This window comes from Gossypium hirsutum, chromosome A13 (genome assembly GCF_007990345.1).
Source record: "Gossypium hirsutum isolate 1008001.06 chromosome A13, Gossypium_hirsutum_v2.1, whole genome shotgun sequence".
In the NCBI taxonomy this organism is placed as follows: Eukaryota; Viridiplantae; Streptophyta; class Magnoliopsida; order Malvales; family Malvaceae; genus Gossypium; species Gossypium hirsutum.
The window spans coordinates 101,815,649-101,887,737 of NC_053436.1; the positions used below are offsets into that span (position 1 = coordinate 101,815,649).

General features: G+C 34.6%; 4 protein-coding genes and 1 long non-coding RNA gene across 7 annotated transcripts; 3 read left to right on the forward strand and 2 right to left on the reverse strand.

The window, feature by feature from the left end:
- Window positions 1-5,466: 5,466 nt before the first annotated feature.
- Window positions 5,467-6,603, forward strand: LOC121212532 (uncharacterized). Its single transcript, XR_005907806.1, has 2 exons — window positions 5,467-5,665; window positions 6,108-6,603. It is a non-coding gene; the product is annotated as an uncharacterized lncRNA (long non-coding RNA).
- A 2,602-nt stretch (window positions 6,604-9,205) lies between these two features.
- LOC107893136 (cation/calcium exchanger 2) lies at window positions 9,206-11,420 on the forward strand. The gene has a single exon (XM_016818056.2). It carries the CDS (start codon window positions 9,538-9,540, stop codon window positions 11,242-11,244), a length of 1,707 nt encoding a protein of 568 aa, XP_016673545.1. The 5' UTR covers window positions 9,206-9,537; the 3' UTR covers window positions 11,245-11,420.
- Window positions 11,421-15,406: 3,986 nt separating this feature from the next.
- On the forward strand, window positions 15,407-24,699 carry LOC121212533 (replication factor C subunit 3). Of its 2 annotated transcripts, none has more exons than XM_041085483.1 (11): window positions 15,407-15,593; window positions 15,736-15,846; window positions 16,147-16,179; window positions 16,526-16,694; window positions 16,984-17,165; window positions 17,411-17,547; window positions 17,657-17,755; window positions 17,986-18,055; window positions 18,128-18,202; window positions 23,742-23,787; window positions 24,438-24,699. In XM_041085483.1, the coding sequence occupies exons 1-11, from the start codon at window positions 15,510-15,512 to the stop codon at window positions 24,494-24,496; spliced, it is 1,065 nt and encodes a 354-aa protein (XP_040941417.1). In that variant the 5' UTR covers window positions 15,407-15,509; the 3' UTR covers window positions 24,497-24,699. The 2 variants fall into 2 exon arrangements, with proteins under 2 accessions (XP_040941417.1, XP_040941418.1); XM_041085484.1 differs by having other exon boundaries at window positions 15,428-15,593; window positions 15,720-15,846.
- Window positions 24,700-25,720: 1,021 nt separating this feature from the next.
- Window positions 25,721-31,654, reverse strand: LOC121212534 (cationic amino acid transporter 2, vacuolar). 2 transcript variants are annotated; one of them, XM_041085486.1, is made up of 14 exons: window positions 31,216-31,654; window positions 30,475-30,676; window positions 30,199-30,283; window positions 29,923-30,063; window positions 29,693-29,811; window positions 29,529-29,625; window positions 29,267-29,439; window positions 29,110-29,176; window positions 28,381-28,539; window positions 27,716-27,980; window positions 26,959-27,067; window positions 26,428-26,540; window positions 26,251-26,326; window positions 25,721-26,138 (listed from the first exon to the last, which is right to left on the reverse strand). In XM_041085486.1, exons 1-14 carry the CDS (start codon window positions 31,373-31,375, stop codon window positions 25,985-25,987), a joined length of 1,920 nt encoding a protein of 639 aa, XP_040941420.1. In that variant the 5' UTR covers window positions 31,376-31,654; the 3' UTR covers window positions 25,721-25,984. The 2 variants fall into 2 exon arrangements, with proteins under 2 accessions (XP_040941420.1, XP_040941419.1); XM_041085485.1 differs by having other exon boundaries at window positions 26,959-27,076; window positions 31,216-31,653.
- A 1,565-nt stretch (window positions 31,655-33,219) lies between these two features.
- On the reverse strand, window positions 33,220-37,903 carry LOC107893140 (uncharacterized). The gene is made up of 9 exons (XM_041085487.1): window positions 37,731-37,903; window positions 36,423-36,665; window positions 36,102-36,259; window positions 35,829-35,974; window positions 35,422-35,487; window positions 35,240-35,332; window positions 34,829-34,990; window positions 34,185-34,276; window positions 33,220-33,973 (listed from the first exon to the last, which is right to left on the reverse strand). Exons 1-9 carry the CDS (start codon window positions 37,823-37,825, stop codon window positions 33,505-33,507), a joined length of 1,524 nt encoding a protein of 507 aa, XP_040941421.1. The 5' UTR covers window positions 37,826-37,903; the 3' UTR covers window positions 33,220-33,504.
- Window positions 37,904-72,089: the final 34,186 nt, after the last annotated feature.

Genomic DNA, 72,089 nt, shown 5'->3' on the forward strand with positions numbered 1-72,089 from the left:
CGAGCCTCTTGCAGTTCTCGGGTAAGATTTATAGTAAGTCCATGTACCCGCCTTGGCCTTTCCTTTCTGTATGGATGGGTTTAGGAGATTTATCGCTAGCTGGCCCTGAAGGTTCTTACTGAATTTATTTCGCTTGCTTCTCCCTTGAGTACTTTACTTTGCCTCTGCTAAGAAAAAGGCCTAAAAGTTCGTCTTGATAGGAGTATCCATACGAAGGGTCTATAGGATCGAATCCAATTGCAATTCCATTTCCTCTCTCTTCCCTGAAAGAGTAGTCTATCTATTTAGTATATCTTTCCCTGGTAGGGATCTCTTTCTCTGGGGGCTGTAGATATCTTTTCTTTAGGGCTTTCTCTTCCCTTAGAATAGGCGGCTGCTTTGTAAGAATACTCTAAAGAGGGGTTGTGCATATGCTCTCTCTACAGCCACTCTTAAGCCATCAGGAAAGGAAGAAGCTGATTCTAGGTCAACTATCCATTGGGAGTGCCCTATAAGTCAGTAGGAGTTCTAAGCGAATCTCATAGAGCTATTGGGAGTTCTCTGCCATCTTATATATGAATTATTCCCTGCGAGTCCAGTTGAAGTAGCAGTAGAAGTAGTTGTCCCAATTGTGGGAGTATCCGTACGAGAGAGGGCTTTCTATTCTGTGGATAAGTAAAAAAAAGGGATATGTTCCAGCAAGCAAGGGGCAATTCTATCAGTTAAGATAGTTTTCAAGTTATCCTATTAGATGACTTAAGGAAATGAAAAAGCGCTTAGGCATAGATTCCCATACAGTACGCAAGTAGGTTTTAGGGCAAGCCCGGAGTCCCTGAAGTAAGCCAGGTAGGATAAGAGTCGTGGATACGATGTCTAAGTGTCCACTCTTATTATTCCTCCCATTTATACCAAGACCCCTACTCCCGCTCTAAGGAGCTAAGGATAACGATCTCCTGGCCATCCAGTGGCAGTTGCATTTCCAGTTTTCGTTTTAGTGCTATGCCCATCCAATTCCAGGACTAGGGTTTTCTAGTGGCAGACCCTGTTATTGCAGTTTCAGTCCCTCTACCTTACCACCTCAGTGACTACGTACCAGATAGATAGCTCTTCTCTTCCACCACTTTCTCTTTGACTTTGACTAAATATAGTAATAGTAATCCAATTTTTCTTGCTTACTTACTATTATATAGTAAGGTAATTACTAGATTATATACTAAATTTAGCAATGCAGATTGATTACTATATCTAAAACGCAATTAAGACTATTAAAAGTTGTTCATAAGAAAGCGCTTTGTAAGGCCCTGAAGCACTTTTTCGATCTGTGTCTGCAAGGGCAAAAGCGTATTCCGAGCTAGTTTCCTATCCAGTTAAAAGAGAAGCCGATCCTATTTCAGTGCCTGTTGAAGTTGGAGGTGCTTTCGATGCTAAGCCCTTCAATTTCGAATCCCCTACATATTAAGTGCTAAGGTCAGACCTTTTGTCAACCATTGGCCAGCCTGTACCGTATAGCTAGTCTTTCTTCACTTCAAATGGTGGATACCTGTGAGGGACTACCCATAATCGCGTTAATAAGGAACGTAACGATCTAAGGGTTTTTTCCCGCTTAAAGAGCTAACTATCTAAAGGCCTAGGTAAAGGTCTAGAGCCAGAGTAGGCAAGAGCAATCCTTCAAGTGGGAGAAAGCTTTATCCATTTTGAGTTGCCCTCCAGTCATTGTGCTGAGTTCTAAGTGCTTCAATTCGATATCCAGTTGAGCCAATTGCATAAAAAAGGTCAAACTATCCTGTTGCAGGCTCTTAAAACCGGTGAAAGAGACTCAAGCAATCCATCATCAGGCAACTTTGAAGTTGGCAAAGGCAAGACAGCGAACTCTGTTTTAGCTAGTTTATTTGCAAAGCCAGTTGTTGGAGTCTCATTCCTGGCAGTCTTAAGTTCTTCTAGTTCATTGGTAAGCTCCTCCAGTTGAAATTGAAAGCCAAGCCATATAGCTTCAGTTCGAGTTGTCTTTGCTTATGCCTTCCCTTTTCCATTTTTGAGAAAAAAGCTAAGCTTATCTAATGAAAGGAAGGGGGAATTCCCTTCCAGCCCCAATCGACTCCCTTCTCGTTGCGAGTTATCTGTCAGTCCTTGGGATAGGATAGATGCAGTTGCATTTCTTCTCTTTTCAATTACTTTCCTTTCCTAAGGCCTTCTCTTCCATACGCCCTAACGATCTAAGAATCTCCAGACCAGAGCTACTCTTATCAATGCTTTGATGGCGAACTAGGTGAGTTCCCTTAGATACAGTTTCTTTACCTGGGAAGGCTCTAGATATAAGACTGTTCAGTCTCTCGTTTTCTAGTGCAGGTATTGCCCGTATCAGTATTCCCATTGATTGAGTACTTTCTAGGGGCATTCCTGCAAGACGTATAGGGGAGGAAAAAGGCTTAGCCTAAAGCTTTTGATTTTGCTAAATTTGTAGGAGAGGTTGATGGAGAATGAGAGGGTGACAGAACGGAATTAGAAAAGTGGGAAGTTCTTTTGTTGAATCACTCGCTTCGTTTGGTTCCGCGTCTTCGCCCGGGGAAGGTTAATCGGGAGAGGGAGATGTAGTAGATGGTGGAGCTGGCCAAGCACTAGAGATTGAGAGTTTGGTTCGATGGCCGAGATCACTTGCTTCACTTTCGTCCCTTCCACCGGGAAACTTCGTTCTTCCCTCCGCTTCACCAACTTGAAAGGATGAAGACTTGGAAAAGGTGTTGTTGGATGGCCTTTGGATTATTCAGGACCACTATCTCACGGTTCGACGATAGGATCCATCCTTTAGACCTTCTATAACCAGAATTCCTTCCACTTATGTTTTGGTTCGGTTAGCGAAGCTGGTGTGTAGTGACTCGTTAGGGCTCTGGACGATCTGAGTGGGGCATTCCACATGGGAGGAAGGGGAAGTTTGCCTGGTCGATCTATCTACTCCAGCTTTAATCGTAGTTTTCTCTTATGGGGAAGGGCGGACGAAGCCACTTTGGCAAACAGGAACCAGCCAAGTCAAAAAGGTGATGGGAAATTTCCAATTAGATCGAGATTCTTCTTTCTTGTTATGGATAGAGGTTAGCTTTGCCAGCTGTAACCGATGCCACAAAGGTTGAAAACGGAGATTCCTTGATGCCGTTCGCTTGACGTGAGGTCATTCCTTTCAACTAGCCTATACCCATCATATGAGGAGCTTTGGATCAAATGGTACCTAGCCTTTCGAAAGGAAGCCTGTCTGTCTGTACACACCTTATGACTCGAGTGTACCAAAAGAGATCGGATCCCGATTCAAGACTTCCGGGATTTAGGGGTTGTTCTTCGCTGAGAGCTTCTTCACTCAATTACCAAAATGAAATCTACTTTCTTTTTCCGCTCGCTGCCCGATGCGTTCTTTAACTTTAAAGCCCTGCTATACGTGCAGGATAGGTGGAAGGCACATGCTTCTCTTTACGACGTAAAGGAAAGACCTCTTTTCTCTAAAGACCACTAATCAACTCATGAAATAGATACGTAGGTCTCTCTTCAAGCTTTGATTTCCCCGAAGGGCACTGCATAAGGAAGAAGTAGGGGCGGTGTAAGGATCAACCCTCTCGGGCAAGGGAAGAAAGAGAAGGATTTTCAGGTTGGTGCGTACGTTCACATAGCTTTTTCTCTCACGACCCGCCTGGCCACTATGAATGAATATTACGTCAATAGAATAGAGTAAGTAGTTCTTTCCGTTGTGCCTTTAACACGAAGCTAGGGCAGCGATGCGAACGCTTGTGAGTGCATTAAGTAAGTCAGATAGTAAGTAGATGGTATGAAGCAGGTCAATTGTGCAGGATCGAGCCCTGGCCTTGGAACTGGCCTATGTAGGGTCTCTCCACTAAGCTTTGATCTACGCGCACTATCTTCCTCGGCGACTAATGCCCTTCCGCTGGTCTTTCGTCCATTGCCTATGGTCTCCGGTAAGTAGTCTATAGTTCACTTTCGTCTATGGCCTGCCCCGCTCTCTTTTCAACTTAGTTATTAGTACTTCAGAGTGGTGCATACTCTCCGGCTTGTCTATTGTTGTCTATTGAATGAATCTTATGCTTGTCAGGTCCACTCCTGTGTCTTTTCTTGCCAATCGTTTACTTCGGTGACTCCAACCCCGGAAACAGAATATCTTCCACTAACCTCTTCCCATGAACTTCCGTAGTCCCTATCTCTAAAAAGAAAACTCCTACGGCTTAAACCTTTTACCCTTATAGCAGTTATACAGGACCCAATAATCAATTCATGAAGACTAAACTTACAGCCAATTCTTCAACAGTGATTTCCCCGCAGGGCACTAACAGGTTAAGACAAGAGACTATATGAATGAAGATTCCCTAATAGCCAAGTTTCAGGTTTGAGTCTGAGGCTTCGCCGTTTGAGAACAGGCTAAAGGCGGTATGATTCCATGAGGCAAAAGTCTTTCCCCTTTTCAGCGGTATGCTATTTGCGGTTAAGGCCAAAGTCTTTTATGTGGTATGTTAAACTAGCGTGCTTTTGGTTAGAAGAGTTAGAGGCCAGAGGCTAGACTGACGTGCTTTTAGTAACAATATATATATATGAAAAAACATAAGGATAACAATAAATTATATGATTTAAAAGAGTTCTTAAAAATATTATACACATAAATAATTTTAAGAGAAGATATATATACCTAGAAAAATATTTACATAAAGTTATATGAAAATAATAACATATACCATTAAAATATGCCATATACGTGTAAAAATATTAGAAATAATTATATGTCAAAATAACTTTTAATTAAAATATGAATTATAAAGTTAATTTAATTTTATTATAAATTATATACATAATAAAAAAAAACAATTAATCACAAGTTTATTAAAATCTATATATATAAAGATATCAAAGCTTTAATAATAGATGTAAATTAAATATAAATACAAAATATATGTTTAATAAACATTTAAATATATAGATGAATCTAAAAAAAATTACAGAATATCATGAAACTAATAGCATACACAAAATAGAATGAATTATATTAAAAATAGTACAACAATTATTACAATAATAGAATAAAAACAGAAAAGATTACAAAATTCAGCTATCAAAACAACAAGATATCACAATTAATGATTAAGCATGTAAAAAAAAACATGTGCAGTAAAATTGAAAATAAGACTTAATTGAAACAAAATTGAAACAGGAGAAACAATTTACAAATGAAATAATTGAAAAACAGGATCAATGTGCCATGCGCACAAACATGCAGGGACCGAAATCCAAAATATCCCGCACCCAATAATATTACACTGAACCGCGGATCAAAGTAAAAAAAACAAATTAGAAGGTCAAATTAAAAAAAACAAAATAAATAAACAGGACGCAATTGAAGGCTCCGCGCAAAGGGAAGGACCTAACACGTAAATTGTCCATTTGAAAGAACAAGGCGCCGATCCAGGTACTCCAATAGGCGCGGATCATTAAAAGCATGGTCCAGCACCACGTTTTTTTCAATGAATTTAAAACCCTTTTTCATCCTTTTTTCCCAAATGCTGCCCATCTTCCAAACAAAGAACCACAATCCCAAAATTAAAATTGCTAGGGTTCTTTACATCTGCCAGATTCACCATTTTGTTTGGCAATCGACAGTATACCACCATGAAGAGATCCATGCCACGTCCATGAAAATATTGTGAGATACTTTCCTTTCTCTTTTCTTTCGCAAAAAACGTTTGAATCTCCTGTTTTTTTTTCTTTTAAAAAAAAACAGATCGAAATAAAAAAAGAAAAAAATGAACCCGAATTCAACGATGTTCGACCCTCGCCCGTATCCATATATGAGATGTAGGCTTTCATTGGTGTCGATTCAGGTGTTTTTTCTTTGTATTTCCATACCAAAATTATATGCTAATTAAAAACGAAAAAAGAAAAATGTTTGGGGAAATCACCTTTAAAGTTTTGGTAGCTTTTTCTTGTATTTCAGTATGGGTATATGCGTATAGCATCCTCCCTTTTTTACAGGGGTGAAATCAATGGCTTCTTATAGCCTAATTTTTGGAATAAAAATACAATAAAATAATTACATAATTAGCTGTATTCTGTTAGTAATCCCTTCTGGTATATTCTTTGTGCAGATTTGGCCGTACAGTGGAGGTGTGCGCGGGAGGAATCACTCGTGGGAGTTCCAATTTTTGGCCTATTCTGGTACATTCCAGAAGCTCCTAGTGCTGCTGAGAATTTTGGGTGTATTAGGCCTCGAGTTTTAGGGCTAATTCTTATTGGGTTTGGGGACTTAGAATTTGGGCATCTGTTATGTAATTGGGGCTAAAATTTTGGAGTATTTGGTTAGAAAATGAGTTTATTAGAATTGGGTTTTAATTTTATGTAAAGGGTTTTGGGGTATTTGTTTAATTGGGTTAGGTGTTTTGTAAATGGGCCCGGGCAAAATGGGCCTATTATAAACAGGTGATCTCTCGATAAGTGATTAGTTTAAAAACCTAAGCAACTGAGGATAGTCTGATGAATAAGAGATAGATAACTGTATTCAAGCATCCACCTGATGCCTTTTGAAAGTGCTACATAACTACCTTAAATAGAAGTAAAAATAATAATAATAATAATAATTTGATATGGGATGAGAGTCTCAAGATAAAACAAAAATTAGGATAAATGTAATGTTGAAAGGAATACACTAGGGAATCTTTAATGTTTATGGCCAAACCCCACCTCTCCTATCCTATACTTCATCTATAATAATGATTCTTGGATTCTTCTACAATTGCCTTCACAAAATGAAGCTGACATTTGCGGTTGTCCTTCATTTACTTTTGTTTTCTTCCTATGATATAAATGCAAGTAGAATATAAATTATACATTTATAATTCCTCAATTATTTGAATTATACACTTGATTTGATTGTGAATGAAGCTTTAGTTTAATGATATTATTGAGTTAAAATTTAAATTTATAATATTTAATTTGGGTGTGAATGAAATTTTAACTTAATTAAAAATTTAAAATTTTAGGTTGGAGTTTTATTTATGTGTATATATTATGTATAAATTTTGCTCAAATTTATTTTGATTTAATTCTCATACTATATAAACTTTATTCTTAATTAAATTCGGATATATTTTGATTATCAATTTAATCATGTATTGTAACGGATTAGGATTATAGTTATTGGAACTATTTTAATTATTTATTGAAAATAAGGAATTAAAAGATATTATTATATTTTATAAAATTTGAATAGATTAATAATTAATTCGAGATTAAAGAAATATCTATCTTTAAATCCAAATTAATAATAAGGAGAAGAAAAAGCTAAAACCAAACCTTTTTTACGGTTTGAACTAAAGCCCACGCGGTGTGGAAAATTGCAAGTTTCCAGAATACCTACTCTTAAGTACATTTATTTGACCCATTTGTCAAAGCTTCATATTATTTATATCGACTTTAATTTTTAAGAAAAATGAAACTTAATTATGAAGATCAATGGTAGATGAACCAACTTAAATCTTGACACATGCAATTATTGTCAACAAAAATAATTTAAAATATTAGATTTCGTAAAGATTTACCGATTATTTTGAAAAAAGGAAAAACCATTTTGGGGTTATTTCTTCCGCTCTCTTCGGTAATATTGGAGTTTGAATAAAATTTTCATGGATTAGGATTAGTTTAGTTGGATCTAATATTATAAAATTTTGTTTTTGGACTCACATCAACACGTAATTTCGCTTGTGTCCAACGTTTAGATTATAGAAATCATTAACGAGTCAATTAATACCATGTACAAGTGAAACCAATTGATTTAATTCTCAACCGCTATGATGTATATATATAATAATTTATTTTGTATTTTAATTTTAAAAAATATTTTATCTTTTTATTTATTTTTTCATTTTTTTAGTCATTGAATTTATATTTTTTGTCTATTGTTTTTTAATTTGGCTGATGTGGCATACACATGGATGACATGATAGCTTTTAAATTATTTTTAAATTTTAAAAATATTTTTTTAATAATTTTAATGATTTTTTTAAAATTTTAAAAAATTAAATACATGTTGATGTGTTATTCACGTAGCAATTCATATGTATACCACATCAACAAAGTTTAAAAATATTAACTTTCCTTCCTTTTTGAGGTATTTACCCACAAAAAAGTAAGTTTAAAGGCTAAAAATTAAATGGAAGGTTAAAATAATTTTTTTTAGTAAAATTAAATAGCCAAATAAATCATCATGTCTTAAAATTAATACATTCCTATAATTATCAACTAAGTTTATGATACGACATCTAAATAACTTCCATTGAAATGAAATCCAAGTACAACGCACAAATGAATGAATTGGCAATCAAAATATATTCTAACTTAAATCATAAGCTATAATAAATTTTATATGAAGACTTACATAAGAATATTAATTTATCAAAATTGTAATAAATTTTTTATATAATACTTAATTTTACCTATAATTTTTTCTAAACTTTTAAATCGAAAGAAAAATATATTTAATTACGCTTGAACTCGCATCATCTTAATTGTTATAGCACATGGTGTTATCTAAACTAAGACAAATGTTTTTGGAACTAGATTGCTTGTTAAACTAATCAGTCCATCACTTTCTAGTCTGATCAATAAATAATTTAATTAGATATTTTTAATCAAGATCAATTGATTAGAACTCATTCATAAATCAATTAAATTTTTACCTTATTTTGATTTAATATACTAATATATTTATAACCTATCAATCCATTCAATCCGATTCTAAAAATACTAGAAAATTGTGGTAATTGGAATCTTGAATATCTAATGGGATTGGATTGGTGTGCATGGAATCAGACGAATGAAGCGGCCTATCAACGATTATACTGTGTTAGTGAAATTCACATGAAGTCTCGTCGTCATGAGCAAACGTGCCAAACTCCCCATAATTTATGTCTCCCTCTCTTTCGCTAATTTTCCACGTTGTGTTGTCACTACTCTAAAGTCCAAACGCTTTATTTTCCATTTGGATAATAATAGTTGTAAATTAGTAAAAAGGAATTAGATGGAGGACAATATTTACAAATCATAAATAATAATTTGAGACAAAATCCAGACAATAATATATTAAAATATATAAAATTAGACCGACCGACGAATCAGCAGATTTACAAGATTACATCATCTTTTTTGTGTGTGTGTTTTATTCTGAAAAGTCCTGGAACTCCAGCGATTTATGTAAAAGGGACACCCAAACCCTAAACCCGGATGCCACTTGTATCTGATGCGTGATTTGCCTTGCCACCATATCCATTTTTTTAATTTCCTTGGTTGCTATTGGTGCAACATTAAAAGACAAACTGAGCTTTTAATCAACAATCTTTTCATTTCATTTCCTTAACCCAGTCACCATCCAAATCCTATATTAACAAACAGCCATTTTCCTCTCCTACCACAATACTGCTTTTAAAACACCCCATGCAAAGGTTAGTGTTAGTTCTTACAATTGGGTTCCTTAATCATGTTTTAGTTCAATATTTTCTCTCTTTTTGGGTTTGAGTTTCTGGTATGGGTACTTGGGTATTACAGTACCAAAACAAGAGGTGCATCCTCATTTTCATGAACATTTCATTCCTCTTGGTGGCATCTGTTTTCCTGATGATGTGTTCCAGTCCTTCACAAGTTGTTTTAGGGAGCAATGGTTCTAAATTTCGCAATAGCCAGCAAGATTGTAAAGCCCTGGAGGATTTAGATGATTATAAAGCCAAGTGTTCTTATCTCAAGTCTAATAATAACCCATGTGTTTATCAAGGCTATGTTGATTATCTTTACCATTTTTATTGCAATTTTGGAAGATTTCCTGTGTTGGGTCTTTGCCTGTTGATTGCTTGGCTTATTGTCTTGTTTTATCTTTTGGGAAATACAGCCTCTGAATACTTCTGCTATTCCCTTGAAAGCTTGTCAAGCCTGTTAAAACTGTCCCCTACGCTTGCTGGTGTTACACTCTTGTCTCTTGGCAACGGTGCCCCTGACGTGTTTTCTAGCGTAGTCTCTTTCATGGATAGCGCTACACAGGACGTTGGCCTAAATACTGTTTTAGGTGGTGTTTTCTTTGTGACTAGTATCGTGGTCGGAACGATAGGCACTTTCGTGCACCGGAAACGGGTTGCGGTCAACAAACCGGCCTTTGTAAGAGATGTTTGCTACCTCCTCTTGGTTCTTGTGTCCTTAATTTTGATATTGATTATGGGGGAAATCAATCTTTGGGGAGCAATGGCCTTTTCTTCAATGTATATTGTTTATGTCATCCTTGTTTACATCATATATATTGTTTGGAATTCTGGTGGAAGGGACATAACGGATTCGGATTCGAGCTATAACAGCGGTTTGAACATACCGATTTTGAACGGAATCGACAAAATGGAGATCGTTTATTTAGAGGAAGGGGATGTGAAAGATGTAAAAGTAGATGAATTCAAGAACTGTTGCTTATGTTTAAGAATATCAGATACTTGGAGTGTGTTACTTTGGGTCCTTGAGATGCCCCTGTATTTACCTAGGAGATTAACAATCCCAATTGCTTGTCAAGAAAGATGGTCTAAACCAGTTGCAGTTGTTTCAGTGACATTAGCACCAATTCTCTTATCTGTACTTTGGGACCTTCAAGATGACAATCTAACCTTCAAAACTGGTCTGGTGGTCTATGGAATTGGGGTCCTGTTTGGCATCAGTTTGGGGTTTCTTGCATATTTGAGAACCGAAAAATCTAACCCACCAAAGACCTGCTTGTTCCCTTGGTTAGCTGGAGGGTTCTTGATGAGTGTGGTTTGGAGTTACATCATAGCTCAAGAATTAGTTGGCTTATTGATTTCACTTGGCCACATACTTGGAATCAGTCAGTCAATCCTTGGTTTCACAGTCCTTGCTTGGGGCAACTCACTTGGAGACATTGTCACCAACTTGACAATGGCATTGAATGGTGGTCCAGAAGGGGTTCAAGTGGCTATATCAGGCTGCTATGCTGGTCCTATCTTCAACACTCTCTTTGGTTTAGGCATGTCATTGGTTGGCTCAGCCTGGTATGGGTACCCTTCACCTGTTCAGATCCCTGAAGACCCTTATCTCCTTGAAACACTGGGTTTCCTTGTTGCCGCCTTGCTTTGGGCCCTTTTGGTCCTACCAATGAGAAATATGAAGCTTGATGGGGTCCTTGGTGGAGGCCTTTTTCTCATCTACTTCACTTCCATGTCTTTAAGGGTAATTGAAGCCCTCTAACTCTGTACCAGTAGTTGTCGGCTTCAAATGTAAGTGTTAGATGCTAGCATTGATCCCATATGGGTATGTTTAATTCTTTTAAAGTTCTTCCAGAGGATGTTTGAATGGATGTATCCACATACCCATATTTGTTTACACAAAGACGCTTCAAAAAAAAAATTGAAGAATAGAAGGAATATAGATACTGTTAAAGTTAAAACTAATTTCAACACATTAATGGATTCTCCATTCACTCTAAAATTTAGCCAGTGAAGCTAAATATCTATTTACCTACCTGTCAATTAGTCAATTAAAAGTAGCACTCCAAGGCTGACATTTCAATTATTGATATCACAACAAGTTGAGTTTGACAGAAAAAGATGGTGAATGATTGGTTGCAAAACTCCATTCCTTTCTTATGCTTTTTGTCAAGCATGCAACAATGACACAAGCCTAATTGTTTTATTTTTCCAATTCGATTGAGCTTTCAATTCAATTTGAGTAGGCATCTTAATGTCAATTTGGCCTTTGCCACACTTCTTTGTTTTGTGGTTGTTGGTTTTTTCGGCATTTGGGAAATATTTGGTCCCACTTTCTCATCCAACATTTTACCTTTCAATTTGGCCTTTGCCTCATTATCATTTTTGGCATTTGGTAACTACTAGGTACCACTTAGTTTAGCTTTTTTTGTCAAATAAATTTTACTTTTTTTCGAGGACGAAATTTAGATATTGATTATTTAATTTTAAAAAATTATAAATTAATTATTAAATTATTTCAACGTTACTTGGTTACGTTATCTTTTATACCGTTGGCTTGTTAACTTGGTAACAAATGTATGATGTGACTATTAAGTCATTACTCATCATAAAACCCAAGGTCACTTAATTATTACTAAGTTTATATTGCGGTTACCCAATTTCAAAAAGTTAAAAGCTGGTCGCTGAACTATACGATAGTTAAGCAATGAGATTTTGGAACCTCCTTCAAAATTGTATTTCAGTAATCTTACTATCGTATATCATCTTCCTTTAACGAAGAATCACATTGAACTAAAGCTCTTTCCCTCCTCTTTCGACCCTACTATTTTGTTTTCCTTGAAATGACCTAAAACTCTGCTGATTTATATATCAAGCCCTAACAAATAAATTCTCCAATTTTCGTTTACCGTCATCGAATGGTTGCCTAACTTTGATATGTTCCTCTTCTTGACAAGACCTTCTCCTTAACCATTCGGATTAAGCATCCGTTGATTAAAATTCTTAGCCTAACTCCTCATTGAATCTTATACACATGACTTTTTTTTTTTGAAACTTTGATTCCTTCTCTGATTTTATCATGTCCCTTTGTTTTTTTATATATATTTTTGTTTGCTTTGATTATAATTATAGTGATATTTGGTTGTTAGTTTAGGATAAATGTACTTGAATAATTTGATTGTAGATTTTCTTGAGTTGTGATTTTGGTTGAAGGGGAAGTGGTGAGTTGGTTAAGTATGAAAGGTTGTTTGGTTGGTTGCGTTAGATGTGAGGCATGGGGTTGGCAATGGCATTGCTAAAGTTTGTCGCTTAAGTTGTTGATATTGTTTGGATTATGGAGTTAGGGAGTAATAGTTTAAAGAGTGAGTGACTAAAGTTTAAACTTGTAAAGTTCTTAATAGTTCAAAGATAAATTTATACTTTTTTTGAAATTGAGTGATTAAAGTGTAAACTTACTAATAATTGAATTACCTTAGGTGTTATGATTAATAATGACTTAATGACCACTTTAAACGTTTGTTACAAAGTTAATGGGCGATGACTTAGACAATAACGTTTCAATAGTTCAATGACTAACTTATAATTTTTTAAAATTGAATGACCAAATTATAAACTTACAAATTTTATATAATTTTAAATTAATTAAAAATAAAATATTAATTTTCAATTAAATTTTATTAGATAATAAATTGAAGGATGACAAAATTTAAAGTTCCATAGATTCCAAATAGATTCAAAGTGAATTTTTCTTTTTTTTGAAAAATGGATGTGATGTGAGATTGATTTTTTCTTATGAATAGTGATTATGGAACAGTTGACCCACTCCATTATATAAAATTATCATTTTATCCTTATAATAAGTCATTAAAATGGTAATAATATAATATATAAAAAATAATATATTTATGTTTAAATAATTTTTTTGAAGAATTTTTATTTGACTTTAAAAAAATTAAAAATAAATAATAAAAATTAAATGAATAGGATAAGGTGGCGGGATAGATACATTCAACATTTACAGAGATAGTAATAGTTTCTAATATTGTATACTCATAGTGAAGGGAAACGGGTGGTGAAGCTGAACGTATCAATTGAAGGGCGACAGTGAATTTAACAATATCTGTCCCACTCCGCTCCATTATCATCTCTAAATAAATTGTCTTTAAAATAATATAATTATATTTTATTAATTATGAACAATTAAATTTATGATAATTTTTTGCCCAAGCCGTCGAAGAGGATAAACGCAATGCAAGAAGAACAAAATCGACGAGTCCAAATGAGGGATAAGGAACCATCAACGATGATAAAAAAAAAAGGGGGATACCTTTATTTGAGTCTTTGGAAGATTGGGGAAAAGAAATTTTTTTGACAGTGAAGATATCTGGCTCAATTTGCTCACATATCAGAGCAACTAATCAGCGAATAAATTCGCTAACTGAAGGGATATCTGAGTCATTGCTGCCTTAGTTGTTTCACGAATCGCCCTTGAAACAAAATGAAGAAAAGAAGAAACAAGAAAGGGATTCGTCAAAAAGATTGAAGAACTGGCTGCTGATTTTTTAGGTACTGTTTAGGTTTTCTGAATTTGTTTTTAGGAGCTTCATTTCACGCTTTGGGCCTTAGCCTTAGCCTTTCCCTTTTTATGTTATACATTTGTTTTTCTATTTTCTTTAATAAAGCAGACCAGGTTTTTTTCTCAAAAAAAAAATGATAATTTTTAATTATAAATAAACTATGTTATATTCCAGTAAATTCATAATTTTTATTTATGTGTATTTCTTAAAAATATTTAGATATTTATAGAGGTAAAATGTAATAAGTAAATTGTAACAGCGGTTAATTTTTTTTAGGTAAAGTATAGAAATGTTCATTAAAATATTGCTTGTGTTTTATTTAGACACTGACCTTTAAAAATTTTTTTTATTTTGGTTACTAAATTATATAAAATCAAATATTTTCTTCATTGCACGCTAATAGTCCTTTGAATATTAACAAAAGTGTTTATATGAGTTTTTATTAGTTTAATAATAAATTTAGTCTTTTAATATTTATATATTCTATCAATTTGATTCTAATTATTAAAAAAATTCAAAAAATTTAATTCTCAACATTTATAAAATAAAAAATTTATTGAATATTATTGTTTATATATTGCATTTTACCTCTACAAATATCTAAATAGATTTGGGCTATAATTAGTTTATTTTGAGTTTGAGTAATAATGATTATATTATTTGGATTTGAGCTTATTATAATATATTTGAGTTTTGAAATAAATATTTTAGAATATGAGTATTAGGTTTATAAATTTAATAAGAAAGATAAAAAGTTATTCAATTGTCAATATATTATAATAATGAACAATAAACGTTATTTTCATTAATTCATATAATATCATAAAATAAATTTTACATACAATAAGCACTTTAATCATTTTATATAAAATAACTCTATTAAATAAATATAATTTATGCTTTTTATAAGGCAATTTATAATTGTATTGTTATTCTATAAAAGTAAAATGAATTATTATATTCAACATTAAAATATTTATAACTTATAAATTTTAAAATTATTTAAATCCGTCAGAGTCTACTCGGCTTGTTCCAAGCTCAAAAAAAGAAACCGAGTCTGAAAGAACCCAAGCTTGAGAAAATCTAAGCTTAAGAAAGCCCAAGCTCAAGCCAATGCTAATCTGAGCTTGAGAAAATCCGAGTCTAAAGTAAGCTTGATCGAGTCCACCCATTTGTCAACTCTAATCTAACATTAAGTGACTAAAATATTTGATTTCGAAAAGTTGAGTTACTAAATCCATAGAATTAGTTGGATAACCAAAATAGAACTAAATGCATAGTTGAATGACTATTATTGATATTTACCCTAAAAACATTTTCTCCTTCTTCCTTTTCCTTTTAATGCAAAGTAACAACTCCACTCTCGCTCTCTCCTCTTCCTTCCCGCCACTTTCTCTTTTCTTTATTTCAATTTCCATTTCACTGAGAATAACCAAAATTTTCTTCAAAAATGTTGTGGGTTGATAAATACCGACCCAAAACCCTAGACCAAGCTATGGTTCATCAAGAGATTGCCCTGAATCTCAAGAAACTGGTACCCCATTTTTTAATTCACTTCAAAATGATTTTTTCTGTTTAGTTTTGAATGCCTAATTATTAATTTCTCCTTTTTGGTTTTAATTGATTCAATTTCATGGGTTTTTTTTTCTTATTTATATAGAATTTTATTTAATCAGGTTGCAGAGCAGGATTGCCCTCACTTACTCTTCTATGGACCATCTGGGTCTGGCAAGAAAACCCTAATTATGGCTCTTCTTAGACAAATTTTTGGTCCCTCTGCTGAAAAGGTCTACTCCCTCTCAATTTTTTTTTTTAAATTTTCATCTTTTAAACAGATTTATAATTGTTGTATGTATAACTTTTTTTGTTAAGTGAAGGAAATATTTAAGTACTATGTTTATTCTTTTTATTTCTTTACTTAATTTAATTTGGGGGCAAAAAGAAAAAAGGAAATATGAGTTTGTTTTTCCAATTTTCTTCTTGAGTTTTAAGTCGGGTTTTCTCTTTTCATAGAATTACCACTGGATTTTTATTTTTATTTTTTGGTTATTGTGCTTAAAAGGATTATTTTGTTTGGTTGGTTGCAGGTGAAAGTGGAGAATAAGAACTGGAAAATTGATGTAAGTTTCAAATGATGATTTAATTTTCATATCAAATTTCTTGATCTAATGAAAATGAAATGTAATATTTCTGCTCTATGGATAAAATTTTCAATAAAGATTTCATTGTAAGAATGAGAATTTCTAATGATGATTTGCACATAAGGGTATTTTGGAGCTTTCTTTTATCCTTGATGTTTAACAGATCTTTATACTTGATTTTACATTTATCATTGTTACCGTTGTACGGAACAATGAAGCTTATTGTTTTGTTGAGCATTTTTGAACCATCATTGGTTGAATCAAGGCATTATTTTCGCTTTATGCTCGTTAACTAGAGTACCATCTTCTTTTCATTTTGTTTTAGGCTGGAAGTAGAACAATTGATCTGGAGTTGACCATGTTGTCAAGTGCCAACCATGTGGAATTGAGTCCAAGTGATGCAGGCTTTCAGGACAGATACATAGTTCAAGAGATAATTAAGGAAATGGCTAAAAATAGACCAATTGACACCAAAGGGAAAAAAGGATATAAAGGTAATCTCTTTTTTACTTGCAGTCCAGCCTAATAAATCTCTGTTAGAAGCTTGTCTCTTGTCTAGAATTCAATGTTTAACATATGCCTCCATAATGGCATTGTATATGTATCTTTAATATTTTATTTTCCGGAATTAGCATTCGTTGTCCATGCCCTTTATGTTATCTTGTCTATTTGGTATTATTCTTGAAGCTTATTTCAAGTTGATAGGTTTCTGTCTCTCTTAAAATTTTGAGTAATTGTATATAATTTCACTATTTTACTGACATTATCTTTTATGAATGTCAGTGCTGATTCTAAATGAAGTTGACAAGCTTTCAAGAGAAGCCCAGCATTCACTCCGAAGAACAATGGAGAAGTACAGTGCTTCTTGCCGTCTAATTTTGTGCTGTAATAGTTCTTCAAAAGTCACTGAAGCCATTCGGTCTCGTTGTTTGAACATTCGAATAAATGCTCCTTCAGAAGAACAGGTTGGCAGAGTTTGCTACTTTTTTTTTATTATCATGTGAAAATATGAATAGATATAATCTAACACATGTTCCTTCAAATCTTTTTCCTCAAACCCTTTTAAGGGGTTGTTGCCTAAAGCAATATGATGTTCATATGCATTTTCCGTGAAGAATCTTTTTCTCTTAATGCCTGGCTTCTTCAACTCTGACCAATGTCTGTCTTCTTATTGGTGAATTGAACTCTATTTCCTTATTCTCTACGCCAGATCATTAAGGTGATAGAGTTCATTGGAAAGAAAGAAGGGTTGCAACTTCCATCTGGTTTTGCGGCCCGCATTGCAGAAAAGTCAAATAGGAGTTTAAGGAGAGCTATATTGTCATTTGAGACTTGCCGTGTTCAACAGTTAAGCTCGGTGTTATCTTTTATGGATCAATACTTCTGTCATGCAAATCAGGGCAAGAAACTTCCTTGCATATGTTTTTTTTTTTTTGTACTGTATTCGTGATTATAGGCACCCTTTCACAAGCAACCAAGCAATTCTGCCAATGGATTGGGAGGAATATATATCTGAAATAGCAACTGATATAATGAAGGAGCAAAGCCCTAAAAGGTTTCCACTGCAACATCTTACAGTATCTTATTATCGCTGCAATAATTGATATTTCCTTCAGTACATATTTGGTAAAGTTAGTTACATTATTACCTATGGCAAGTTCCTAAAGGAAAGATGTACGGGGTTGTATGAGTAGAAGTGAATTGAAATGTAAAATGTCCTTTATGGTATCTTTTGAGCATCCATCTTCAAAAGTTCCTCTTAAACCATTTTTCTTTGTTCTTTAGGCTGTTTGAGGTTCGAGGGAAGGTGTATGAATTGCTTATAAATTGTATTCCACCTGAGATTATCCTGAAGGTAAACACGGCCCAATTTCGTGTTGCAGTCTGATATCTTCTTGAATTAAAGTTTGCTTGGTTGCTGTCTCAGAGGCTCCTTCATGAGTTATTGAAGAAATTGGATGCAGAGCTAAAACACGAGGTGTGCCATTGGGCTGCGTATTATGTAAGTTCAATAGTCTATCCTATACCAGGTAGTATGTGTTAACTTTATCTGACCTACATTAGATATTGGTTTTTTTGTGGTTACGGCTGATTCTTCTGTGCTTCATCGAAATAGTCAATTAACATATTGACCTTGATTCAGTGCTCAGTTCTTTGGCCTTAAATTGAAGCCAATCTTCTCTTAAACTCGTAATTTCCATTTATTTTGCAAACCCCTAGATAAAAAGATAAAGGAAAAAGAACGTCATAGATGGCTTAAAATCAGACTATCTGATACGAGTCACAAAAGCCCAAATTCTTGAGGGCAAGGCCCAATAAGAAGATTCCAAGCCCAATCAAGAAATCCACCCATACTTAGTTGAAAATCAGGCCAAATTGTCAAAGTGGCCCAAGTTGTAAAGTTTTATTTTTATTTATTTATTTATTTATTTTACTTAGTTTAAATGTTTATCCAAGAGTCCCAAATAAAAGACCCTTGGCCGAATTTCCATATTAAAATAATTAGGAGTTTTTTTTTTTAGTTGTAGTTTTAGTGTTCTAATTAAATTAGGAAAACATTTGAAAGGCCTATTTATATGGCTTGGCCAGCCACCCTACATTACATTACAATTACATTGAAAATTTCAGATTTGATTTGAGTGAAAATTCTCTTTGAGTTCTTCAAGGATTTTCTCTTGAGTTTTCCTTAGAAGTTGTTTTAACAATCTTTTTGATTGTGGGAGCCATCTTCAACCTTCTTCTTGCCATTGATATTCTTTGGAGGGGAGATTAGAGCCGTTTGAAGGGAGTTGTGAAATCTTTCGAGATTTCAAGGCTTCTTAGGACTTATCTTTTAATTTCTTACTGTCAATTCTTTCTTTATTTCTACTTGTGCTGAATCATTATCTAATCTATTTTCTGTTCTTATTGTGTTTTCAGCCTTTTTCTATCTTAAGGAATCAGCCCAAAAATCCCCAATTTCTAGGGTTTTTCCATACTCGTTTTGGGTGAAATTAGATTGTCGAAATTTGGGGAAAACTATCTTGGTGTTCAATTGGGCAGAATCACAATCTCCTTGAGGGTTTCAAGAACCCTAACACTTATTTCTATTCTCAATTTGATTCTTTGCTGATTTGGGGATTTTATTTCAGATCTAAAAATTTAAAAATCTAATCTTTTAATTTTCTGTTTCGTTTCAGATCTAATTGTTTAGGGTTTTCGTAGGAGTTTCTCGTGACTTGGCAACTCGATCTTGGTCCGCGCGTAACCCCGTATCATTTGGTATCAGATTTTGGGCGTTTTGGGTGTTCTTGGTTGATTTCTAAATTGATCTCTATTTTTTAAAGCATAAACAGCAGTTTTACCCAGAAAAATTGTTCAAAAAAAATTCATTTGAGTGGGTAAACGTTGTCCTATTGATCTGAAATTTTACATACATGTTTTTTGCACTGTGCTTGAATATAAAAAAATTATTCCCGCAAAAAAATCAGTCAAAAAAATCAAAAAATACGAAATTCAATAAAAATTTAAAAACAGATTCAGCGGGTTGAATTTGGTGCCCAAAATTTCCCGATCGAAAATTTAATATATAAGGACACTCCAGATTTAATTTCGTGATTTTTGGAGATCGGGAACACCTTGAACGAAGTTGTCAAGTTACTCCGCAGTTTTTCGGGTTTTCTGTTTTCAGCAATTTTTATTGATTCTTAGCTGTAGGTTTTCATTTGTTTGCTTTTTATTATCCTTTTACAATATCTAACACCTTCTTGTTTCTTGTGTTAGTAGGATTTAAACGTGTGCACAATCCTTCCTCGGTGCAACACGAATCACTTGGTGTCTCGTCAGTTTTTGGCATCCTATTGCAAATTAGGATTCTTTGGTAGTTTGGTTCACACTCTCTAATTGGTTGATATAAACTCTGATAAAGAACTCACAAGATTGAATTCGACCTCATTGAGAATTTGATTTTTCTTTTTGAGTGATTAATGGTGAGGTTTGCTAACTTTTATTTTTGAGTGTTGAGTGTTTATTTTTACAGTTTTGAAGATGTCTAAATGTGATAATAATGATGCACTTATGAAAGTCCAACAACAGTTAGACGGACATACTACTGCAATCACACAAATAAATGCTACACTTCAAGCATTGAATACTACTTTGAATGAGGTACGAGTGAATCAAAAACATCAATATCGAGATCCAATTAAGGAAGATAGGGATAACCAGCCCCATAGGTGCAGCCCTCAACGTGTCCCTAGAATGGATGATGATTTTCATGATCGTGGACAATCATCTTTGGCAAAACCAAAGAGCGAGCAGCAACGAGAACATCTCTTTCATACTCGCTGCCATGTACAAGGTAAGCTTTGTAGAGTTATTATTGATGGTGAAAGTTGCTCAAACATAGCCAGCACGACGATGGTGGAAAAGCTTTGCTTAACCACTACCAAGCATCCACAACCTTATCAACTACAAGGGCTTAGCAACGAAGGCCAATTTAGGGTCACTCAACAAGTGCGCATCGCCTTTTCTATCGGTAAGTATCAAGACGAAGTTGTGTGCGACGTAATGCCTATTCAAGCCTGCCATTTGTTGCTAGGAGAACCATGGCAACTGGATCGAAAAGTCACTCACGATGGTCGTACCAATAGGTATTCTTTCAAGCATCAAGGAAAAAAACTCACCTTAGTGCCGCTCACTCCGGAACAAGTCCATGAGGACCAAATCAAACTGAAAAATTCTGTTAAAACAAGTGAGGAAAAAGAAAAAGAGAATGAAAAAGAGCAAAAAGAGATTGAGAGTGAAAAAGAAATTGAAGAAAGAAGAGAAAATGAATTAGAAAAAGAAACAAAAGAAAAAGACGTGGAAAGGGTAGTGAGGAATGTTTCCACTAACCAAGATATGAATTTTTCTTGTGTTGCTACTTTTCAGGTTCCCGAAAGATCGAAAGATAACTTTCAACTTCAATACCTCTCAAATGAAAGACGCTTTCATACGATCAACTTAGGCAAAGATGAAATCACACTACATGATCCTGAAGGTAAGCGAGGTAAGGAAATTTTAGAAACCGAGTCCAGTGCAGATTTGAAAATTATTGATAAAACTTTTGGTGACTTAGTTCTTAAAAGATCCCCTCATTTTGATCCGATTAATTGTTACTCTTCGATTGTGGTTGATAAAGTCATTACGAAAAGAAGCGTGATTTGTTATTCTCTTGATTTACCTTGTGTAAAATCCTTGAATTTGTCCAAATCTGTTTTGGAGAATAAAGTAACGAAATTTTCCAAATTTGTTTTCAATTTATATTCGTGCATTAAACAGTTTATGTGGTTGTACATGAAGTTTGAGTTCCATTTGACAAAGGTTAACTCAACAACGGAGATTCGATTACACTATGCCCCCGATGAGCGAAGGTTTGTTTTAAATGAAAAAGGTAAAATCGACCCTTATTCTTCTGCTTATCGAGGTAAGATGCTTGAAACCTTTGAAACACTTTTGTACTCCTCGGATAGTGATAAAGATCGTGTTGATGAACACTTAGATCGAAACGTGCTTGACTGTCCTATTTTATTTATTGATGATCTATCTGTTTTGATGGTTGATAAAAAGATTCTTGTTTTTGATAATGCATGTGTGAGTGAATCTATAGACCGTCGATTAATGCATGGTATGATTATACAACTCTGTGAACCATGTGAATCTTTTCAAATACCTACTTGTGACGATTATGTTTACCATTTGATTTATTACTCGCAATTTATTCATGGTTTGTGGGAACAATGTGAGACGACTGAATGCCTTAAAACATTTCCATCTTTGTTTCAAATATTTGACGAGGCAGTGGTGAGTAAATTAGATTATTTGCATGGTAATCTGAATCTGTCCATTCACATGCATTATACCTATTCTATTATGCTTATGATTGGACTACAAGCTTATTTCCGTTACTATTTACTATCTCATGGCTATTCTTCTCAGTGGACTCAATTGCCATTAGTCCCGTTCGATAGAGGAAAGTCGAGTTCATTTGATTTTTCAGATTCGAGGACGAATCTTTTTGAGGAAGGGGGAATGATACGAGTCACAAAAGCCCAAATTCTTGAGGGCAAGGCCCAATAAGAAGATTCCAAGCCCAATCAAGAAATCCACCCATACTTAGTTGAAAATCAGGCCAAATTGTCAAAGTGGCCCAAGTTGTAAAGTTTTATTTTTATTTATTTATTTATTTATTTTACTTAGTTTAAATGTTTATCCAAGAGTCCCAAATAAAAGACCCTTGGCCGAATTTCCATATTAAAATAATTAGGAGTTTTTTTTTTTAGTTGTAGTTTTAGTGTTCTAATTAAATTAGGAAAACATTTGAAAGGCCTATTTATATGGCTTGGCCAGCCACCCTACATTACATTACAATTACATTGAAAATTTCAGATTTGATTTGAGTGAAAATTCTCTTTGAGTTCTTCAAGGATTTTCTCTTGAGTTTTCCTTAGAAGTTGTTTTAACAATCTTTTTGATTGTGGGAGCCATCTTCAACCTTCTTCTTGCCATTGATATTCTTTGGAGGGGAGATTAGAGCCGTTTGAAGGGAGTTGTGAAATCTTTCGAGATTTCAAGGCTTCTTAGGACTTATCTTTTAATTTCTTACTGTCAATTCTTTCTTTATTTCTACTTGTGCTGAATCATTATCTAATCTATTTTCTGTTCTTATTGTGTTTCAGCCTTTTTCTATCTTAAGGAATCAGCCCAAAAATCCCCAATTTCTAGGGTTTTTCCATACTCGTTTTGGGTGAAATTAGATTGTCGAAATTTGGGGAAAACTATCTTGGTGTTCAATTGGGCAGAATCACAATCTCCTTGAGGGTTTCAAGAACCCTAACACTTATTTCTATTCTCAATTTGATTCTTTGCTGATTTGGGGATTTTATTTCAGATCTAAAAATTTAAAAATCTAATCTTTTAATTTTCTGTTTCGTTTCAGATCTAATTGTTTAGGGTTTTCGTAGGAGTTTCTCGTGACTTGGCAACTCGATCTTGGTCCGCGCGCAACCCCGTATCACTATCATTTAATTACATTTAAAAAGTATCAAATTCTTTCAGCTAAGGAAGTTTGGTGTAAAATGGATTCTTGGATATTTGAAGACACCATGCCAATCAATAGCAGATCAAGAGGTCAACTAGCCATCAGTGTGCCACTGACTTACATTGCTTAAGTCCTTGTAGTCATTGAGTCTCGGGTTCAAACCTAGACAACTGCTTTCTCTACCCTTAATGATGATGATAATGATAAAGCAGATCAAGAGCAAGCAGTGAGGTCATTGGTTGAAATTTTCTATCAATTGTGGCTTGAGTGATGATTCTACGGTAATATATTAAAAATCAGCATATGCTTGTGGTGAGTTAGATGTTTTCAGGGTGATAAGATCTGATGCTTCATTTTATTGTTGCCGAAAGTCACTAGGCATTCCTCTGATTAAAATAAAACAATGTTACCGAACTTCAACTCTAGATTGAACTTTTACTATTCTAGTAATTTGACCCTTCAATTTCTTTCCTTTTAACAGGAGCATAGGATGCGTCTTGGACAGAAAGCCATCTTTCATATTGAAGGTACCCAAAACTTTTTAAGTTTTCTAGATTGAAGCAGCTCATATTCAATATTAAATGACTTATTCTTGTTGGAAATGAGAGAAATGTTTGTCAATTGAAGGACACATTCCTCCATTTTCTTTAATGAATATGGTATTGGACATTGATCGGTAACCTGAGTGTGGATTAAAATGACACAAGATTTATGTTGAATAAAGACGGATGAGTGGCCATGGGAAAGACTCGGCAAAGTTTTGAAAGTGTCTTGAGCTAATGATCATCAATTAGTCTTGGGTAGATGAAACTATTTTCTACGTTCTTTCATTGATATTGACCTATATTTATATTAGTGTCAGCTTTAACATATGCTTACAATGTGGCTTCTTACCAACTTGTAGTAAAGATATTGTTGTTCCATTGTGCGTAACTATGTTACGTTGACTCTTTATTTTGCTTGAAATGCCAATGTTCAACACCTTGCCTGACATGTATCTGGACATGTTTATGACGATATAACCCTCCAAATACATGAAAAAATTGAACAACAAAAATAAAATCAACATACTTGTATTAACTCTTTCTTCTGACTTATTGCTTGACAATGTTCTTTCAATGTTTCCAAATTTTGCTAATCAAATTCATTCATATGTTTTTCTTCTCTCTTTTTGCAGCATTTGTTGCCAAGTTCATGAGCATTTACAAGGCCTTCCTGATTGCAACATTTGGCTGAAGAATGAACAAGTAAGCATCATTTTGCCTTTGGATCTTTTATCGATTCCAGGAACACAGTTTCTAGGATTCCGTTTATGGGCTTCCAGCGTGCTTCTTGGTGCAGTTGACTTGTTATTTTGTATACGAACTATGAATGATGCGTTAGGTGTTCATGTAATAACCATTGAGCAAAACCATAAATTTCATTTTTTAGTTCTCTTCTCTGCTTAATTGCAAAAGGTCGGGTTATAAACAGAAAAAGTAAAATAAACAAATAATGTAGGCACCTTTATAAAGGGATGATGTTAAAATACTGGATCAGAGATTGAACTATTTTTAGACTTCCTATTATTGTTGCACTCACTGGTTGGACCAATTGATTGTATTAAAGAAATTAAAAAAGAAAAAGGAGTATTATTATCGTAAATATTTAATAAATATTTAATAAAAACATGTATTTGGTTAAATGGTATGAACTTTTGTACTTATTTTGGGGGTTCTAGGGTTCAATTTTATCATGCAAAATAAGAACAAGTCAAAAGCTGATTTTCATGGTTTTTTCTTGGTTAGGATAATGTTTGGTTTAACGATTCTGATTATACATAGCGCCTATTTTGGTCCAATTGGAAAGGTACAATATTTGTTTCTGGTCGTAAATTTATTCAATTAAAATCAAGGGTGAATTACTCAAAGTCATTTTTATTTTTCTCATGTTATATTTTAGTTACTTATATTTAAAATATTACATTTTAGTCACTTATGTTGTCGTGTTGTAACATTTTAGTTACTGAGTGTTAATTGTTATTAACGGTATAACGTAAACTGATGGGACATGTTAAATCATTATTTCAAATGAAAATTTTAAGTTAAAATTTATAATTGGTCCTTATATTTTTTTCGTTTTGAGTAATTTTTTTTTAGATTAAAAGAGATAGAAATGGAGGAAAATAGAGGGAGAAACAGAAGAAAATAAAAGGGGGAATTAACGACTCGGTGATTAAAATGTTACAACATGATAACGTAAATAATTAAAATATAATATTTCAAATATAAATGACTAAAATATTTATTAGTTTGAAAAAAATAAAAGTTATTATTTTGATAATTTATCCTAAATTAAATGGCAGATTCGTTTCAATTAATAGAACGGAAAATTAATAAATTGTTTATTTACATTTTACATATAAAAGTCAAACTAAATTATTATTACTCTATTGAACCGAAATCAAATCCAACACTATAATTACGAGAGATGGAAATCTGTAATTCACGTTGCTAATAAGTATTTACACTTTTGCAATAGAGTTTTCCCATCCTAAGGAAATACATGTAGACATGCAAACAAGTTACTGATTTTATGGCCTTCTGAAAATTAATAAATAAATAAAGTTACAAGCTTACAACACTGAGATTCTTCTCCAGAACTATGACCAAACAGTCATCAGTACAGATCATGTAGTCTACATGTTTTTCCTTCATTTTCTTTTGCATTCAAGGTTCCATTACACTAAAGAATTGCTCCGGAGGAGCGATAAATTTCATCCACATGCGCTTTAGGCACGTAGATCGCATTTAGCAGCGAGCTGTGTCTACGACCATAGAATATGTAAATAAGAACCCCGACCATTAGCCAAACCGAAACTCGAACCCAGGTTGCAACCCTAACGGTTTCAAACAGCAAAAGGATTATGATGAATTCTCGATCAGCAGTATCTGTATACCAACGTGGAAATAACAGAAAAATAAATAAAAATAGACCTGGTTAAGACTTACTCCAAATTGATGAGAAGGTAAACATTGATGAGAATGCAAGAGATTGGTAGGAGTGGAACGAAAGGACATATGAAACCTGAAATATATATATTGGCTCGTAAATTAACCATGCAAAGTTAGATGAAATCACAAAGATTCTCGAAACGACGAACAAAGATAAGAGTGCCAATAGCATACCTCCTGCATGTCCAAAGTTATGCCTTTCATCATCTTGATCAATACAGGTGAGAATTACCAAACCAGAAAGAAGAAGAAGACCGCCAGCACCACACAAAGTGAACCGAATAAGGCTAGAAGAAGATACCAATGACCATCAAATAAAACGAGAAATATATATAATGAAACCATTTGAAAAGATAAAATTCAAGAGAAAGAAAGATTGTAAAAAATTAAATGAATATTCTTCAATCAGAATCGTGCCGGATACAACTTGTATCCAACACTTATTCCCAAGTCCGAGTAACATAGGACATAATATCTTCCAGCCAACCATTGAAAAAATGGGTTTCAATTCTCTTTCTTTATCCATATAAATGTATGACACCCAAGCAACACAAATCTCCTCTTCATCCTCTTTTTTATCCCTTTTTTGGATAAATATCTCCATATTCATGATAATGAAAAGCTTAATAATGGTCAAGAATGATATATTGCCTCAGCCCTCCATTTTATCAATGTAGTTAGACAATGCTTTCATGATCAGCCTACCTCGAAAACCACAGATTTGAAGCTGCAAATGTAAGCATAAATGCCCCTACACATATTAACATTATGGTCCAGCCGGCTATTTTCCTTCGGTTCTCTTCATCAAGGGTACCTGCAGTAACTATTACACAATAGAGAATCAATCTTCAGGAACTACCATATGTTGCTCTAATTCTTCAATTTTCTTTGTACTCATGTCCAATACATATAGTTGTATACAGACACAAATGTAAAGATATGGCTCTCCAAAAAGCCCCAAAATACATAGAATTTATTTTTTGAATACGCCTGTGCTGGATACATACCCAGATTCATCATTCTAACCCGGTCCAAGTGACATGGAATTCCATGGTAATAATGTTCATAACTGTGAAGCATTTCATATTGAAACCTTGATAAGAAGTTTCACAATATTCAATTACATTACATCTTATCATCAGTTTGCACATATAAAAGCAAGGAAAAACCTTCAAGCACATCTCTAAAGTCTGTGACAAACCAAGACACTGTATACTGCTAATGAAAATGATTTTATAAGATCTGTATCTGTCACTTGGACTCAAAGGCTAATGTCGGATACATGTATGTGCCCAACACAAGTATTCTCATATTCTCCAATTTTTTCATATATTTGGAGAATCATACGCCCCACCATGTCCAAATATGCATTGCATATGAGGGTCGGGCAAGGATGCTTTCGGGAAATTGAAGGAGCAAATAGATTTCTATATCAAAAGTAGACATAAGGCAAGGAACTTACAACTGGATAGAGCTTCTAGTTTTTCAACAACAGTACAATCAACTGCAACATTCTTTTCTCCAAGCAAAGGCAGACAAGGATCTCCAGGACTCTTCGCTGGGTTTTCTCCATTAATCATCTGAGCATCACTATTATGTCTCAGCTTGTAAGAATCAATTGACTCCTGAAGTGATAACGGAAGTGGCACCTCGTCTGGTGGGACATATCTAAGTATCAGCACAGAAACTGCAACCATTGTAAATGCAAGAAGTGTACCCACACTGACCTGCAAAAGAAAGGCAACTTTTACGAGCTCCATATTTTAGGCAAACGCATTCACAGAACTGTTAATAAAATTGAAATTTGAGCCAGAGGAGCTTGGTTTATGCATCCTTTTAAGCAAGGAAACTTGGAACAATCAGATTATGTTCTATTGAAAACTGTAAATAATCAAACAGATTATGGCAACAATCAGAGACATATCACTATATGATTAAAAAATTTATTTTCAACTTAATTGAAAAGGGTCACCACAGTAATTGAATGCACTCAAGACCTAGGAGCACAGCTACATGCTTAAATCCATTTACAAATTGATACAATAATGCGATAGACGTACACCATAAGGCACTAAAAAACAAACAAAAAAAAGGCCCTCAATTACAAGAGATGCCGGTTAAACTTACCATCCCTGCCAATTGTGAAACATCCATGAAGAATGCCAAGATAGAAGCAACTATACCAGTTGCTAGCGTGCTATTGACAGGAACTTGAGTGTGTTTGTTAACATCCAAAAAGAAGGATGGCAGCAATCCATCTCTAGCCATTGCCATAAGAATTCGAGGCTGAAAATACACAATTAAGAACATTAACATAAAATAATTAAATAAGATATCAACATCTATGATCAATCATGTAGATTTAGGTGCTAACATTTTATTTATACATTCTGACAACATACTAATGAATCTTCAGAGGAAATAATTAAGAAGTTGATACATGTGGTATACTAATACACACACACAAACATACAAAAGAAATCGAGATTATATCAGAGTAAAAAGTCATTATAGAATCAAATGTTATATAGTTGAAAGGGATCTCTAGAGTTGATAAATCATTTTACAAATAACATTGATTCAAGCACCCACTTTGTTGTTCTCATCTTCGGTTATGTTTAGCACTGCAAGTAGTATGATTACAAGAATCCTAATTTAAGACACCATGGTTCGAGGTAAGGAAATGACATAGCAGTAATGTAATATTCTAATTTGAGACAATCATCAGAGGGTAAGGAGTGATGGAACAGTAATGTTATATGGGCAATAATTATGGGAAATTAAAATCACATTGATGAAATATTTGTAGAACACCATACAGTTTTACAGGTATACTATTGGGAACTTGATTTGTACCTGAGGGAGGATTGAGCCCATCAATGTTGAGATAAGGGCAGTAACAGCTCCAACAGTTATTATGTAACTGAAATAACAGAAAAGGAAGGTTCCTCGAGTAAAAAAGTTTGAGAAAACAAAAATATGTTAAATGCTTTGAATGCGCAAGAATACTCACGCAGCCCATTGCATCCCATTGCTAGCAAATGCAGAGGAGATGGGGGTGTCAGGATCCATTGCATAATATGGGACCAGACCCACAATTACAATAGAAACCAGCATGTACAAACAACAACAAATGGAGAGAGATAATGCAATACCCAGTGGCAAATCTCGTTTGGGATTCTTCGCCTGTCATGCACAGTTTGAAGTTCCTTAGATCGCCAGAAAAGACAGCTTTTAATAAAGGGCAAACTGCCAAAAGAAAAGAAACCATATACCTCCTCAGCCGTGCTTGCAACCGTATCAAAACCAATATAAGAAAAGAAGACTGTTGCAGATCCCGCAAGCATTCCATCCACCCCAAAGGGAAAATACCTATACTTCAATAACAATTTTTGAAATAATCATATAGGCATGGAAAAACAGAATGAAATGCCATTACCCAGTAGGAACTTCATATCCGGTCCATCCAGTCTTGAAACCCAGATAACCACCAGCTATTATTACAAAAAGCATGGCAAATACATTTACAGCTGTGGCAATGCCTTGTGCAAGTGCACTCTGCACGAGATGGGCAACAGGTTTTAATTCAAGGCTACAATTTACAAAGGGTGATGGGTATCAGCCACGAACATGGAAAAGGAACTGAAAATAAAAGGAGATAGAAAGCACCTCCTTGATTCCCAAGCATAAGAACCCAGTCACAATGAGAACTAGAGCTGCAGCGCATGGGTCCACCATAACATCAAGCCCGGGAAAATGCTGACGAGCTAGAAAAGTTGGTAGACTATTTTCACCTCCAAAGAGCAAAGCCTAGATGCAAAAATTAAAAGAAAAGAAGAAGGAGCAACGTAAATAGAAAACAAAAGGCAGCTCCCTGCTCCTCCCACCCAACAGATCCAGCCAAAGAAAAGTAAGGCAAGAGATTATCAAGGAAAATCACTAAACCAGATTAGGGAAAATGCCACGAGCAACAGCAGATCCACCAATTGTATACTCCAGTATCAGAGCCCAACCAACCAACCAGGCAACACTACACAATGGATCAATGGCTAAAAAGCATATAAATCTTCAAGAAAGAGAAAAGATTGTACATTTGAAGCCACTTTTTATTCTTTTACCAAATGGAACAGTTGCCTATTAGGCTATCCACTTCTCGAATTGCAAGAACAAAGACCAACAGTAAGAAATGTACAAGATATATCAAGAAAACATAGAAATTACCCTTCACCAACACAAATGTATGAATAATGATAGGCACTGCCAGCAGACGGGCAAAGACTAGCAAGCTCAGCATAGCAAAAAGCAGAGAGGGCAGCGGCAATTCCGGCAATTAGAAAGCACATGGTGAGAGCTGGCCCAGAATGGTCTCTAGCAACTGCTCCAACAAGAATATAAACTCCAGCTCCGATTGTTGATCCAACACCTAATCACATTGCACCAAAATTCAGAATAAGCTGTCTATTTTAGCTACCAAAATGAAAGAAGGCCATAACCTTAAATGTAAAAGAACTAACATATGCCAACCTCCTTATTAGAATAAACAAAATCAAACCAAATAACCCAATGCATCAAAGATACCCATAAGGAGAAATAAGCAACAAAGATCAGTCATTGTACAGTGTGAATAACAATCCAAAACACCAGCAAAATCAATATATAACACTAAAACAGATCAAAATTTCCTGGAAAAGAACAAAAAAAAATAGAAATAATCAAATATAAAAATTGCTATATAATAACAAACAGCTAAACACAAAAAACGAAGATACAAAATTCCACAAAACAGCTAAACAACATTTAAACCCATCATCAAAAACAGCCAAAAAACACGTACACAAATTCAGGATCAAATCCCACCCCTACCCCCCCCCCAAAAAAAAAGGAAAAGATAAAAAAAAACGCAAAACTTACAAAGTAAAGTCAATGTTTTCCAAAAACTAAAACTAAAACATAAATTATTACCGACTGCTATGAGATGAGGAATGGTCAACTCTTTAGCCAGCTGATGATTATCCAAACGCTTGGTATGGGCACAATCTACCTGTTTTCTTCTTACCAAATTCTTTAAACCACCCCATGAAGAACCGAAACCCTCTTTCTGGGAATCAACCAGAACACCCATTCCCCCAAATATATCAAATTTCCCAAATAATTAATGTTAAAATTATTGAATCAATTGTAATTCAAAATTGTAGCTTTGTTCTTAAAAAGCTACAATTTTATGAACAGTAAATTAGAAAAAGAAAACTTTATTAACGTTAAAACCTGCCCCCTTAACCCTTTCAATTCAATTAATTTTATGTTGTTCTTAAAAGGGAATCTAAGCAGACAGATACGAGAAGAGAGAGAATATTTGTTTTCTTCTCTCTTCGATAAATTTTTGTCTGGCTTTTGTTTTAACAAATTGAAATCATTTGGGCTTTTATATGAATAATGAAATTGCCCGCTGCCCGTATCTGACGAATCGACCAATAGCTGGGCTGCCCGGGGATGATTGACTTTTTGTTTTGCATGAATATAAAATTTCTTAATTTCATATCTATTTTTCTGTTTTTTAAATTATTTTTTCAAGTATAAAAAACATATCATTTTATTTTTTAAAATAAATTTAAAAATTTACTAACAAGTAATCCAGATAAAATTAAATTTTTTCTCAAAAAATCCACATTTCATAAAAATAACATCAATTATTCTCCACCACAAATAAATTAAGAGAAATTGTTTTTTTGGTACAAAAAGGGAAATTATTAAATATATAAAAATATTATAAGTAGTTTCGATTTTCCATTACTAGAATAAAAATAGGATGCATGTTGTTACAAGGATATAATAAAAATATTAAAAATAATACAATATACAAACATTCAATTTAATTTTTTTAATGTAATAAATACAATATAATTATAAATCTAAGTAACTATAAATATGAAATTATTATAAATGGAAGTTTTCAATAATTAAATCATTATAGTAAACTGAACTAAACTTTTACACATAATAAGATTCAAATTTGAAGACTTTTACGTTTACTAATTAAACAAAGACGTAATTTATTATTCAACCAAACAATTACCAGCTCCCATCACTTTATCACCGTCCCCTTCAACGCCTTCCACCACCACCATCATCATCTTCGCTCAGCCCACACAATTAACATTCAACATTCAACACTCACCACAAGCCACCATTCACCCTCCCAAAGCTCTCTGTCCTTCAACTCCTCATACCATCCCCATCGCAACACCATCATCCTCGATTCATATCGCCACCACAACCTTTAATACACACATCCCTCCCCACTAAATCCAAAACATGCCACAAACCTCTCACCATTGCAACCCCTGAATCACCGAGCCACTAACCTCCACCATCTTTCATCCTTCCTAGTGTACTCACCATTCCCAGCAGACCATCACCAACCTTAAAGCTAACCAAATGTTCATTCCATTATCTCACCGTCAAATAAGGAATTTAGTTTTTTTTACATACACTAACTTCATTATCCTACATTCAAAAATAGATACACTCATTTTTGTCAATGAACTTATAATTATTAAGTTCATATTGTTTAAGTTTAAAATAAAGATTTTAGAATTAAAATTAAATTGAAACAATTATAAATATAAAGAATTAATTTTTTTAATATTAAAATTAAAATTTCACAATGCGTACATATTTTAAAACTAATAGAAAGGACCAACATAATTTTATTTCTTTTACGGTAACTTTTCCAGTTTTTTATTCCCACATCCGTAAATAAATTGATACAACATTAACTCAGTTAATTTTTTTATAATTATAATGAGTTTTTTAATTTGAAGTTATGAAAATATACTTAAGAAGTCCCTTCTACAGGTTAAAGCTAGTTAATAAAATGAAACAAATACCCTTTTTCTTACAGCATCATCCGTACACTATGCAGAATTATTTTCGACTCATGCAAGTTTCTTTCACCGACACCAAATGGATAGAATTTCATTTCAGAAAATTAACGTGAGGCAAGCTATTTACTAGTCAAAAAGAAAATTTTAATAGTAAATCCATCCTAAATCAGGGATTAAATTTCCTAAGATACATGAAAGAGGTCAAATACCTATGTTATCCGGCCAGCAAGGTATGGAGGTATCAGATAATATATTACTGGCATGACTATGTTCAATTTTTCTAAATTTTCCCGGATCATGCATCCGTCCCTATGTCAAACACGCATACTTCATGCACAATTCCGGATTTCTACTCGGTTCCTACAAGTTAGAATAATCTGAACCAGCTGTGGCTTTCTTCATCTTCATCGTCTGAACTTGATTTACTTCCCACTGATTCATCTGAACTATCATCACGTGGAAGGAGTTTTATCCTGTCAGCATGCTCAATCATCCAATCTGTGAATTCCGGAGACGCTGCCAGCTCCGCCATGGCTTGCCGGGTGGATTCCTGACTGAAATCTTCCCATTCTTGCTCCGTGAATTTCTTCTGGTGGTTTGTCTTGTGAAAGGTTGAATAGTAATCTTGATGATCTATAGCACCTTCACCAAGCTTAGCATAATAACCTTTCACAAGAGAGTTAGTCCATGCCGGGGCAGTCTTCGGACTATTCCGCATCTTCTGATTAGAATCCACTCTTGGCGACCGACTTAAAAATTCAGCACGGCCTGGCATCAGTGTTCTCTGCCTCGAGTGGTGCAGCCAAGGACTCTGGTCCCGAGAATACTGTGGTTGCCTGCATAAACAAAAATCATGGTTCAAATAAATCAATGCTATCAATGAAAACTCAGCAGTCTTAGTAAATTTGTTACAATTTCGTTGAACCGAACTTTTAACATGATTTCACACAGCAAAGACATTAACAACACAGCTAATGGAATCATTTTCTTCCAGCAGATATATAGATCATAAACATGAAATTTTGAAGGGAGTCATGTTTAACTTACATATAACCCTTCCTTATCTTCGATGTGTTAAGAGAACAGATAGCTGAGCAAGATGCCAATGCCACAACTGCCAACCGACTATCAACAGTGCTCTGGAAAGAGTAGGAAAACACAGGGAAAATGAAACATAGGATATTAATACAGTATAAATGTCCATAACACTTCAATCTCAAAGAAACTAATTTATCTCTATATAAGAGACATTGCTAAACCAGCAAATGGTATGCAAGTGCATTTTACTTAGATATCAAGCATGCAAAAATGTCTGGGCCAATATGATAAAAGGTAGCCTACCATGTTACTCTGTCTCAAGTGTTAGAGTTGGATATGGTTTTGTCCAACACATGTATATTCAATTTTATTTTCAAGTTTTTTCATGTATAGGAAGGATTCTTGAAGAGTCAAATCCTTATACCCATATGTGAATGTGTCGGACACGGATATTTCAAGAAAAACGAGAGTCAAAGCAATTTCCAGGTATTTAAACAAAAACCTACTGTATAGAACATAGTTAATAGCAGACCTCCCATGGTCATTTCAAAATCTAACAACGGCTTTCAGGGAAGTTTTGCATAAAGAAGTGAAAACTTGTAGCCTAGGTTGCATATAAGCCAATACAACTGCCATCGGTAGTAGATGTGTACCTGGAAAATGAAGAGAATTGAAATGATACGCATGGCCCATTTTACAAACTGGGCAACACCAACATCAACGCTTCCATCTTTTAAGATCACAAATTTTCTTGCAGTCCAGTACCCCAACCCAGCTCCTGAGAGGACAATTCCGACAAATGCAAATATAGCAACCTGTAAACAAAAAAAAAGCTTGGTTAATTTTGAAATAACACAATCCTTCTAAAGGGAAAGAGAAGACAGTAACTACAAGCAAGTCGTTATAGAATAATAATCATGCTTACGTAAATCATAAACTAATTTCCTTCTCTTTCAATGAACACTGAAAAATAAAGGAAAGGAGCCATAATAAATACCATGCAATGAAAAACTCCAAAGAGGGGGAAAGGGTGTAAAATTGATGAAGAGAAGTCAAGAACTTACCGGATTATGCATCTCTTCACTCAGCCCAAAATTGACAAGAATTGAATTTACGAGCACAGAGAATTGATTTAAAAGGAAAGATCCAGCTCCAAGCTGAAAATTTTGATGAAACAGTAAGTTCATTGGCAGCATAAGTAAATAAAACATTATTTAATCGATGAATAAATGAAAGAAAGACTCACCAACATTGATCCATACATAGTGAAATAAAAAGTACTTTTCCTTCCTGTTGGCAACAATTTCATTCCCTGCTTGGAGAAAAAGAAAACCCGCACAGTGAAAAGCTAAAGCTAAGACAATATCCCAGGCAATCATATTATTTGCGCTGATGAGATGACAAAAGAAGCAATATTTAAACAGTTCAATTTACAAGCTCTGCATAAGGAAGTAAAGCAATAGATTTCAGCTATGCAACTGGAACATTTCTTTAAAATGTAAGGAATTCCAGTAGCTTCCAGTGGTCAACTGAGTATGACAAAGTACATAAAATCTTGCAATAGGTAGGATAGCATTGGAATTGGGAAATATGCAGAAGTAAGAAGGTTTCCCTTAAAAGAAATAAAGAATTTGAGGACGAAAAGCAAAATACCTGATACAGAAGGATTATAACGACAAGAAGAACACCAAGAGCCATTGAACTGCTGTAGTAAAAAGGAACCCACTTGCTGACAAACGGTGCCAGCAACAACAAAACAAATCCTAAAACTAGAAAAATAAGCCGCCATAGCTGAAAATCTGCAAAAACAGTAATGAACCAAGGTTAAAACTAACAAGTCACAAGTCACTAACAATCAGCATACAAAGAAGTTTTTTTTTTTTCTTTCTTTCTTCTAAAAGATGCAGAAATAACAAATAACTTTACCTTCTTCAAGAGCAACGGTGACAGAACCAGACATGTCACCGATAAACTTCACGTCAATATATCTATCATCATAAGGTGACATGGCAGTATGCCATATACCCTTTTGCAGTGGCTTCCAATCACCATCCCCACACTTGCATAATCCAAGCGAAGCATTCCTGGAAGTGTTAATCAGTTAGGAACAAAAAATAGCAACAAAGCTTTGAAGTGTGCCACTGCATTGCTTATGTGTTTCTTCTACATGTGTGGCAAGCAGGAGGCAGGAGGTAAGCAGGAAAAACATAAAGTAGACTCAATAGTAGATTGAGGATCAAGACTTACCGATGAAAACAAACTTGTATTTTGCTGTGTAGTCTTTCGGGTATTAAGACAGATGGAGCCAAAGTAACCCGAAAAAAATTGGCATAACTTCCAAGTTTCAATCTTGAGTGACCAGAAACATGAACTCGATCACATAACAGAACATATTTAGAACCACGAACAGATGAATACCCGGAAAGGGGAGTTGGCGTGACATCTATTGTTGGGCTAGCGAAGTCTATACCTGTCCATTTAAAACCCACCCTGGTTGAATATACCACCAAAAAATAAAGCATGTAAAGAGTGGAAGGGAACTAAAAACATGGACCAAAGTCATCATTATAGATTCTGATCAAGTTACTGACATAATCCCACCTCCAACTCAGATTTACAGATTGCGTTTTATACTTTCTGTAAGGTAAAAACTAAATGAAACACAGATAGAGCTAAGTTTCTAAATTATAGTAGTTGTAAATCATCACCTCCTCACTGAATCCAGTTAACACTAAAATCATCCAATAGCTACGAAGACTCCAAGAAGTAAATAGTATCCCCCATGTGGCACATCTATTCTTAGTAATTTATATTAAAAACAACCTTTAGCTGTCAATATATCTAGGAATGCCTAAAGAAAACTTTGGGAACATATTCTGACTGCTAAGAAATGGAACAGAAAAAAAGAAGCCAGCAATAATATTTCTATGAAGTAAACCATACCTTAATAAATGAAATGAGAGACTAATAATTAAAGCTGGCTTTAGGATTTATTCTGATATTTAAACCAGCATTTTTTTTTTTTTGAATTGAAAGCTAACAAATAGTTTGTATTTCACAAAACAACCGATTGTATTTCTCACAGTGAAAAAAACCAAACACTAACATATTATAATCTGTATCCAATGTAGTACTTTATTAAGCATAAACTTCAGAATACATTTTCCCAAGAAGCCAGAGAATAGCACAGAGAAAGTGATAGGGAGGGGACGGGGTTAATTTATCAAAACCCTAAACCCTAGGCCGGTTTCCCTCTTATTTCGTACATATTCTCAGGTAATAAACAACTCGAAGCATCGGGAATCAGATTTTTTTTTTTTAAAAAAAACAATGAAGCCCGTTAGAAAGACAAAAAAAGATTAAACTTAGAAGTTAAAAAGAAAGAAAGAAAGAAAGAAAAACCCAAAGCTGAACTCGATCATTTCTTTCCTTTCTTCCCTCATTTTACTAGCAATAAAACAAAATGCTACACCCTTCAACTCCATTAATGAAAAAAAAAAGTTTGAAACCCCAAGAGGGACAGAGGGGGAAAAGGGAACGTAAAGAAAGGCATACCTTTGAAGTCGGTGATAACGTGAGAAGCATGTGAGAAGGAGAACAAAGATAAGAAAAAAAAAGAGAATCGAAGTAGAAGAAGAAGAGATGGCCATGGATAGTGGTGCGGTGAAGCCGTCTTCCGCCTCTTTTCGCTCTGATTTCAGAAAAGGATACTTCAAAAAGAGAACTTAAAGGCGAAGCGCGCTTTTCAAGCTTTTATACAAATACGGCTCTGTCTACGTGTCACTTACGCGTAGCGTAAATTTGCATTTTGATTTACGAGTTAGGACATTAATGGAATTTTATTAAAATACCTTCTCCTAGAAATAAAATAAAATAAGTAAATTACACCGCTCATCATTTAACTATTAATTTTCTTTTATATTTCTAACCAAAAGATAATTTGGAATTTTTAAAATTAGTATAATATTTTTAATTTTTACATATATTGTATCAATTAATACTATGCTAAAAAATTCAGCTTTCAATATTTATATATTGTGTAATTTAATCTTTTTATTCTTATTAATTTTGGCCTAATTTAGTATTGTTGTTCTGATTTAGAAATGTATTTGAAAAGTTGCATTTGAGAAAGAGTTCTGAAAAAAGTGTAATTTATTAATTTTAAGTGTTTGATATTACTATCAAAATTTACAATTGAAAATTAAAATATCTGTTTTAGACATAATACTAAAAAATTTAAAATTCATATATGATAGTTTCTATTAGTTTGATAATAAAAATTACTATTAAATTAATTAATTTAAATGATATTTAAGTAATTATCGTAACTATTTTTTTTGAAAAAAAAAGGAACCGACTTGGATTTTTGAAAATGAAAACGAATAAAGGAGTCGCCACCAATCCTTTTTGATGAGGTGTGATCGGGTCACCTCAAATTAATCATTTTAATAAAAGTTAAGATTTACTAAAACGATAATTTTTGGTCTACGAAAATCAGAAAATGAGTTAGGGAGTCGGTTACGCACGAGGAAGGATTAGCACCCTTGATACGCTCAAAAATTGGTACCTAGTTGATTAATTAGTGTCTTAGTGTCGAAAATTGAAAACTTAAAATACTTTGAAATGCGATCCCTCTCTTTGTAAAAAAACTCGAATATTAAAGACATTCTCGTCTCGAAGTGATAAAATGTCACATCCAATAAGTTAGAACACGACATCTTGAGCTTTTGAGAGTGAGTTTGCCTTTTATGTAAAATTTGTGTATTTTAACTCCTTTTAAAAGGATATTCGATTATTTAGGGTAAACGAGGAAAATCGAAACCCAGTAAGTTAAGGCACGATCTCTCGAACTTCTAAATACTGAATATTGCCATTATGTACAAAAATCTTATCTCGAGGTAACAAAATATCATACTCGGTAAGTTAGTGTAACACCCTTAACCCGTATCCGTCGCCGGAATAGGGATTCGGAGTATTACCAAAATTTACAGATCATTTAACAGAAATTTCGCTTCACATAACATTCATACCTGAAATCAATCAAATTTAATCCTAATGTCTCTTATGTGAGCCATCGAAGCCCAAAATATATATATCGGGATTTAACCGAGAACTCAGAAAAAAAAATTCGAAAATATTTAAAAAAAAATTCAATACTGTAAGGGGTCACAGGCTGTGTGGCTAGGTTGTGTGGTTCACACAATATTCAGGAAGTTATATTCATCAATTCACAAAATAAATAAATCCACAGCATTATTTATACATATCATCTCTAGCTTAATAAAATTTTAACTTTTCCGAGTTCCTTTATTTTCATATGTATTTATTTACTTTCCACACTCATTCTTTATGTATAACACACCAGTTATAAGCATACCATGCCATCATACCCACAAGCTAGTGCGTTTGGACATAACTCTTTTCAATTAATCACATGATAAGTCATTTCATAAGATATTGCATAACTTAAAACTTGCCACTCTCTCATGAGAATAAGTACATTTTCATTTGAGCGCTTACCGTTTCAACACATCATACAAAAATAAACATTTTACTATTTAACCAATAGCTTGGCACTTGTCTAAGCATCAACAGCAACACTTATTAGCATACTTGAACATATTCATATAAATTCAACATCGATAAACTTATTTTCTCATCATATCACACTTGAGTTTATTGCTCATCTCAACATACATAATTTCCCTTGTAACAACATATTAAAGATAATTACGTTTTTACATATCATGATACATATCATTCTTTTGTTGTTTCTTTATAAACATTTATCATTCATTTCATTATATTAATATTTCACGTACCATTATTTTCATATATTTCAGGCATATACCGGTAATAATTCATTTCAAACTCATATTATTTCATATCAGAACTTTACCCCTTGAATCATTTAAATATCAATGGGTACACTTATTTCAGATCAATATCAATAATAACCATAAGTCTACCAATACTAATTTCATATCTCACTTACCAATCTTTGTCAAATTAGAGAACGTCTTACGGAATTGAATCCTTCGTGATCTGAAGCCCGAAGTTTAACTGAAGCACATAAGTGCTAAACGGAAGCCTGAAGGCTAACTGAAGCACACAAGTGCTAAACGGAAGCCCAAAGGTTGACTGAAGCACACAAGTGCTAAACGGAAGCCCGAAGGTTGACTGAAGCACAGAAGTGCAAACGGAAGCCCGAAGGCTGATTGAAGCACAGAAGTGCTAAACGGAAGCCTGAAGGCTGACTGAAGCACAGAAGTGCTAAACGGAAGCCCGAAGGCTAACTGAAGCTCACCAGAGCTGAACTAAAACCCCAAAAGGGTTAACTGAAACTCATATGAGTTAACGGAAGCTCGTAAGAGCTAAACGGAAAGCAAACATGAGAATTCACAACAAATGCTGAATCTCGGTTTACTTGGGTAAATTTACCGTCAATTCATCTTTTTCACTAAAAGATTGTACTCATTTCCTGCATTCCGTTCCTCCGAAATTCTCAGTTTAATTTCATAACTTTTGTACATAATTTACTTATTTTCAACAATTAACATACATAAATATTAATCACCATTCATAAAATAATATTGAAATTTAATAATATTAACAAATGGTCACTAAATTTAGTTATATAAACTCACAAGTTCGATTTTTGTATTATAGCGATAATCATAATTTCATAATAAATATTCCAAATAAAACATTATATCATTTCTAATTCAACACTTATCGATTATAATCGGGCATGTGATCAATTTATACACGAGTCATTCATATATTTTTTTGTATATTTTCCTCCTCCTCCTCCTCTCCATCCACATCCTTAGTATAAACAATACACTTGTAGGTAACATTATCCATAATTTTGACTATCTACTTATGTGAATATTCAAGCTGTCCATCTGTGTCATAGTCACTAAATTATTTTATCTTGAGCTACAGAAGTCCAAATTAAGATCCATAAATTCTACCAGAAACTAGATTCGCCTATCTTCTTACCATAAAATTTTCATAATTTTTGGTTGGGCCAATTAATACAGTTTATTCATTGAAGACTCTCGTTCTGCTGTTTGACAGTTCCGACCCTTCTTCACTAAAAATTAATTATCTCCTCGTACAAGATTCAAATGATGTTCCCGTTTGTTTATCTTGAAAATAGACTCATTCAGGATTCTAAACATATTAATTTAAGCCCCTAATTATTTTTATCCAATTTTTGATGATTTTACAAAGTCAGAACAGGGGAACCCAAAATCATTCTGACCTTGTCTCACAAAAGTTATTTTATCTCATAATTTACAATTCCATTGCTTACATAATTTCTTTTATAAGAAACTAGACTCAATAAGCTTTAATTTCATATTTTATTCATCCTCTAATTCCATTTATACAATTTTTGGTGATTTTTCAAATTTAGACTACTGCTGCTGTCTAAAACAGTTTTAGTGCAAAATGTTGATTTCCATTTTGCCCCAAATTTCACAATTCATAAAATTCAGTCATTGCTCAATTAACCCCTCAATTAAGATAATTTTCTAAATTAATACTTCTCATAACCATTATAAGTTATTTCATAACTATTGAAATTCAGAATTTCCACATAAAACTCTAACTTCAAACTCTTTTACAATTAAGTCCCAAACATTCACTTTCTATTCAATTCTTACAATAAAATCAACATATAAACAATTTAAAGCTCTAATTCCATGCCAAATCATCATATACTTCCAGCACATATGTATAGAAACTTTCAATTTCTTTCATAGAATCAAAAACTAATGATTTCAACAAGTGGACCTAGTTATAAAAGTCACAAAAACACAAAAATTTCAAGAAATAATCAAGAATTGAACTTACTTGGAGTAAAAATATGAAAAACCAGCTTAATAGAACTCCTCCATGGCGTTTTTCTGATGATAATGCAGAAAAATAAAGAGAAATCTAGATAATTCCACTTTAGTCCTAGCTTTATTAAGTAAATTTTGCAATTTTCCAATTTTACCCTTAATTCTCCTTATTTTATTGCTGATTTCATGCCCTTGCCTTCCAGCCCAAATAGACCTTGGGTCTATTTTCCTTTTAAACCCTCTTTCTTTTATCAATTAAGCTATTCTCACAATTTTGCATTTGATACAATTTAGTCCTTTTTGTTCAATTAACTATCAGAACTTTAAAATTTCTTGACGAAACTTTAATACTAACATATTAACACTCCATAAATATTTATAAAAATATTTATGGCTCGATTTAAAATTCTCGAGGTCTCGATACCTCGTTTTCGATTCTAATTATTTTAATATTTATTTTTTTAGTACACTATTCACTATTTCAAAATTTTTCCTAACTTCACATTTAATTTATACTCACTAAATTAATAATATTTCCTACTCATTTGTCGGATTTAGTGATCTCGAATCACTGTTCCAACACCACTAAAAATTAGGCTATTACAGTTAGGGCACAACACCTCGTACCCCCGAGAATAAGCATTTTTCAAAACTCGCATTGCGATTTAAAAGAGTATTCCGCTATTTTGGTTAAATGAGAAAAATCGAAACCCAGTAAGTTAGGGCACGATTGTCTCGAATTACCAAATACGGAATATTACTTTTATGAAAGGATTATTTTTTGAGGTATCAAGCAAAAAAAATAATGCGATTTATAGTAAAATATAAAAGCAAATTATGATATTAACACGTATAATAACATAATGATAGGTGTGATAATGTCAAATACAATAGTATGAGCAAAAAGATGAAATAAAAACAAGACTAGTAAAATATAAAACAAACGCGTAGGGAAAATAAAATAAGCAAATACATGAATAAATAAATGAATAAATATGAGACATGACTAAATAAAAATGGCAATGATAATGAAAACGGTAATATTAATAATATTGATAATAATAAAATTAGTGATAAAAGTATAATATAAAAGACAATAATAATAATATAATACCTATGATACTAATAATAGTAATAATAATAGTAATAATAAGAAAATTAATATTAGTATTAATAATAATGGAAAATAATAATAACAATGATAATATAGTAATAATAATAAAAGTGAAATTAATAGTAAATTGATAATAATAATGTATGTTAATAACAATAATAATACGTAAAGGATAGGAAATAATAATATGGTAAAAAAAATAACAATAATATGATAATAAAAATAACAGTGGTGGTAATAATGATAATAGTAAGAATAAATATAAAAATAATAGTAACATAGCTAAAAGATAATACTAACGGTGATAATAATATAAATAATAACGATAATAATGTTAATAAAAATACAAAATGATGAAAAGTAAAATGTCAATGAAAATAATATAAGAAAAGCAATAGTAAAATAGTAGCATTCATACGTAAATAAATATAGGTAATACATGAAATATAATAATAACATAAACATAAATAAATAAGTAGTACTAGATAAAATAAATATAGATTAGAATATAATAATAAATAATAGTAATAATAACAGATATAACAATAGTAATAATAGTAATGGTAATAGCATAGTAGTATTAGAAATATACAATATATAGTATTAGAGGTAAATACATAATATATACATATTAGAAATAATAATAATGTTAAAAATAACTATTAATAATACTACATAAATATATACATATATATATTAAAGACATATACATATATAACAAAACATATACTAATATTAGTAACAAATATAATAGGGGTAAAAATAGATATAATGATAATAGGTATATAACATGGTATTAATATGTGTATAATATAGTATTTAAATGTGTATACATAAAATATATATTAGGAATAATAATAATATTAAAAAACAACTATAAATATATATAATAAGTATTAATTAAAACTAAAAAAATTCTAAATAATAGTAAAAATATGCTAATAATAATAATAACGAAAATAGTAAATAGAATAATAAATAATATTAAAAATAAAAAAAATGGTAAAAATAATATAAAAACCACATTAAATCTGGAAAAAAGGACTAAATTCGAAACAAAAATCAAGTTTTGGGGCCAATTTAAAAAGAAATATAAAAAGGGGACCCATTTGAATGCGCGTGCAACTGCAGAGGGCCAAAAATACAATTTACCCGAGCCCTTAAAACGACGTTACTGAAGGGAGGACCAAATCGAAAAACGCGATAAATTTCAGGGCCAATTTAAAAGAAATAAAAACCTAATTGAAAAATATATAAAAAGTTGAAGGACGGATCGCCAAATTAGACCATGATACAAAAACACGCGGATCCTGAGGCAGGTCGGGTCGGACTGATCGGGTCATGCTCGAAACGACGTCATTTTGGGGTTAAAAGGCAGCTCCCAAAACGACGTCGTTTTGGGAGGCTATAAAAGGGCCATTTTCAGCAAAAAAAATCATTTGGGCTGCTGGAAAAGAAAAAAAAAGGGAGAGAGGGGAGGGAGGCAATTTTCGGCCACAGGGGCGATCACGGTCTGGTCGTCGGTGAAAATTTCCCCTTTTTTTATTTTCTGTTTTTTTTGTGTTTATAGTATATATATATATATGCGAATAAAAAGGTTCAAAAAATAGAAAAGAAAAAAAGAAATAAATCAAAAGAAAATAAAATCACCTTTGTTTTTTATTTTGATTCTATGTGTTTCGGTTTCTTCCGATTTGGTGTTTTTTTCCTCTTGATTTGCTAATGTGTGCTTTTACTCTTTGATTTCTGTTTGTATTTTAAAATCAAATATTGTTTCTATTTCTCACAAAATGCCGAAGCTGTACAATGGTTTTGGATTTGGCCTTTTATAGCCATTTTTCCTTACAACTTGCTTCCTAATAAATTGCTCTGTTTTTCTTGCAGGAAAATGGGCGGTGCTAGTGTCAAACAGTGGCGGTGGACGTGACAGGCGGTGGGATTAGGTGATTTAGGGTTTTAACTTTTCTAAAACCCTAAATCAATTGGTTGGGTCTTATTTGGGCTAGGGCCTTTTTTAGGGATTGGGCTAATGTAGTTTTGGGGTTATTTGGGTAGGTAGTTTTTTGGTTTAAGTTGGGCCAAAATTGGGCCTCAACAGTAATTTAATAACAATTACTATTAATTTGATAGTAGCAATTACCATTAAATTAGCCCAAAACATGCATCAAACAAATTTAAACTATGCATAACTCATCACATATCCATCCTTAAACATCTTAAAAAAAGTCAAGCTAGTATAAATAAAGAACCAAATCAGATCATAATTTTGCTTGAAGATATCTAAAAACAGCAAAACAAAATGAACTCACAAAAATAACATAAAGAGGGGCACTTCGTATTTTCACACCCAAAATCACAAAAAGCTAAAATTTATAGCAGTTAAAAGTATTTTTGAAATCATAAACAATACTAAATAAACAACTTTTCTGAACTCAAAAGTAAAAGTAATTTTTTTTAGCTCTTATTTTTGGCAAAAGTGTTTTTACGAACAAAAGATAATTTTAACTTTTATAAAGTATTGTATATAATATTTATATTGGGTATATAATTACTTTCCATTGAAATTTATTTTAAATATATAATATTATATATTTAAATTTTTATTTTTTATATTTTAATATTTAAAATATATTTTATATATTTGAATTAAATTTTATAAATAATTAATATTAATTGCTTAAAAATATTTAAAATTTATATTTCATATATTAAAATATTAAAATATTAACAACAAATTATAATAAATTGTTTTTTATATTCTTACTAAAATATCATAACATTAAATAATTTGAATATTATTTAAATGCATATTTGTTACTTTATAACACCATACTTAAAATAAATATTTATTTCTCAAAATCATTTTTTATAATAATACTAAATACTTAAATCTTAAACCAAACTTTTCAAAATCATTTTAAAAGCACTCTCAAAAAATACCAAACTAACTCTGAGTTTGTCATAAAAAGCACTTTAGTTCTAAAACTTTGTTGCTTGGGATTGCTTCTTAGGTGTAAAAGTGCTTCTAGAACCCTAGAGGCATTCTTGAATAAGCTCTTTGTCAAATAATTTTAGACATTCATTTTTAATATGTAATGATGTATTTTATATCGTCAATATTTTCTATAATAGCTCGTTTGTCTATTCAGATTTTACCTATTATAAATAGGTGGCTATTATATACCTATAAAAACATGTTGTTATAGAGATAGTCGTTGTAAGCTTACAATAGAATTCATATACTGAATTTTCATTAAATAAAGAAAGTGAGAATCAAATCAACAAAATTAATAGGTGCATGCATTATTGCTTTTATTCATACTTTATTTTACATTATTTCACATGATTAATCATAAAGTTCATAAATCTAACAAGTTCAGTTAATCAATATGAATTATCAAATTAAATTAATTAATTTATCATACGTAGAATATTTAATTAGGGAGCTTAATAATTTCTTGAATTGATATCTTTAATTCTACTCATTAAATATTATTTTCATTTAATAAAATATGTTTAATAAAATTCATCCCCGAAATTCAATCATTTTATTGTAATAATATTTTAATTCAAATAATTTTCATTTAATAAATTATAATTAATAGGTTTACTTATTTGGAATAATTATAATTTTATTTAACAATTTAGACTGTATATTGTTATAGAGAACTAATTTAATAAAAAATATACTTCATAACTAGAGTTGTCCATGAGCAAGGTTGGGCCTGTCCAATAAATGGAAAGGTTTGGGCAAAAAAAAGTTCGTTTAGAAAACAGGTCAGGTCTCGGGTAAGGTTTTTTGGCCCAACCTCGACCCGACCCGAATTTTGGATTAAAAAAAACCTTGCTACTATTTTCTCACTTTTTGCCACTGTTTTGCTACCATTTCACTATTATGTTGCTATTATTTTGTTATTAATATTTGGATATTGTATAACACTTGTTTTTTTATTAAATTTGCTACTATTTTAGAGGCATTTGCTTGTTAAGTTGTACTTATCTTAGTGTTATTTAAGTATAAATTATTTTAAATTTATTTTCAATTTGTTGGGAAACATTTATTTTAGTATTTTTAGTGTATTTGGTGTATTATATATTTTAAAGTTTTTATATAAAAAAAAATAAAATTAAAAAATAATACGAGTCGGACCTAGGTTGTAACATTTTTATTTAGGCCATGATTTGGTAAAAATTTAGGCCCATTTTTTGCGTCGGGCTAGGCCCGAGCCTAGCAATCGGGCCTAAAATTTTGTTACAGCCCAGCCCGGCCCATGGGCAACTCTAATCAAGATTCTTTGAGTTCAGCTAATCAAGTTATTTTTTAAGGGTAACTTCTATATTCCTAGTTGTCTTCTTAGTTTTAGGAAACCAACGTTCTAAGCCCTTAATCACGGCAGACAATTTCTCCAATACCGAACCAACAGAAGACTCCCATAGGTTTTTCACTTCCGACTCACACGTCTCTTCTATAACTCAACAAGCATCAAATCTCCTTCTTCTTTAGCTAGAGCTTTCAAATTTCACGTAGGTATTAAGAAGTAATGGACAATAATTAGAAAAAGAGTGCGATAAATGATGGACACTATTGAAGAAATTTATCACACCAAACATGATTTGCAACATATCTATCCAATCCTTCTCGAATATTATTATCTGTCAGTCTACCTCTCTCCCATATAAACCACTAACCTAGATATCCCAAGTTATTTAGTTAACAATATTCTAAAATCGACCGAAATTCCTCCATCTATCTCTCACTTCTTAGCCGACCACCTTATTTTTTGAACGTAAAAATAATTTTGTTGAAATCTCCTACCACTAACCATGGAATTTCTGAATTAACTTTAAGTTGTTAAAGTAAGTTCCAAGAATCAATCTTAAATTGTTCCTCGAGAGCTCCATAAAATCTTGTAAAATGTCATTACTGCCCATCTGAATCATCTTCAATCAAAATGTCAACATGTATTGCTGAATTTTTCTTTAAAAATTACATTGCAGTTTTATTTCCATCCTATAGATAAGCCACTACTACTACTACCTATGGAACAAACATTAATGCCTGACTGAAAACCACAGTTCCTTCTGACTCACTCCATCCTTGTAGACTGTAGCTTTGTTTCGATGAAAAAAACTACAATGGGGTTGATGTCCTTCAACATGTGCTGAAGGCGACGAATCGTATGAGGATTCCCCAGTCCCCATACATTCTAGGAAAAGAGTTTCATTACTCCCAAATAATTTGCCTTGTAGGTTCAATAGATATTCTTAAAAGTCTAACTGTAGAAAACTTATTTTTTACACCATTCGAATCTTGATTACAGAAACTAAAGGTGTAATTATTGAAATTCACTACCTTTACTTTCCATCATCAATTATATCCATTAAGTTGTCTTCATTATGTTACGGGCTAGATTGTAAGCAGGGAAGTCCTTTTAATAAAATGGAGAGTTTTAATAGAACAATTAAACGGGGCGTAGTAGGGGTAAGTTAAACGATGCGTTTAGTATAAAACAGAATTTGACACGCTATCTTTCTGTTTTGCTCTTGTTATTTTTCCTTTTATTAAGCGTGAGTTGTATCGGGAGGTGGAAAAGAAAATACAGAAGAAAATTCAGAATTATATCTTCTTCTTCGTTATTCTCTATTTCTTTTCTCAGATTTCTTCTATTTCAATTTACGGAACGTAACAAAGGTATCAGAGCCTTTACGATCCGACAATGGTTGGTGACGGTGTTTCAACACGTTTGCAGAAAGAGGTTAGGGGTATACAATAGGAAATTTCAAAAATTCAAGAGGAGATCACTCGTCTAGAGACCAAGATGGAAACTAGGTTCCAGAAATTTAAAGATGAATTCCGTGGCGACTTACAGGCCATGTTAGGTTAATATTTTGGACCTTCACCACCAAAGGGTCCTTCAACGAGCGGGGCTGCGAACAAAGGGAAAGAAGTCTTAAGGGCTCCCCCAGGGTTTTTGCTTAAGGACAATGAACTACCTCAGAGTCCAGCCGAGCCAAATGTTGCTGATGCGAGTAGTGTCCACCTCCGACATCAACCTTTTGTGGTGGGAATGTCGATGAAGGCCAGTAAACTAGAATGTCCTAAGTTTGATGAAAACGATTTTCGGGGGTGGTGGACCAAGTTGGAACAATATTTTGAGGCAGAGGGTACTCCGGATTCTAACAATGTTCACATGGTAATGCTGAACTTGGAAGGTAAAGAGCTAGAATAGTATCATTTTTATTCTCAACAGAATGGTGGCTTGCAAATGCTAGCTTGGCCAGCTTATATGAAGAGTCTGCAAAATCGTTTTGGCTTTGGGAAATTTGGGAATCCTATGAGGGAGCTGGTCAACCTAAAACAACAACGTACGGTCGAGCAGTATCAAGATATGTTTGTAGGTCTATTGAATCAACTACATCTGCCGGAGTCATATGCCCTTAGTATTTTCTTTAGTAACTTGAAAGTTGAAATTGGACATTACTTGGATTTGTTTGAACCTTCTTCATTGACGGAGGCTTTTCAGCTAGCTCAAAAAATTGAAGTGCTTCTTTCATCCTCAGCAAGACGACCTACAATGTCAGGGGTTAGTTCACCTAGATTTTCTCCCCACTCTTCTGTCATATCAAGTCATTTTTTAGCTCTTATAAGGGCTGTTTCAATTTCTCAATCTGCTAGTAGTCCATCAACTAACAAGCTGGGGTCTTGGACCATTTCACCTGCATTGATGGCCGAGTGAAAACAGAAGGGTCTATGTTTCTGGTGTGGAGTCAAATATCAAGCCAGGCACAAATGTATGAAATCTCAACTGTATCAATTTTTGCTAGAACCTCTTTCTGATAGTGAGACAGAGGAATTCCAAAAATGTTCCGATAAAACGAAGAGGCCTCCAAGTCTCCTGTAATTTCATTACATGCCCTCACTGGGTTGTAAGGGCATAATACCATATAGGTGGCTGCTAAAGTAAGATCCAGTTGTGCTATTATTTTGGTAGACTTAGGGAGCAAGCATAATTTTAGCGATACTAAATTGGTCAACAGGTTATCATTACCGATCATAAATCAAGAGCAACTGAAGGTCTTGATCGCCAATGGGAGCTATTTGTTTACTAGAGGAATGTGCAAAGGGGTCTCATGGGAGGTGCAAAACCATAAGTTTGAGATAGACTTCATGGTCTTACCTTTAAAAGGTTGTGATATAGTCTTGGGCATTCAGTGGCTACTGTCCCTAGGAGATATTGTTTGGAAATTTAGTTCCTTGATTATGCAGTTCATCGTTGGGGGAGTACCATGCGTTATCCAAGGCATTGTTCCTGGTTCATTGGCAGTAGGAAACAATGAGTTGAATCCCAAGTGTTTTGCGGCGATGGAGCATTCGTTGAGTCCTTATACTGCAGTTTTGAGTTCACCTGATCAAGTGTCATTGTCAGTCCAATATGTGAAGGAATCCGAAGTTCAACTTCAAGGGTTACTGACAGAATTTGATGACATCTTTCAAGTGCCCAAAGGCTTACCTCCACCTCGGCTACACGATCACAGAATTCCTCTAAATGATAAATGGGTTGTGGTTAAGATACGTCCCTATAGATATCCAGTTGTCCAAAAAAATGAGATAAAAAATTGATACAGGAGATGCTTCAAGCTGGGATATTTTGAGACAGTAATAGTTCTTTTGCCTCTCCTATAGTGATGGTTAAAAAGAATGACGATAGTTGGAGGTTCTGTGTCAACTATAGACAATTAAACTGGCATACTATTAAAGACCGATTCCCTATTCCTATAATTGAGGAGTTATTGGATAAGCTCGGGGAAGCTCGAGTCTTATCCAAATTAGACTTGCGGTTGTGATATCACCAAATCCTCGTGCGGGAACCAGATGTGCATAAAATAGCCTTTCGGACGCATGAGGGGCATTATGAGTTTCTCGTGATGCCTTTCAGCCTCACTAATGCTCCCTCTAGTTTCCAAGCTCTCATGAACTCTGTTTTTAAGTCTTTGTTGCAAAAATTTTTACTAGTATTCTTTGATGACATACTAGTGTATTCAAAATCTTGGTCCGAGCACCTCCAGCACTTAAGGGCAGTACTTCTAATACTCCGGGAACAACAGCTGTACGCTAGAAGGACTAAATGTTGTCTTGGTTCCTCTCAAATTCATTACTTAGGACATGTCTTACATGCCGAAACAGTTTCCATGGATAAAACCAAGGTCGAATGCATATCTTCCTGGCCCATTCCGCAATCAGTAAAAGAGTTAAGGAGTTTCCTTGGTCTCTCTGGTTATTTCCGAAGATTTATACGGGACTATGGGACCTTAGCCAGACCACTTACAAACTTACTAAAAAAAGATGGCTAGGGTTGGTCAGAACATGCAACTGTGGCTTTTCATGCGTTAAAAGATACGCTGAGCGCTGCTCCCGTCTCGGTCCTTCCTAACTTCCAGCTCCAGTTCACAGTTGATATAGATGCAAGTGGCTTTGGCATTGGGGTAGTATTGCAGCAACAAGGACGGCCAGTGGCTTTCTTTAGCAATGCTCCAGGTGTGCGACATCAGGCCTTGTCGATTTATGAAAAAGAAATACTCGGGGTTCTGTTGGCTGTTCGAAAATGGAATACATATTTGGTAGGGAGACATTTTAAAATTCGTACTGATCATCAGAGTTTGCGATTTTTATATGATCAGGTGGTTGTTACTCCTTTCCAACAACGATGGGTCGCTAAAATGTTAGGATATGATTTTAAAGTTTCTTATAGGAAGGGGATCAACAATCGAGTAGTGGATACCCTATCTCGACAATCACCGTTAGAGTATTTTTAGTACTATCAGCTCTCGACTAGTTCTGTCATCTCAAGTCTTTTGGAGAGAGTACAACAATCGTATGCAAATGATGATAAGTTGCAGAAAGTCATACAAAATATTCAACAGCTCCAATGTACTGACCAAAAATACTCTTGGGATGGTCGGTTTTTGTTCAGGAGAGGAAAGATTATGGTGGGAAAAGTTCTACAACTACGACATAAGTTGTTTCTTCATTTTCATGCTAGTGCAGTGGGTGGGCACTCCGGTGTGCATGTTACCAGGAAACGTATATCTAGTTTGCTATACTGGAAGGGTCTTACCACCGATGTTAAGAGATGGATTCATGAATGTATGATCTGCCAGCGATGTAAGGGTGAACCAATAGTCTCTCCTGGTCTTTTACAACTATTACCAGTACCTAATTGGGCTTGGTCTATCATTAGTTTGGATTTTATTGAAGGATTGCCGACCTCTGACAAGAATTCCATTCTCGTTGTAGTCGACCGCCTCACTAAGTATGGTTATTTCCACGCATTGTCTCATCCATTCACAGCGAAAGAGGTGGCTTGAAAGTACTTGACTCATGTCTACAAGCTTCATGGCATGCCGGATTCAATCATTTCAGACAGAGACAAAATTTTCGTTAGTAGTTTTTGGCAAGAGTTGTTTCAGCGAGCTAGTACCAAACTTCTTTTATCGATGCCTATCACCCACAGACAAATGGCCAGACGGAGGTTTTGAATAGATGTCTTGAGAATTATCTACGCTACATGACTAGTGAAACACCGGCACATTAGTTCCAGTGGCTGCTACTTGCTGAATGGTGGTATAATTCGTTATTTCATTCCTCGATTCAACTCACTCCATATGAGGCCTTGTATGGCCAGTCTCCTCTTATGCACATGCCCTATCTCGCTGGAGCCTCTACGATGGCAGTAATGGATCGCGCTTTGCAGGCTAGGGAAGCTGTGAGGAAGTTACTTCAGTTTTGTCTCAAGAAAGCTCAAACTCGTATGAAGCATTTTGCTGATAAGCATCGGTCTGAGAGAGTTTTTCAAATTGGCGATTTGGTCTATTTACGTTTGCAACCCTATAGGCAGCAAATGGTTAGAAAGATTCTCGATCAGAAATTATCTCCTAAATATTATGGCCTGTTTCTTGTGGTCAAGAAGGTGGGTGAGGTGGCTTAAACTCTCCAACTCCCTCAAGGGTCTCGTATTCATCCAACTTTTCACATCTCGCAGCTGAAGAAACATGCTGGTTCGGCTCCTACTCAAGCTCAACTACCACTGGTGGATGTTCATGGTGCTCTATCGAAGGAACCGGCCCGAATTATGGACAGAAGAATCATTATGAAAAGAAATCAGGCTGTTACTGAAGTACTAATTGAATGGATTAATTCGTTCCCGGAAGATGCAACGTGGGAGTCACTGGCTATGCTTAAATCTAAATTTCTTAACTTCTATCCTTGAAGACAATGATCTTGTTGTGAGGGGGAAGTATTGTTACGAGCTAGATTGTAAGCAGGGAAGTCCTTTTAATAAAACGGGGAGTTTTAATAGAACTATTAAACGGGGCGTAGTAGGGATAAGTTAAACGATGCGTTTAGTATAAAACAGAATTTGACACACTGTCTTTCTGTTTTGCTCTTGTTATTTTCCCTTTTATTAAGCGTGAGTTGTATCGAGAGGTAGAAAAGAAAATACAGTAGCAAATTCAGAATTCTCTCTTCTTCTCCGTTCTTCTCTACTTATTTTCTCAAATTTCTTCTACTTCAATTTACGGAACGTAACACATAATTTACCTCCAACATCTTGCTTTGCTTTAATGGGTTGTCCTCTACATTAGAGGTCTGGCACACTTTTGAAATATGTCTATTTGCTAAGTTAACTCCCAAATTAGGACTTGTCTCCGCATATTTAAAAGTATATCGACTTTCCATCTTTTTTCCTCAATAAAAGGATCGAAATCTCCAGAGAACGGGATTCTAGTATCACCTTCCTATCTTAACCAACTATTGGTAGGAGTCATCGTTCTACAATTAACAACTTTTAAAGAAATACCCCATTCCATTTTTATTTGACTTACCAAAAATGGCACGGCTAGGGCAGAAACTTTCGCTATGACTGAATCTACCACAGATGAAGCAAAACAGAGTTAAACGCTCATATTGGAATTTTGTGCAAACCTCAATTTTTTGAGCAGTAATGATATTCTCCAGCGAAATTATGAGATTACAATATTTGAATTTCTGTGTGATGTTTACCTGTTTTTGCTTTGGTTTTTCTTGCTTTTGTTGTCGTTTCATGTTTTCCTTGGATGACTTTTTCTATCAGTTATTTGTTGAACCTATCACCTCTTTAATGAATATCAGTTATTTAAAGCAAAAAAAAGATTACAAGAGAAATTTGAATTTTAAGATTAAATTACCCTCAACTTTTATTATATTTATTAATATAATCCTTTTAATTATATTTTCATTTCGAGTTAGGTAAGTTTAATAATTTCAATTTTTAATTGTGTCTTCATATTACTTTGTGATATATTGCATCGAAAGATTTTATAAAAAAAATTATTTTTTAAACATATATCGTAGGCTTTGTATTTGTTGATTGTTGTAGATTCTTTTCAATTTATATTGTAGGCTTGAATTTTGTTGAGTTCTTGTGTTGTTGATTGTTGTGGGAGATTTTTTTTAAAAATTTCAATATTTGTTGTAGGCTTCGTGTTTATTGATTGTTGTAGATTCTTTTTCAATTTATGTTGTAGGCTTCATGTTTATTGAGTTCTTATATTGTTGATTATTGTAGATTCTCTTGTTTGTTTTTTTAGAAAGGTTATCTCGATTGTTATGAATCATTGTTTAATTAATTAATGAAAGTATATAAAGAGATAGGTAGAAAAAGAAGACCTTGTACAATGGCCACCATCGCCCTCTCTTCATCTGTGTTGTATTGTTGATTATTGTAGATTCTCTAGTTTGTTTTTTTAGAAAGGTTATCTTGATTGTTATGAATCATTGTTTAATTAATAAATAAAAATATATAAAGGGATAGGTAGAAAAAAAAGACCTTGTACAATGACCATCATCGCCCTCTTTTCTTCTGAGTTGTATTGTTTGTAAGTTTCAATTAACTTTCAATTTTCAAATCTCAATTTTTTTTGTTATGAGTTTAATTTATTTTATCAATAACAATTTCCAACACTTATTAGATTAATTAGTATTATAGATTGAAGTTGGAAGCCTATTTATTTTGTTGTTTGTGATTTAAATTATCATTTCAATAGAAAATTTAATTGAAGTCATAACTTTCAATCAATTTTTTTTCTTTACCGGATTTTAGGTCTTTTTTCAACTATTAGAATTGTAAAATGATTTAACAATTTAGCGAATTTATGTACTTTTTAACATACTCTCAATAGCTAATTTAATTAGGTTTATATTTTATAATAAAAATAATATAATAAAATTTACTTTTAAATAATTTTATATTCCATCAATCTTATATTCCACTCAAATGAATTAAATAAAATATTCTCACATTTCAACCAAATGTAATGTAAAATTTTGAATTTATACACCACTACTTAATCTCAATGAAGACTGCTAACCTTCTTGTATATGAATTAGGAGAATGCTTGTGCCATGTAATGGGATGATTTTTTATTATTGTATAAGCCCAAATTGCCCGGGCCCGATATTAAACATTTACAAATAAAATCCAAATACCCCTAAACCCATTGCAATTAAACCCCTAAACCCAAGACCCAATACAACAAACCCAATAACTAAACCTACCCAAACCCACAAAACACCAGCCCAAACCCGAATGGCCCACTAAACCTAGCCCTAATCAACTCCCACTTGCACCTAACCCCATACTGAATGCCCCATCGACTCCTCTGTTACCTCCACCGTTCACCTGCCCTCTGCCACCGATTGATCTGTAAAACCAAGCAAACACGCAACAGTAAAAGTACAAAAATTTTTGTAAAAATAGGCTATAAAGAGTCGAATGTAAAACAGTTTTTGGGGATTTTTTGCTATCAATACAAAGAGGATTTTTTTTTTTATTTTTGCATCAATACTAGTAGATTAAATACACAAACAATTCCAAAATATCAAAGCAGTGGAATATCATCGAATCAAACCAAATCCTAAGGTGAATTCCCTTTTTTTTTATTTTCTGTTCATTTTCGATTTTTTTTCATATCTAAATACATAGACATAAACAAAAATAATATTATAAAACAAAAAAAAAAGAGGCGAATTTTTACCTTTCCGGCCACCGTGTACAGTGTACGGTGGCCGGCGCCGGCGCCGGCGAAGGTCCGGTGACGGACCGGTGACTGGTCCCCTGGCCGGATTTCCTCTTCTCTCCCCCCTCTCCCTCTTTTTTTTTCTCTTTCCCAACTCAAAATGATTTTTTTTTCTGTTTTTTAGGCTATTTATAGCCTTTCAAAACGGTGTCGTTTTTGGCATTAAAATTCAGGGCTGAAACGGTGTCGTTTCACCGTGGACCGGGTCGACCCGACCCTACCCGCTAGGATTCGCGTGTTTTTTTGTTGGAGGGGCTAATTGCACTTTCAGCCCCTCCGCTTTCTTATGGTTTTACAATCAGATTTATTGTATTTTTTTAATTTAGCCCTTTTATTCGTTGCGCTTTCTAATCTGGTCCCGTTCAATGCTGTGCGTTTTAGAATTCGGGGAAAATTTCCCATTTGGCCCCCCATAGTTTCATGCGTGTTCTAATAAGTCATCTCCTCCTTATTTTCTTTTAAATTAGCCCTAAAATTTAGTTTCCCAATTCAATTTAGTCCCTTTTTTACCTTTTGTTCGTTATTCTACTTTAATTTATAATAATAATAATAATTATTATTATTATTATGTGTTGTCATATATATACCATAAATACCTATATGAATATATTTAAGTAATCTTATTAATAGTTATTATTATTTCAAATGTGTCTATATTATGTATTATTTTATGTATATATATATTTATACGTTATATATACTTTTAATACTATATTTTATATATTATTATGTATATTTTTAGTATATATATATTTGTGAAGCATTATCAATAGTTCTTTTTATATATATTTATTATTATATTAGATATGTATATATTATATATATTATATATATTTATATACATTATAAGTATAGATGTTTAATGTTATTAGTTATATATTTCTTTACTATTCCATGTATATATTGCGTTTATATTTTAATACTACGTTCTATATTTTTTTTTTATATTATGTATATATTTTAAATTATTATATATTAAGTATTTCTAATATCCTTATTATTTATACCTATATACGTACATCTCTATGTAGTGTATTAATAAATTCATTCTATATTGCTATCATTTTTAATGTATATGTATATATCATATAGGTATTATATGTATTATGTATATATATATTTTTTAATCCCATATCATGCATATATTTCTAATACTATATTATGTTTTCATACATATCATGTATATACTTTAGTATCATCATTATATATTTTTATACGATCTTATGTATACATACTTCCACGCATGTATTCCCTTTTATATATTATGTACATACGTTTTATATTATATATGTATATGTCTATACTATATTAGTTAGTTTTATATACTAATTTATGTGTATATTTCTCATGCTATCTCATGTATGTATTTTTATATAATCCTTATTATTGTTATTAATACTATTATATATTTTATTATATACGTGTATATGTATATATAGTAGTTTTCATTATTTCATTTCAATATTTTGTATTACTTGTTTCTTTCTTTTGCATTATAATATTATTATCATATATATTGGTGTATATATTTCTTATGTGCATACATTTTTCAATATGTATTTTATACATATATATGTAAATATTATGTATATATTTTAACATTTCAAGTTATATTTTTACTATCTTAAGTATATTCTTCAAATACTATATGTAGTATACTTCTAACATCATTACTATTTATATATATATACATGTTTTTACATATATGTTCTTAATATCATTATTATGTATATACATTCATTGTTTCCATTTCATATTTAATTCTAGTATTACATATATCTTTATTATTTGTAATATTATTGTCACACTTATATTTGCTTCGATATATTTTTAGCTCTTCCATTTATTTATGTTTATTCCACATCAATTTTGCTTTGCGTTACGTCGAAAATCATATTCTCGCTTTCTAATTAATTTCAATAACCAAGGCAACGTACCGATTGAACATTAAGTCATCAAATTTCATCGCTATGTTGAGTGAACATTAATTGACTCGTGTTAAAACGGTATATCATTCTCAAAAAAAAATATAAAAATTAAAAGTTCTCGTGTTCTGGTCGGATCACAATTAAATCTTACATTGAACTCGTATTTTTGAAAATCAAGATAACACGTGTTTTACAAGATACTAATTTTGGGCGTCGCGAGGGTGCTAATACCTTCCTCGCGTGTAACCAACTCCCGAACCCTAATTTTTCTCTGGATTTTGACATAGACCTAAACTCGGCCTCCTTTTTATTTTAAAAATAAATTTTTTAAATGTCTGATCACACCTATAAAAAGGATCGGTGGCGACTCCCTTTTTCATTTCAAAATCAAATTTCAGTTTTCAAGTTTTCAATAAATCGCCACAATTAGCGACCAAGCCAAGCTAAAAATTTTTACGTCGCTACAGCTGGCGACTCCGCTGGGGACTGCATTTTTGAGAGTCGCGTCGAATTAAACGCATGTTGTCAAAATTTTCAAAATTCCTTATTCAAATTAATATTTAGTCGTGATCCTAAAATTGTGTTTTTGAAAACTCATGCATTTGCGTCGTGTTATATATATTCTTCTAACTTGTTTTGTCTGGTTGTTTTAAAGCTTTAAATTTTTATGGTTTTAGTTTAGGTTTAGTTTTTAAATAAAACGTAAAGGTTTGTGAGTTTCTCCCCACACACCGTGCACTTGCATTTTGCATAACATAAGCTCTCTACCCGGGCTCCGTCCGTTTAAGTGAAAGTAAACGCTATGCCTTCGTGAGTTAACTCGTCCCTCTGCACAGGCTAGTGAATACTTTTGGGTTACATATGACTTATGCTTTCGTGAGTTAACTTGTCCCTCCGTATAGGAATAAGTAAATGTAATCCCTCGAATTGAACTCGTGAGCCTGTGATGGGCTACGATCGAGGCTTCATACTAGTTTTAGTAGACGATAGTACGAACAATTCGAGTACCTGTATAGAACCGAAACCGCATATAGTGAACCGTACGAGCCATCTAATTAGAGCCATGCCGAACTCCGTCCGTTAATAGTCACCAAATAAGTACATGGGAGAAACGCCTCTTACCTTTTATTTCTTTGACATTTACGCTTTCTATTTTAATTTTCCGTAATTCATATTTGTTGTACTAACCAAGATATTTGTCTGTGTTCTTATTTTGCATCATGCATTATAGGCATCATATTAGGAAGGTGTTAACTAGAGATTGGTTGCCAAAAAATGGGTTTCTAATGGAAGAGTCAATTATACAAACAACCGAGAAGAATGTCGTAGTTTGGAACTGGTCTCTAAAAACTCAGAAAGAAAAATGGGATAGTCTAGTGGAGGGATGTATTGCCAATCTGCCCGAGCACGTAACTGTGAATGTTCGCCAGAATAACCATAAAGATTTGGTTCGGGTTTGGAATCAGTGGGACTCAGACACTAGGGGTATCTTCACCGAAAGATATGGGGACATAGCCAACTTGATTGCCGTCAATGTAGACGAATGATTGATCCAAGCCATGGTCAGATTTTGGGATCCGGCTTACCAATGTTTTACCTTCAATCGAGAAGATTTGACTCCGACTATAGAGGAGTACGTTGCTTTGCTTTGTATTGAAAATGTACAATTCTATAAGATATATGTGAAGGAGCCTAAACCGATGACCTTCAAGAAAAAGTTAGTGAGATTGGCAGACATGACTGACGCATGGGCTGAAAAACAAATAAACAAAAAGAATGAAACCATTTGCATCCCATGGTCTTCCCTACGAGATTTGGTTCTGAACCATCCTGACACGTTGAAAAGGGTAAAACTATTTGCTTTGGCCATTTATGGTTTGATCATCTTTCCGAAAGTCCTTGGACACATAGAAGTTACGGTGGTGGATTTCTTCGAAAAATTAAAACAAGGAATCAACCCTGTCCCGACTATCCTAGCCGAGACCTTCAGATCCCTGAGTAGTTGTCGGAGGAAAGGGGAATGACGATTTATCGGATGCGCGTAGTTACTTAGTGTCTGGATTTTGAGCTATTTCTGGAAAGTAGAGCGCACACTGTACCACATGTTTTCAAAAACTTTCACCCTGTTGGAAGCCTATCTTGAGAGAGAATGGCCAAAGGATGTCACTGAAGAGCATTGGGTTTTAGTTTTTCAGAACCTTCGAGCTGAAGATGTAACCTGGAGAGCACCGTGGATACGCCCGTCAGTTCTATTATACAAGGTTGGAAATCAAGATTGGGTACCACTGCTCGGGTTATGGGGAGGAATTGGATACACTCCGTTACTGGTCCAGAGGAAATTTTCTTCACGACAATTCATACCTGCCACTGGAGGATTAGCGCAGTCCGAGTTTGCTTTTGCGGGTGAAGGCTATATGAAGAGGGTCCGAGAAGCTGCAAAATCTTGGAAGGAAGTTCAACTGATGGAGTTGGCCCTGTATGCTGATACTCTCACTCAAGATTACGACGTATGGAGAATGCAACGGATGAATAGCCAGCGAGTTTCGTCAATGAGTTACGTCTTTCAGGAAATGCCGTCTGAGTTAGAAGTGGCAAGACAAGAGTTTGAACACGAAAAGGCCAAGATGTCAAGGGACCTCAGTGCTCTGCAAGAAGAAAATTACCAGTTGAAGATCGGTGTTCAGATTGAAAGGTCTAAAACTGAGAAAGTGCAAAAAGAAGTTGAAGTAGTAAGAAATGACTTAAGGGACCTCCATCTGGAAAATAAGAAGTTAAGAGGTACAATAAAGAATAGTGGGCTGGGAAGTCGTCGGTAGAATGGAAAGAGGAAATTAGCAACATCAAAGGAGGGATGGAATTCTGAAAAGGGAAAGCGAAGAAAGAGGAAGAAAAGGCTGCGCGGGCTATGATGGAGCTAAGGAAGAAGAACGCCGAATATGAAGCTGTGTTTGCCGAGGCAATGACTAGTCGATCTAAGCATCAAGAACTGAAAGAGAGGATACGAGATTTAGAAGACATGCTACAAGATCGTCAACAACAGCTAGATACTCTCTTGGAGGCTTTGGAAGAAAAGAATAGTCAGTATGATAGAGACATTCGTGCTTACGAAGAGGGCCTCCAAGAAAAAGAAATGCAACTTAGCTATTTGATCAATGAAGTTCGTGGGGTAGCCATGCACGTGGTACAACTATCGGAAGAAGCTGAAATTCTCATTTGCCAATTCCCTCCAAGTTGAAGATCGAACATATCAGAATTCTTAGCACGAGTAAAGAAATATGGCGATATAGCTAGGAAGTTTGTGTAATAGCTGAATCGAAAATGGCAAAATGTTTTGTAATGAACTCTTTTGATGAATGAAATGCCTAAATAGAGGCTATCTTGAAATCAACACCAACTTCTTGTATTTCTTTCATGACCAACATTCATTTGACATTTATGCATTCATTCATTCATTCATTGCATATCCGATAATCGTTCGCTGAGGTTAAAACATACAATTCGCAATTGTAATACCACAAGACAAGAACCACGTCATTCGTATAGAACGCGCCGACAAGCTAGAGTAATAGAGGCCAAATTTAATGAAAGGATTGAAAGGATGGAAAGAATTCAAAGGGAATTACAAGAGTAGTTGGCCAAGTCACAGCATGAAACGAGGGATCTGATGGTGAGGTCTCGAGAGGAATCACTTGAACAGAAGGATCAAATGGCTAAGATGATGGAAATGATGTCGGCTCTGGTAAAAGGAAAGGGACCTATAAACCCTGACGTTGTGGAACCACAGTTAAGGGCTAATCATGATCAGGATCTGCCCCATCCGCCAGGATTTACTCTACCGCATGCCCACGCAACACAAAGAGGGTATGCTCAATGGGAGCCTACAGGCCTGGAGTAACGACCTACGCCACCTACTAATCTGGGGCAAGGAATAGTCGTATCAAACTCGGGGGCTAGTCCTGCTGATCCACTCGTTCCATATTTGGACGATCCAGCAGAAATAGCCAAGTCGAAAATCGGTGATCACGAGGCTCAAGAGAAGTATAGGAGCTTAGAGGAAAGACTTAAAGCAATAGAGGGTATTGAAGCTTTCTCTTCATTGAGTGCCAAAGAGCTCAGTTTGGTGCCCGATCTGGTTCTGCCTCCGAAATTTAAAGTACCAAATTTTGAAAAATACGATGGCACGAGATGTCCAAAGGCGCATCTTGTCATGTTTTGCCGGAAGATGACTGGTTACGTGAATGAAGACAAGCTACTCATACATTATTTTCAGGATAGTCTAGTAGGATCGGCTCTTCGGTGGTACAACCAGCTTAGTAGGGAAAAAATCCGATCTTGGAAGGACTTGACGTCAGCCTTCTGTGAGCAGTACAAGCATGTATCGGATATGGTGCCTGATTGAATGACCCTACAGATGATGGAAAAGAAACCAGCAGAAACCTTTAGACAGTATGCGCAAAGGTGGAGAGATATCTCCGCCCAAGTGGAGCCTCCACTGACTAAGACTGAGATAACAGTCCTTTTCATCAATACTCTGAGAGCACCATTCTATGACAAGCTGGTGGGAAGTGCTACTAAAGATTTTTTGGATATCGTAATATCCGGAGAACTTATTGAGAATGCCATCAAAAGTGGGAGGATAGAAGGTTCAGAAAGTTCAAAAAGGGCAGCGCCCATGATGAAGAAAGAACCAGAAACCCATATGGTAGGAATGAGAAGCCGTTATATCCCTAATCCATATCCAAACCAACCCCGACCTTGAAATTATCCTCTCCCGAATTTCTATTATCCTCCTCAGACCCCTTACTACCAAGCACCACCTCATTCTTACCCCGTATACGCCACGAACAACCAAAGGCCCGTCACTACATTCCCACAAAACACTCTACACACTCAAAGCTAACCCAGAAGTGAACCAAGACCAGCAAGGCCCAATCCCGAGAGACCACAATTTACCTCTATTCCTGTGTAGTATGGGGAACTGTACCCAAAACTCTTGGAGAAGCAATTAATATCTCCCCATTATATGGCACCCCTTAAACCTCCATACCCGAAATGGTACGATCCAAATGCTAGTTGTGCATACTATGCCGGGAACCAGGGGCACTCTTCGAAAAACTGCCTTGCCTTTAAAAGGAGAGTTCAAGGACTCATCGGTGCGGGCATTCTGCGATTTGATGGTACTGGCAGTACAGCCAGAAACCCATTCCCAAACCACACCGAAGGAAATGTGAGCGTAGTAGGAGAGGAGGACAAACGGTAAAGTAGAAGATGGGTTTCTGAAATAAGAACACCTCTGCAGAAAATCTAGGAGGTGCTAGTTGAAAAGGGGTTGCTCTGTCATCTTAACAGAGTATTCGAAGGAAGAAATGCAAAATGTCAAATTTTTTTGCGAATTCCATGGAATTGAGGGGTACGACATTCAATCCTGCGAGGAGTTCAGGAGATTACTGCAAAATATGATGGATAATAAGGAGATTGAGATTTTTTTATAAAGGCAAAGAGACTGATAGAGGAGAAATATGCGCCTCTGACAATCAATCGTCAGGTTTCCCGTATAGCCCGACTGACCGTTAATAATTTATTATGACGCGAAGAAGGAGCCGGTGAAACCAAAAGTGATAATCGAAGTACCATCTCCTTTCTCTTACAAGGACAATAAAGTAGTACCATGGAAATACGACATCAATATCGTCACACCTGAAGATGAAAAACCAAAAGCCATGACTGGAAGTGTTGGGGAAGTAGGTCATTTCACTCGTAGTGGGAGATGTTATTCGAAAGAGGTCAAACCAGTGAAGAAGAATAGTGACTTGAAACAGAAAGAAAAAGCACCGATGCACGTGACCGAAAATGAGTATGAAACTATGCCTGAACAAGAAGCTAAAAAGCCTGTAGACGAGGAGGAAGCACAGGAGTTCTTAAAATTTATCAAGTATAGTGAGTTTAATGTGGTGGAATAATTGAGTAAGCAGCCAGCACGAATCTCGGTATTATTTCTACTATTGAATTCAGAACCACACCGGAACGCTCTGCTGAAAGTGTTAAATCAAGCTTATGTGGCAAACAATATATCTGTTGAAAAGCTGGATAGGTGGGTGAATAACTTGAATGCGAATAATTTCATTTCTTTTAGTGATGATGAAATACCACCCAATGGTAGAGGCTCCGTGAAGGCATTGCATATCACAACCCGCTGCAAGGGTTATATAATACCGAACGTACTCATCGACAATGGATTGGCACTCAACATCATGCCTTTGGCCACACTTTCCAGGATCCCGATGGATTTGTCCTATCTAAGGCATTGCCATTCCACAGTAAGGGCATTTGACGGGACAATGCGTGAAGTCATAGGAAAAATTGAAATCTCTCTAAAAGTGGGTCCCTACATATATGATGTCGAGTTCCAAGTCATGGACATTACACCCTCATATAACTGCCTTTTGGGAAGACCTTGGATCCATTCCGCTGGAGCGGTCCCATCATCCCTCTATCAAAAGGTGAAATTTATCATGGATGACTGTTTGGTCACTGTCGAGGGAGAAGAAGACATTGTAGCATCTATTTCTGCCGACGCACCATACATCGAAGTGAATAAAGACGCAGTGGAATGTTCCTTCAGATCCCTTGAATTTGTCAATGCCACTTTTGTCACTGAGGGAAACAGAATTCCGATGCCAAAACTGTCAAGAAATACCAGAATGGGTGTCAAATTGACTGTAGGAAGGGGAGCTTGAGCGAGAAAAGGTTTAAGGAGATATCTGCAATGAATAGTCAGGGCTCTAAAGCCAGTACACTACAAGGCCCGATACGATTTGGGGTTCCAGCCGGACATACGTCAAAGAAGAAAACAATGGAAGAAAGATCAAGAAAGAAGGATCGCAAGAACCTTAGGCCGAGAAATAGAATGGGAGCCCATAACGTACCCTCCTTTGTTAACAACATTTACATCTGCAGGAATGATATACCCCGAGCAAGACAATCTACGAAGCACACTGTTAATTATTGAAAGGGGGTCTTCAGAATGTCAGTATAAATGTCATTGAGAAAGGAAGTGATGCAATTAAGGATGTTTCAACGATACACCCTTGTCTTCTTGGATTTGTTTTGAACAATTGGATTGCTGTGGAGCTCCTTATAGTTTCTAAATCTTCTCAAGAGTAATGCTCAATATTAACACTATTCTTTTTGTGTGCCCCTAAGTAATATTAGGGATTCTTTTGTAAGAGTTTATGATTTGCTCTTTATCATTTAAATGAACATCAGTGAAGATGCATTTTGTCACGATCTTTCGCATTATCACTAATTTCATAATCATTCTCTCATTTCATAGTCTATCCTTACATTTGCCTTATGCCATGCCATAACATTTCGTTTGTTGGTTCCAATACTTGGATTCCCCTCTATTGTTTCCTTTTCCATTCAACTTTCAGGTGCTCAGATATCAACGGCATGAACCAACTCGTTACGAGTCATGAAATCGATTTTAAGAAGGCTGTTTGTTTAGGAAAATTCGAAGCCGAAGAAAATGCTGAAGACTATGTCTCGTCTCCTGACTTGCTAAGAATGATAGAACAAGAGGATAAACAGATTTTGCCTTATCAAGAATCTGTTGAAACAATAAATTTGGGAACTGAAGAAAGGAAGCAAGAAGTGAAGATTGGCACCTCTATTTCAGGGGGCACCAGGCATAATTTGATTGCTTTGCACCTCGAGTACAAATATGTATTCGCATGGTCATATCAGGATATGCTAGGATTGGATGAAGATGTAGTAGTCCATAAGCTCCCATTAAAGCCAGAATGTAAACCCATTCAACAAAAGCTAAGACGGATGAGATCTGAGATGTTGTTGAAAATAAAAGAGGAAGTCAAGAAACAATTTGATGCTGGCTTCCTACAAGCTTCCAAATATCCAGAATGGGTGGCTAACATAGTCCCGGTACCAAAGAAAGACGGCAAAGTACGAATGTGCGTAGATTATCATGACCTGAATCGAGCAAGTCCTAAAGATAATTTTCCCTTACCACACATTGATACGTTGGTGGATAACACAGCAAAACATTCATTGTTTTCTTTCATGGATGGATTCTCGGGGTATAATTAGATCAAGATGGCCCCTGAGGATATGGAAAAAACTACTTTCATAACAATGTGAGGAACATTCTGCTACAAGGTAATGCCGTTCGGATTAAAGAATGTTGGGGCAACATATCAGAGGGCTATGGTGACATTATTCCATGATATGATGCATAAAGAAATAGAAGTCTACGTCGACGATATGATTGCTAAATCCTGAGGGGAAGAAGAGCATGTAGTGAACCTAAAGAAGTTGTTCGACAGACTGAGAAAGTTCCAGTTGAAGCTCAATCTGGCCAAATATACGTTTGGGGTTACCTAGGGAAAATTGCTAGGCTTCATCGTCAGCGAAAGAGGCATTGAAGTTGATCTAGATAAGATAAAAGCCATTCAAGAACTACCACCTCCGCGCACGCAAAAAGAAGTTAGAGGATTTTTAGGGAGGTTGAACTACATCGCCCGATTCATCGCTCAGCTTACCAACCAATGTGACCCAATCTTTCGGCTTCTTCGAAAACATAACCCGGGAGAATAGAATGAGGAATGCCAGGTGGTCTTTGATAAGATAAAACAGTATTTCTCTAGTCCTGCAGTGCTAGTACCGCCAACTCCGAGAAGACCATTGATATTGTATTTGACTATGTTCGAAAATTCAATGGGTTGCGTACTAGGGCAACACGACGAGTCAGGAAAGAAAGAAAATGCGATCTACTACCTCAGCAAAAAGTTTACTAAATATGAGGCAAGGTATTCGTCTCTTGAAAAATTCTGTTGTGCTCTGGTTTGGGTAGCTCGAAGGCTCAGGCAATATATGTTGTACCATACGATGGTTAATTTCAAAGATGGACCCAATAAAGTACATGATGGAATCACCTGCACTTTCAGGAAGAATGGCATGATGACAAATTCTACTGTCAGAGTACGACATCGTCTATGTGAGTCAAAAGTCGATAAAGGGGAGTGCAATAGCTGACTTTTTAGCAACTCGAACAACAGAGGAATATGAGCCATTGAGATTTGATTTCCCAGATAAAGACTTGATGTGTATTATAGAAAAAGAATGCGAGTCATCAAAAGAGAAGTCATGGAAGATGAGCTTTGATGGTGCATCGAACGCCTTGGGGCATGGGATTCGAGCAGTCTTGATATCACCCGAAGGGAACTATTATCCATTCACTGCCAGATTAAACTTCTTCTGTACCAATAACATAGCAAAATATGAGGCTTGTATCATGGGACTTCGTGCAGCAATTGAACGAAACGTCAAAACTTTAGAGGTATACGGAGACTCAGCATTAGTGATTTACCAAATCCGTGGAGATTGGGAAGTAAGGGATTCAAAATTAGTCAAATACAACAATCTAGTGGCATGACTGATTAAAGAATTCAAAGAAATAACTTTTAATTACTTCCCACGAGAAGAAAACCAATTGGCTGATGCTCTGGCCACTTTGGCTTCAATGTTCAAAGCAAACAGATAAACAAAAATAATGCCTCTTCAAATGAGCATATATGAAGTCCCTACACATTTTTTCAGCATTGAAAAAGAGCCAGATGGACGGTCATGGTTCCATGATGTCTTAGAATATATTAAGAATCAAAAGTATCCTGAACAAGCAAATGAGAACGATAAAAGAACAATAAGAAGAATGGCAGCGGGATTCGTTCTTGATGGGGACATCCTGTACAAAAGAGGAAAAGATCAGGTGCCCTTGAGATGCGTGGATGCTGTTGAAGCCAGAAAAATACTTGAAGATATCCATGAGCAAATTTGTGGGACACATGCCAATGGTTTCACTATGGCCAAGAAGATTATGAGAATCGGTTACTACTGGTTAACGATGGAAAGTGATTGCATTAGTTTTACAAGAAAATGCCACAAATGTCAAATTTATGGCGATAAGATTCACGTAGCCCCTTTTCCCCTTCATGTCATGACTTCTCCGTGGCCTTTTTCTATGTGGGGCATGGATGTTATAGTGCCAATTTCCCCAAAAGCTTCTAATGGACACCGATTCATCTTTGTGGTTATTGTTTACTTCACAAAATGGATAGAAGCCGCTTCGTTTGCCAACGTGATGAAGACTGCAGTTTGCAAGTTTTTGAAAAGGGAAATCATTTGTCGATATGGTGTACCTGAAAGAATCATTTCAGATAACGCCATGAATTTGAACAACAAGATGATGAAAGAAGGATGTCAGCAATTTCAAATAAAGCATCATAACTCATCACCCTATCGCTTGAAAATGAACGGAGCTGTTGAAGCGGCCAACAAAAATATTAAGAAGATTATTGGGAAAAAGACCGAGACATATAAAGACTGGCACGAAAAGCTACCATTTGCTTTGTACGCATATCGCACATCTATACGGACATATACGGGGGCAACTCCTTTCTCTCTAGTCTATGGAATGGAGGCTGTGCTACCTATCGAAGTTGAGATCCCTTCCCTACGAGTCTTAATGGAGTCGAAATTAGAGGAAGCAGAATGGGTTCGAGCTCGATATGACCAGTTAAACCTCATCGAAGAAAAATGTCTAAGGCAATTTGTCACGGACAGATGTACCAGAAGAGAATGATCGCGGCCCATAACAAGAAAGTACGGCCAAGAGAATTCCACGAAGAAGAACTCGTGCTAAGAAAGATTCTCCCAGTACAAAAAGACTTGCGAGGAAAATGGGCACCAAATTGGGAACGTCCATACGTCTTAAAGAAGGAATTCTCGGATGGAGCTTTGATTCTCACTAAGATGGATGGGAAGGAGTAACCAAATCCAGTAAATTCAGATGCTGTGAAGAAATATTATGCCTGAAAAAAGGAAATCAAGATGAAAACAAGAAAAAGGACATCTTAAAAAAAAGAAAATCAAGATGAAAACCCGAAAGGGCGTTCTAATAAAGCAAACATTGGCTTAAAAAGCAAGGCTTTTTGAATGTTGGGTCACATAGCGAGACTACGGTATTTGAAGTATTTTTGAAAGCTCGAAATCTTCTACGCAAGAAGCCATGCTCGAAAAGATTCTTGATTGAGAAACGTGGAAGAGTTCATGCGTTGAATATCTAGAGCATTTGTATCCGTTGAATGCAATCCCCTTCCTCTTTATGATACATTTTACTATTCTTGTTTAACTTTCTTTGTTTGTTACCTTTGAAATAAATGAATGTGAGGTACCCTTTTTTTGTCTCTACTTGACAATTTTCATGCATCTCATTATGCGTTTATCTACATGATAAATAGTGAAATGACATACTTTAAACAAAATAAATGTTAAGCATTACCTGGATGAAAATTTGACAAATACAAGAGCCTCAACGCAAGGACAAAGTTCAACCAGGGGCAAAAGAGTGATATCTGAGAAACACAGATTATTCGTGAAGCTTGAGGACGGGTACAGGGCCCGAAGAGAAAGTCAAGAGTCGAAGCAATGAACACAGATCATTAGAAATCGTGATGAAAAAGGACATGTGACAAACATGCCTAAGGGGCATAGCAAAATCACGTAGGCATAAAGACATTTAAGACACATGTACATATCATGATAGCATCATACATGACATATACATGTACTCTAGTAGAGCAAGAGGATGTGATTGTAGCTGTACTGAATCAAGGGAAAAGACACTTGAGTTCTACCAAATGACAGATTTTGGTATTTTGATGTTTTATTTTTGCTTTCGAAAATCAACTCATATTGCGAGAGGTAAGTTGAACCTTGGCTCGCATGCCGAGGTATTTTCAAATTCTGTTTCTCAATTTTATTTTCAAAAATCAACTCATATTGCTAGAAGTGAGTTGAACCTCAGGGCACGCTGAGGTATCTTCAAATTTTGTTTTTTAATTTATATTTTTTTAAAAAGATCAACTCATATTGCGAGAGGTGAGTTGAGCCTCGGGTCACATGCCGAGGTATTTTCAAATTCTATTTTTAATTCTTACTTTTCTAAAATCAACTCATATTGCGAGAGGTGAGTTGAGCCTTAGGGCACGCTGAGGTAATTTCAATTTCTATTTTTCAATTTCTACTTTTCAAAAATCAACTTATATTGCGAGAGGTGAGTTGAGCCTCAGGACACGCTGAGGTAATTTCAATTTCTATGTTTCAAAAATCAACTCATATTACGAGAGGTGAGTTGGGCCTTGGGGCACGCTGAGGTATTTTCAAACTCTATTTTCAAAAATCAACTCATATGGCGAGAGGTGAGTTGAGCCTCGGGTCACATGCCGAGATATTTTCAAATTCTGTTGTTCAAATTCTATTTTTAATTCCTACTTTTCCAAAATCAACTCATATTGCGAGAGGTGAGTTGAGCCTTGGCTCACACGCTGAGGTATTTTCAATTTCTGTTTTTCAGTTTCTGCTTTTCAAAAAAAAAAGTCAACTCATATTGCGAGAGGTGAGTTGAGTCTCAGGGCACGCTGAGGTATTTTCAGTTTCTGTTTTTCAATTTATATTTGTCAAAAATCAACTCATATTGCGAGAGGTGAGTTGAGCCTCAGGGCACGCTGAGGAATTTTCATTTTTGCTTTTCAATCTCTGCTTTTCAAAAAAATCAACTCATATTGCGATAGGTGAGTTGAGCCTTGGCTCACATGCTGAGGTATTTTCGGTTTTTATTTATACTTTTCAAAAATCAACTCATATGGTGAGAGGTGAGTTGAGCCTCGGGTCACATGCCGAGATATTTTCAAATTCTGTTGTTCAAATTCTGTTTTTAATTTCTACTTTTCCAAAATCAACTGATATTGCGAAAGGTGAGTTGAGCCTTGGCTCACACGCTGAGGTATTTTCAATTTCTGCTTTTCAAAAAAAAAGTCAATTCATATTACGAGAGGTGAGTTGAGCCTCAGGGCATGCTGAGGTATTTTCAGTTTCTGTTTTTCAATTTATATTTTTCAAAAAAATCAGCTCATATTACGAGAGGTGAGTTGAGCCTCGGGTCACATGTCGAGGTATTTTCAAAATCTACTTTTAAATTTCAAAAAAATCAACTCATATTGCGAGGAGTGAGTTGAGCCTTGGCTCACGTGTTGAGTTATTTTCAATTTCTATTTTTAATGTCTGTTTTCAAGAGTCAATCCATATTGCGAGAAATAAGTTGAGCTAAAGATCACATGCAGAGTAAAGAATAAAGATTGGAGCTGATTGAAGACACCAGATTTTGTTTCCCTGAAGTTATAGTTGAGCAGGCCAAAGTTACAAGTCTTGTCTCCCTGAAGTTGCAGCGGAGCAGGTCAAAGTTGCAAGTTTTGTCCCCCTGAAGTTGCAGTGGAGCTGATCGAGGATATCAGATCCTGTCTTTCTAAAAGTTACAAAAGAGAAGACTACAAACCTTATTTCACTGAAGCGATAGAAGAGCAGATTGAAGCTGTAGATCTTATCTTTCTGAAGTTACAATGAAGTAGATCGAAGCCACAAAATCTCATATCCTTGAAGTTACATTGGAGTAGATTAAAGCTACAAGGCATATATCAAAAGATGCAGTGGATTGAACCAAAGCTACAAGATGCGATGGACTGGAACGAGACTACTGGGAAAAGAGGAGCTCCAAAACAAGTCAAGATCCAGCAAGATCGGGCAATTTTGGTCTTCCTTGAAAGTCTTTGCTCTATTCCCGTTGCACGACAATGAGCAAAGAGGGACAGCTATATAAGCCCAAATTGCCTGGGCCCGATATTAAACATTTACAAATAAAACCCAAATACCCCTAAACCCATTGCAATTAAACCCCTAAACCCAAGACCCAATACAACAAACCCAATAACTAAACCTACCCAAATCCATAAAACACCAGCCTAAACCCAAATGGCCCACTAAACTTAACCCT

Excerpts from the sequence above, each read along its gene's own strand:
- LOC107893136 (XM_016818056.2), top strand. The coding sequence starts at position 9,538 with ATGGGTACTTGGGTATTACAGTACCAAAACAAGAGGTGCATCCTCATT.
- LOC121212533 (XM_041085483.1), top strand. The coding sequence starts at position 15,510 with ATGTTGTGGGTTGATAAATACCGACCCAAAACCCTAGACCAAGCTATG. Across the intron at positions 16,180-16,525 it reads ATAAGAACTGGAAAATTGAT|GCTGGAAGTAGAACAATTGA; the intron begins GTAAGTTTCAAA and ends ATTTTGTTTTAG. Across the intron at positions 17,548-17,656 it reads GAGACTTGCCGTGTTCAACA|GCACCCTTTCACAAGCAACC; the intron begins GTTAAGCTCGGT and ends TCGTGATTATAG.
- LOC121212534 (XM_041085485.1), bottom strand. The coding sequence starts at position 31,375 with ATGGGTGTTCTGGTTGATTCCCAGAAAGAGGGTTTCGGTTCTTCATGG. Across the intron at positions 30,284-30,474 it reads TACATTTGTGTTGGTGAAGG|TGTTGCCTGGTTGGTTGGTT; the intron begins GTAATTTCTATG and ends TCCATTGTGTAG. Across the intron at positions 26,327-26,427 it reads TAACTTTGGACATGCAGGAG|GTTTCATATGTCCTTTCGTT; the intron begins GTATGCTATTGG and ends TATATATTTCAG.
- LOC107893140 (XM_041085487.1), bottom strand. The coding sequence starts at position 37,825 with ATGGCCATCTCTTCTTCTTCTACTTCGATTCTCTTTTTTTTTCTTATC. Across the intron at positions 35,975-36,101 it reads CACCGTTGCTCTTGAAGAAG|ATTTTCAGCTATGGCGGCTT; the intron begins GTAAAGTTATTT and ends CTGTTTTTGCAG. Across the intron at positions 35,333-35,421 it reads CTATGTATGGATCAATGTTG|CTTGGAGCTGGATCTTTCCT; the intron begins GTGAGTCTTTCT and ends CAAAATTTTCAG.